General features: G+C 36.4%; 2 protein-coding genes across 2 annotated transcripts in view; both read left to right on the plus strand.

Annotated features, from left to right (window-relative positions):
* Positions 1-28,346: 28,346 nt before the first annotated feature.
* LOC108675594 (glutamate-gated chloride channel) lies at positions 28,347-52,769 on the plus strand. Its single transcript, XM_018163616.2, has 10 exons — positions 28,347-29,076; positions 29,645-29,769; positions 34,909-34,988; positions 42,956-43,025; positions 44,447-44,600; positions 45,896-45,978; positions 46,657-46,791; positions 49,212-49,441; positions 51,265-51,432; positions 52,536-52,769. Exons 1-10 carry the CDS (start codon positions 28,412-28,414, stop codon positions 52,767-52,769), a joined length of 1,944 nt encoding a protein of 647 aa, XP_018019105.1. The 5' UTR covers positions 28,347-28,411.
* A 9,326-nt stretch (positions 52,770-62,095) lies between these two features.
* LOC125179346 overlaps positions 62,096-72,089 on the plus strand; it is a 12,119-nt gene continuing 2,125 nt past the window's right edge. Inside the window, exons 1-5 of the mRNA XM_047885040.1 lie at positions 62,096-62,307; positions 62,715-62,849; positions 65,333-65,497; positions 66,091-66,258; positions 70,587-70,772. Coding sequence (XP_047740996.1) covers positions 62,298-62,307; positions 62,715-62,849; positions 65,333-65,497; positions 66,091-66,258; positions 70,587-70,772 — 664 coding nt within the window. The 5' untranslated portion in view covers positions 62,096-62,297. The remainder of the gene's footprint in view (positions 62,308-62,714; positions 62,850-65,332; positions 65,498-66,090; positions 66,259-70,586; positions 70,773-72,089) is intronic.

Here is a 72,089-nt window from a genome sequence, read left to right on the forward strand (position 1 = left end):
ACTTGAAAATGCTTACATTTGCACAAATGTAGGGTTTTTAGAGCATTTTCTCATTTATGGAAAAAAGGCGCTATTGTGCTCGCCATGTCCGTCTGACCGTCCGTCTGTCTGTCTGTCTGTCCGTGACTTCACGTTTTCGTCGATGAGAAATGAGCTCCCTGTCACTCACTGCAGTGAGTACTAAATTATATTTTCTATTTATTATAGGCATTAAATTTATCTGGAATAACAATTGACGCAGTGCCGTTTTTAATTTTTGTGCAATGCCATTATGGTATTTTGATTTTTAGTGTAGCCTGTGACGTCATAATTGTTCATAGATGTGATGCAAAACCAACGCTGGAGCTGCTCGCCAGCGCGTCCTTCAAACAAAAATGGCGCTGTAAAATTTATGCATTTTTTTGAAAGTATGTAAATCCCGCGAAAATTTTTAAACTCATCGCTGGGCCCACCGCTTTCAAGCGATGACGATGCGTTGAATTTTATGATCTCGCTGATGACAAACCTGAGATGCCCGCCTCTGAAGTTTGTGAAGAGCAAACTTTCCTGATCGCAACAAAGTTTACGGAGCATAACTTTTTCTTGCTGTTTCACAACATAGGCCATATCCATATAGGCCTAGTAGCGTACTTGGGTCACCATTTCAACGCGTTTCGTTCCTTTTCATTCATTGAGCTTGTCAGCTGATCCAACACCGAGAAAATATTCAATACGTAATTTTAAACTGAAAAATTTTTCAAGCATCATCATGAATTCACTTATAAACCGTCATTTGTTATTTCTGTATTAACAAAATTTGTTAGTGAAGAATTTTAACAGAAATTCCATTAAATTAGGCTTATGATTAGAGTGGAAAATCCTTTGTTTCAATATTATATTAGAATAATTCTTATAATTACTCTAAATAATCGCTCTTAAAATTGCGGTCGAAAATAAAATACTACTGGATTCCGTCCACTGTTTGCTACATTATTCATCCCCGTCTCGACATTGGTCATCATATTTTCATGGTGCATGTGACTAATGTGCAATTTTGATGCATAAACCAAATTTAAGGTTCATCAAAGAAGAATGGCCAGCGATCTGTGCATAAAATTTTAAATCTACCGTATTAATACGAACATATTAAATGATTTCGTTTGTACAGAGAAACTTGAGACATTTATTTGACATTTTATTATTTTGACCTTGAATTCATTTATTAAATGAATGGAGTAATTCATTTATTAAATGAATTCAAGGCCTCGTATTATCATAGATCTCACAATCGTATTTCTTACGTTCGTCAAAATCGCCGGCGATTTATTCCGAGCTCCCAGAATTGAAGTATGAAACATGCATAATCCTTGAATTTTTAAAACATTGTTCATAGAATATTTAATCATGACCTGTTTTAAACATTCACTTCAGAATTCTTCTACATATGCTCATGTTAATACCCTTTCACTATATTTTAGATTGATTACCAAATTTATTATTTATTAGTGTAAGTTTGTGTATGTTTTGCTTGTTTATTGACTTAATGTATCCAATTATATTTTGAACATGCATCCCAAATACCGGAATGCAAGGAATATCGTTTATTGTGGCTAAAATAATTGCGAATAAAGTGGAAGCTCGTTGATTATATATTGAATTTCTCGTTGATATATATTGAATTATATATTGATTACCAAAGGCCGAGTTCGATTTCTGGTAATTATATACATGATCATACAGGAGGAAACTTGTACACGTGTGAAATTGTTTAAAGGTTTGGTAATTGTGATATTTACTCAAAAACTTTGCCATTACATCTTAAATAATCAAGCAAATTACAGTGTAAACATTTAATTCTTGTTTGTTTTTCGATTTTCAGTTGCGCGGTCAGAACCATGATTCTTGCTTTAGAGCACCCAAACATGCCGAAAAATACCTAACCTCAAAACATATAATTTAATACTCGTATTTTGTAAAATTTTCAAAAATATTTCATCAAAGCAGAATTTCGTCAGAACTATAATAAACATTCCAGAAATTTTCCCTTTCCTTGTTGAATGCTAAAGCTTCGTTAGTGACGGCCACCTACAAGCCGGGAGTTATTAGCACATTTTCTCATTTATGGAAAAAATGCACTATTGTGCTCGCCATGTCCGTCTGTCTGTCTGTCCGTCCGTCTGTCCGTCCGTCCGTGAACTCAAGTTTTCGTCGACGAGAAAATGCGCTCTCTGTCACTCACTGCAGTGAGTACTGAGTTTTGTTTTTTTTAATAGGGGTCGTGTGGCAAGCTTGAGGTAGTTTGATCCTTCGTTGCCACTCTCAAGTTACCCTAGACAAACAATTGGGGGGGGACTCAAACAAAAACACATGTTCTACTTTTGCTCGTTAACTCGTCTAAAGTTTTCGAGGGTTTGGAAGAACTCAGAACGGCATGAAGTTTCATGTCAATATCAATGAACATGTAACACAAAAACCAAGTCGCTTTTTTCTATTCTATTCTTTTAAGTTTGAATATGGTTAAGTAACTTCTATCTTTGAACTGGGAATGGCATACCAACGTCCACTTTCAATACATGTGTCAGTTAGAAGCCTTCAATATGCACAATTTTCAGGATAGAGTAAATTAAAGGAGAGTTTTATTCCGTTCAGTAACATTCCTCCCCTACGAAGATTTCGACATTTATTTGCGAAGTATCGTGTATTTTTCTGGAAGCCGCTCTCCGTCACCCGGTTTTATTCCGGTCACCGCGCAAATTGAAGGAACGCTCGAGTTCAGCGGCTCAAACTACCACAGTTTGCGCTCGGGTCCTCTTGAAAAAACCGAAGCGATTGTCGGAAAAGCTTTGCTTCTCGACAAACAAAACTGACGCTTTGTATTTGAAAGATGAGCAACAAATGTCGAGCGTTGGCGAAAAGAAATTGATACTTTTTGATGATTTACGAGATCGGTGCATTCAGTTGTCCTCTACTGTTAAACAGTATGTTAATTTTTTATGGATCTATTTTTGCGATTGATCTACATCTGCCCTAGAGATGAAAATAGCATGAGCATGATGATAAAGGTAATTTAATGACTTTAAAACGTATATAACAACTATGTGAAAACAACATTGACACCTAATATTGCTCAGGTTTAGCTAAATCTGTCGGAAATGTTTTAATTATTGACCTTATTGTCTGGTATGCATTGTACCTACATTAGTTGAAAAAGTGAAACGAATTTGGGCGCAGTTTCCTAATTGTATTGGAGACGCAATGCGTTGACTAAAAATTTGTTTGAGTAATAAGAAAAGTGCTTGCTGATTAGCTGTCGCTTTAATATAATAATAGCGGTTTCAGCGTTTATTAGGCCGTAGGCCTGTCGCCGATTCTTAACATCGCAGAACATTCACAACATTTTGCGGTCTCGAACGCGCAACTCACTGCTACAATTCTGCTGACCGAAGATCTGTACATTTTAGTCAGGTATGCCATTCCTCATTAGCCACGAATCCGAATTAAAACTTTAGTCTGAAAATTTCGAATGAGGGACTTTGAGAAAGTGTTTGGTGGTATCAAGCAACAGATCTTATTTCAATCTTTCTTTTAATCACTCTATTTTCTAAATTTTTAATAGTAGCAGTTGCAATAACGTCGCCCACTCAAGCTATAGCACGTCGTTATCAATTGCGCCTCCTTCTAACAGGTTTCGTATTGGTTGTTCCTGTGCTGGGACATTGGTACCAAGTTGTAGATTGCATCATAATTATTGGAATATTGGCATCAAGAAACCGATGGCCGACGATTAGCCTGACAAGTTTTTTTAGGAGGGTTTTTTGGAGGCTCATTAGAGCAGTCAGTCCGCGATCAGGGCTATCGACCCGACAGCTCAGGCTGTCGAGGGCTCCAATCCCAGTAAAGTTTTAATTCGCTTTCGAGGTTAATGAGGAGTGTCATACCTGCCTAAAATGTACAGGAGTCATACTTTCAAAACTGGCTAAGTGGACATAAGTACTTACGTTCTATTTTCTTGTCTATGATTGGTGGATTTTGCTTGAAAGGCCGTCAATGATAGGCTAATGAACTTACGATCTCTTAACTTTTTTTAAATTATAGGCCCAGATCTTCGTTCAGTGCGGTGGCAAGCGTAAAATAAATGGACATGCCCTAAATATTGAATTATTTTATTGAATGACAAATAAATGTCTCGAGTTCCTTTGTTTTTCTTCTGACTTGGTATAACTGCAAATATTCAAAGATCGAATAATTACACAAACACAATTACAAACACCGCTGGTAAATGAAAATTAAATTCTCGCTGCATTTGAAACTATGATACCTGTGCAGCATTAGTCACAGCCAGAATCAGAATCATCAGCAAAATATTCAAATTACAATTCATAAAATTGGTACTCTCAGTTTGATTTTTCTAACGATATAGCTTGAAGTTAACTAAATTCATTTCGGCTGTGACATTTCATATTCAGCTGAATAAAATTAATCGATGGTTTTGTAATTAATGAACTTTATTTGAGTTGAATGAGAATTCTCCCCTAACAAAATTCGGGTGACGCCCAGACCCCTGGCCAGACCCCAGACCCAAACCCTGGCCCAGATTACTCGGCTGGAAGTAATTCTGAGTCCGTTTAATCACCCGATAGAAATCAGTTTCTCAAGGAATTTTAAAGCAAAGAAAACGCCAAGAAAATTCACCATATCAATATTGAAAACGTTTCGGAGTCCAGCTCCATCATCAGTTCGACCAAACTTAAAATGAATAAAATCACTTTAAAAGTTAAAATTGAATAAAAGTGATTTTATTCATTTTTAGTTTAGTCGAACTGATGATGGAGCTGGACTCCGGAACGTTTTCAATATCGATATGGTGAATTTTCTTGTCGTTTTCTTTGCTTTTAAATTCCTTGTGAACTTGAGATATAAGCAGACTAATAATATAAGTACTTGAATCAGTTTCTGATCAGAGTCTCCTCTCTGACATTTGAGCCTTGACAATATTTCAAGGGTTGTTCGAAGCCGAGTCATACCGAGCTTGCAAGCTGCTTGAAGGCTGCAGCAGGCGCGCACGAAGCGGACATTGAGCGGCTGATTTGAGTGCTCCCCGGGTCCTAGGCGGCGCCTGCTGCGGAGTGGAGCCCACATCTATATTGTGTTAGGGTCTAAACATATTAAAAACCATCGAAGATCGGTTCTTGAAACTTTATATCAACCAGGTTCATCTTAAACATGACAACCTAGCCTATTTATTTTCCACTGTATGTAGAAACTAAATAGGATATAGATGAAAACGACCTGCGTATATCTATAGCTGCATTCGGATGTTCGTTTTCGGATGTTCATTTCGGATCAACAAATTCGTTGATCTCGCCACGGCCTAAAACATAAGGCGCATATACCGTCGCAACCAAAGTAAACTACGTCATCTTTGATAAATTCAAATTATCTTTTTGAGGACGACACGGCGGACACGGCAGTGGTCTCTGACGTTTTCTCGCAGGCATATGCGTCTCCTACAGTAGCTAGGACATTCCTGTGTTTTTGCTGCCTTGGGGCAGCGCTGGTGCGACCTTTAAGGCAGACATGCTCGTCTGTTACGATAACTTGGACATGCCTGCCTGTTCGCAGTCTTAGGGCTGCATTGGTGCAACCTTTTGGAGAAAGCATGTTCACCCGAAATTGGCTTAATAAACTGTTGCGACTGACTATGGGCAGTGAAGTCAAATATAAATGTTAAATTTAAATTTTTTAAGAATTGATGTCACTTGTTTGCTTAAATCGCAAGTTCAGTAAAAATTTATAAGCAAAGAAAATTCAGCGAAAATTTATTTCATCATAAAAACGTTTCGGAGTCCGGCTCCCGTCAATTCATAGAATCTAGAATTCATATAAAAAATCACAAATTAATTCAACTGAAAGTCACAGAACCGAAATTAAAATCTAAATTTGCAAATAATAGACAGATCACAAAAAACTATCTATTCACAATCTCAAAGGGATAGCAGCTAAAAGCGTAATTCAAACTGGGCCTTAGTTTAAAAATGTACAAGGATTCTGATGTACGCAGATCTGAAGTACCAGAGGTGGAAGCTAACACCCTAAAGTCACTGTCAGAAACAGGGACATCACACTGCTCGGCGTGAGTGCGCACAGCCGAATGAGGGGGGCGTGATAGCAACTGTCCTGTCCTTCAACTCCTGCCCTTATGCTCAGCGATCCTTGAATAAAGATTGCGTGACGTCATCCCGACATATGCAGATGCACATCGTGCACAACAATATTGATAAACCAGGGATGATCGCATAAGAACATGGAGCATATCTTTAAATCTATAGAAAGAGCCGATTTTGAAATAGTTTACCCGCACAATATGAAGATTGACATCTGGGAAGTATCTATTGAACAAGACTTTTAATTTCTTGACATAGCTTCGGACGCAGGGCCGAAGTATGGAAAAGAACAATAAATAACGTTCCTTTTATCGCACTCGGGAGCAACCTCACTGTATCGTTTCGACATGAATTTCTTGACTTGGGTAACCACCAAACTTGCCGGAAATCCATTCAGCGAGAAAATATTGCTTACAAATCGAAATTCGGCGTGTATATGCGAAAGCCTCTGTGTAATAATGTTTGAAGCCCCTTCAATTTGAATCGCAATGAAAAAACTAAAGAAGTTGGTACTTTGAACGGCGAATGTCTGTTTTCGGAACACAAAAGTCAGAAAATGACCATTATATTAGGTAACTTTGCAATCGAGGAAAGACAAACTATTGTTAGATTCAAGCTCCAGGGTATATTTGATGGAATTCTTTTGCGAGTTTAGGTAATCAAAGAATGGTTTGACATGAGAAGAATATTTGAAAATTAAGGTGTTATCGACGTATCAGTTATAGAATATTGGCTTAAAATATGAGGACAATTGACCAGCCAAGAAACCTAGTGAAAACACATAAAAATATTTTCAAAGATTGAAGCAAGCGGGAGTCCCATGCCTAAACCGTCAATTTGTCTATAAAACTTACCAGCAAATATGAAAAACGAGTGTTGAAACGAGTATAAGTGTTTCGTTGAAAACGAAACATGAATTTCACTCAAGTATACAGTAAGCAGCATAGAATCTGCAAACCAATGACTAAAAGTTTAATACTGGTGCTGTCCAGAAGCAAAATTTAGATGAAGATATGCGTAGAAGTTGAATGCTCGAGGCATTCGTACAGCACAATGGCTACAAACATGCTCGCGCTGAAGTCGAATAACAAAAGGCTGACGCAAGGATATTTTTCAGTCGGACGTGCTTGGTCTTATCAGGGAGATTTATGGGCAGCTGCTCCTAAGCATCGAGTGTACAAGCCTGAATTTTGAGTTTTTTTCTGCAGTGAAACATGGAGGCAAGTTTTTTGTCTTTTTAAATTATCTAAAAAAATTATTCAGCATCCAGATTCAGATTGTTACAGGGAAAGAGTTAAGATTGTTAAGCTGCTCCTAAGCATCGAGTGTACAAGCCTGAATTTTGAGTTTTTTTTCTGCAGTGAAACATGGAGGCAAGTTCCTTGTCTTTTTAAATTTTCTCGGAAAAAATTATTCAGCATTCATATTCGGATTGTTACAAGGAAATAATTAAGAATTAATACGAATCTGTCATCGAGTTAAAAAATATTATTGTTTGAAACCGTCTTTTAGTTTCATTTATGATTATAAATCTATACAACGTTTTTTTAAACTAGCATTCCATTTTCGATTCATTTTCGATTCCATTTATTTTTATATAGTTTTTGTCCAATATTTTTTTGTTTATTCAGATATGTAGAAATAAATTAATTTGGAAATAGTCAGTCGGTGAAAAACATCTAAGGAGGCCATATCTATTTTATAAAATGTTAATAGTATTCTTTACATTCTTTTCCATTCATTATTACGCTAACGTGGAATAAGAGCTCAAAACAAGAATACGCTGCAAAAATAACCGTCAAGTCAACGCAGGATTTTGGATAAAACACATCCAAAGATGAATAATGTCAACGAATTCTACGGCAAAAAGAGAATACAACTGGAACTCCAGGTCCTAATGAAGATAGATTGTCAATAAAAATCAGATTTATGACACCCTGACACACGCACTGCTCGAGTGTATGGTTTTTGCCTGGCAAATGAATGATGAGGACCAAGGAACGCCGTGTGTCGTAGACAGGCTTTGTTCTTCTTCATCGCGGCCCGTGTTGGTACGTCGATGTCGTAAGAAGCCGTTTACTCTTCGTATAAGTCGTAAGGAACCGTTGACTCTTCGTATAAGTCGTAAGGAACCGTTGACTCTTCGTACAAGTCGTAAGGAGCCGTTGACGCTTCGTATAAGTCGTAAGGAACCGTTGACTCTTCGTATAAGTCGTAAGGAACCGTTGACTCTTCGTATAAGTCGTAAAGAGCCGTCGACTCTTCGCATAAGTCTTAACTTAGAATTTTTTAGAGTTTAAGTGTTTTTTAATGCAGCGTTATTCGTTGATAAGTGAAGATTTCAAGTGTAACGGAGAGTAACCAGTTGAATCAATATATCAATAGTTATTTCTTTGCAAGTTAACTCTTATAAAAATCATTGAACCATAACGCCTTGTTTCACAAAATATCAATATACTATATTGAAAAAAATTAATGAACAGCTTTAGTTATTGCGGAACTACCAAAGGAAATGTAAATAGCTACTACAAAACTAATAAAAAAATATTTAATAATAGATTAATACTAAAAACTGCATTATCCTTTCAGTGTCGTTAAAAAAATTGGTTCCTGGTGCAAAATGGCATCTATGGTTGTATGAGACAATAACAATTCTGAAATTCTAAAGAAATTTTATTTCCATGAAGTCTCATTATTCTGTAGACCTGATGAGATGAGGTCAAATAAAGGGAATCGCATAACCATAATTTGCCATTTTTTAGCTTCTGTGCATATTTATTTTGGTTTCTAGGCATATTTATTTTGGTTTCTGCTTCTTAATTTTTACGCGAGCATTGAACACAATCCAAAATGTTAGCCGTAACATCAGCGGCAACCCGAGACACCTCATAAGTCTTTCATAAACAATCTGTAATTTTCATAAAGGTTGATAGATAAAAGCTGTGCTATAGATCCTGTAGAGCGTCGCAAAGGCTCTTGGTATGCACATTTAAAACTGTGAACTTATCTATTCAGCGATTAAAGTAAGAGTAAAAGAATTGGGTAAAGTAAAAAAAAGGTTGAAGTATATGTAAAAAGATAAAGTAGAAGTAAAAAGATGTTAATGTAAAAGAATTATTGTGTTTTGTGGCAAAATTTACGGTAATGCTGTAATTTTTACGGCTCACTAGTTTCAATTAAACTCAATTTTTTATATTTGTTTTAATTTGCACACAAATATTTTATTTTATATACGTCATACACATATATTGCATTTTATATACCTCGCTCACATATATTGTATTTCATATACCGCGCACACATATATTGTACTTCATGTACCTCACACACATATATTATATTTTATATACCTCACACACATATATTGTATTTTATATGCCACACACACATATATTGTATTTTATATACCTCACAACTTCGATCAGCATGATTAATATCTGGTTCAATTCGGAATTTTCAGAAATTCTGAACTGGAGTTCACTGCGAAAGATAAAAATCAAATTATTTTAACGCAGTGGCATCGGAATGAAAAAATTCTTGATGTGTAATGTATTATTAAATTTTTATGATGTTCAGTTTTTCAATATAGAAGCCTCTCGGCTTGCGCACACCTGAAGTATTTTCACATATTTTACCAGCGTTTCTTGTAAATTTAAACTTCCTATATTCGTGAATGAAAATTTATTGTGACAATGAAAATTTATATAAACTATAGAATTTACAATTTAGAACTTTACGACACAAAATTTACTATAATAATTCATTACTATATTTATTTTAAATAAATGACAATAAACTTTGTAATGAAAAATATTTTAGATTGAAACTTTGTCCTTGAAAACTTGCAAGAGCTCAACTTGTGTGTCACGCATCAGTGTGTGTCACGCATCAGTGTGTGTCACGCATCAGAGTGTGTCACGCATCAGTGTGTGTCACGCATCAGTGTGTGTCACGCATCAGTGTGTGTCACGCATCAGTGTGGGTCTGGCATTAAATAAAAGCCAGAAATATTTAAAACAGAGGAATTTCAAACATTAAGTTTGAGTTAGAGAAACATCGAATTTGTATTGTCATAAAATAAGGTATAACATTAAATTTGAAATAGCCTAATGTAATTGATATAAAAGTCTAGAAAAGAATGGAATGAGAATGAATTTCAAATACGTGCATTCAATTTCGCGCTGCTGGCTACGATCAGACGGAGTTTTTAACATCCATTGTGTTTGATGCAGACATGTTGTTAGCGAGATTCGAATAACAATCAAAATAATATTGGAGACAATTCACATAAGACAATAAACTTAAAATATTTTATTTTATCAGCGAAATACAAATGAAAAATACATAAGTTTGGGCTCGTAGAAGTTTAATTTGTTTACACGCGGCTATCTATATTTTTTTAATACGACTTATCAGTAATAAATTGCCTGGATTTCCGTGTTCTGACGTATTGAAAAATATCCAAAAACCTCGCTCGATCAATTGCCCAGAGTCGGTGATTAATGATAGAACTTTCAAGCTCAGCAAACGTTGAGAAGGAGTAACGAAATTTGTGCATGTTTAAATAAGTTTACTAATGGCGGTTCTTGCGCACAAATGAAGTATTATTGAAAGGTATATGAATATTCGAAAAATATATATTAATATCAAAAATATACCTTACTTCTTTGTACGTTCTCTTGCTTATACCTTTCTTGTCTGCCACAGTAATCAGCCTTTCTGTAACCACATAAAGTAATAACAAATATAACAACTAAATAGGAAGAATACTGTATAGTATTTAAGCAGAAAGAATACTAAAGAATGCATAAAGACTGCAAGCATATTGCTACATGAAATAATACTGTTGCCGAGGTCTGGTAGGAAACATTTGGCCCTTAAATTTAGCCGGGTTTTTAGCGGCAATAGCGACTTTAACCAAATTATCCGGCCAGACCCAGTGGACCGTAAGCCATCGGGTCTGATAACGCCCGATAAACGGCATGAGCGGCATGCTGGCCGGCTCTGCGGAACACTATATCCGGCCCTACCCGCTGGTTTGAACCTGGACTGGCAGTAATTCTATAGTTAAATGTTTTGCAATAGGAACCCGTCCTGACACTATACGAATATTCCGTTTATTGCGAACTGAAGAATATCTAACATTGGTTATCTTCCGGTAGGGCAGATTTGCTTAGAATTTAAGTATCAAAATATGGTGCTTGTATTATGATATGTTGGTGCCGTGCCATTACCGTGACACTGACGTGAAAATTACATGAGGTTTATCAGATCAAAATGCTTCAAGTTTTTCAGAATCACTCCTCTATCTCTAACCGTCACTAGCATTGATAAGGATACCAGGATTAATAATGAATATAGATACTGCGTAAAAGTCGGACAGCGTACAGGGATTAATATGGCTTGGGTACAGGGATGTACAGAGTATATATAATATATACGACACGAGCAAATAGTGTCATATTAACGGAGAAATAGCTAATACTCGCCAGGCAATGAAAGGATTAATAGAGAGGATTAATCCTCTTTATTAATCCTTCCTTAGTTATCTCTTACATTGATTAGCTACAGTGTGCAGTCTTTGGACTTGACCTTTTATGGGCTTTCTAGCGTTACGTTACTGAGCCTAAGCACAATACTCAGTAATGTTAGCGAGCAATATTGCTTGCCTGACATGACGAAAGTAGTAACGCAAAAATGTGTCGGCTGACAGGCATGACGATTTTTGCAGCAAGCAATGCAGTCTACCTTTGCTTGAATGCATCACCGTACAAAGCCTGTTGCCTGCTTCTAGGTTAAAAATTCTGAATATTATACATTGCGATTCAACCTTAATAGTGCTGGCTGTGTTTTTTGATTACCTTTTTATTTCATAAAACAGATAGTAGTCTCTGTCATTGTTTACTTATTACATTGGTCTGCAAAGGAAGTCAGAAAAGCAAAAAAGTGCCCATTCTTAATTAATTTGGGGCGCTGAAATCAAAATTGAAATCTCATTAACAATATGTTCTTTAAAAGACAATGTGTGATTTTTGTATATATGAAACTAATCATTAACAACTGAACTTAGCTCCTCTCCTTGATAGCTAAATCATATATCTGAACCCAAGCAATCAACCGCGATACAGCGCAGTGTGTCCGCGTCTCAGATACACCGTGTATTATATACAGAACATTAGTAACACAAGTCTTAGAAACACTAATACAATCAAATAGCAATGTGAAATCCACGGTCAGGTATTAATACGGTAACAAGCAAATGACGACATGAAATAAACACTAGTAAACAGGCATATCTATTTACTATTTCATGGGGAAAGGAGCTAAAAGCAGCGATCAAGCAGATTTACAGCTGTGGCAACAACGTGTATTATACTCCCGCAAAATTTGTTCAAGAAGTTACATTGTAAACGAAGCAATAATCCGGCATGGAAAATTGCCTTATACATCCCCGGGAAACCACGCTTATGTTCATATGTTCCCTCCAACTAAGCCGTATGCGCGGTAAGTTGCTCAGGACTCTTAACCAAGTTATGAGTTTTATTTTCCAGACATCGTGGCATTGGGCTCACAAATTCCAGCCCATTTCATACACAATAATAAAGTGGTCACGAAAATTGTGCTCTGAGCTTGAGACCTAAAATGAGGGCGAAATGAACGACTAAGTCAAAACTGAGCGCCCGTTCGTTTTCCATCACGTCGCGAGGACGTTTGAAGTTCTTTACTCACTGACACGCAGACCTCAGACGTGACGGATTTCAGAAGACTTATGTATTTATGAGAGGAAACTATTATGAAGTTTGGTGGATTAATACATATCGAATCAACGAATGCTTAAAGCTCAATTTCTAATAATCGGCGGCAGTTAAAAATGGTTTATCTATAGAACATTAGCATTGAATCATAGGCAGGTCGAAAACGAGAGAGACACGAATTGAGTAGTGATAGCAAAGCCTCTTCGTGCATGATTGACCGAGACAAGTAGGATGAACCCACGGGAGCGCAGCCGTGCACCACCAATTTTGTGCACCAAAAAGCCCTGAATCGAACGCCTTGGATCTCTCCGGACATCCACCAATCAGCCGTGAACCACTCGGCTTTGTCTTCCTCCCGGCCTCGCATAGAACCTGCCGTGCACCACCAGGCCGCGGATCGAATATGACTTAATTATTATTTAAGCACGGCAACACTTAACAAATAAATAATGTCAACGAAAGTTAATAATACCAACGAAATTCAATGCTGTTATATTTAATTGATTGATTGATTCAGAGAGGCTCATTTCGGTAAAATAAACGAAAAACTGAATGTACCTAAGAGCTGGAAACCCATTCATTGGTCTCAAAAAACAGCCATAATTGTTTTCTTTAGAAGTTTTAAACTAATTGAGATTGAGCGATAGAAGATTGCTCAAGCTGACCATCGCTTGGGTTCCGAGTTGAATAGAAATGTACAGTTAGACGTTGATTGCTCGGGATATTGATCAATAAATATTAAAGTAGAGTCAGAACTTAATGAGTTCGTTAATGAAGAACTATTTAATTCGAGTAATTTTGCTCAATTTCTGAATGTTTTGAATATAAAAATGTTGGAACAGAACATATTAGTGGGTTTTAATCCTGTAATACCGCTCGTACTAGGCAACTATATAAAGACAGCTTGCAAGTAATAGGTGACTGGCGTAAAGAACGTCGACGCATTGCGCCTCGGGTCGATGCACGGTAGTCGATGTGAGCAGTATTTCAACGGGTGAAGAATGGCCTAAAGCTTTCTGCCCATTAATTATCACTTAAAAAGAAGCTCTGGAGTCATGAGGGTTGCGATCACTCGTATATTTCAAAGGTTGTTGCGCACAATTCAGCCTGGTTTGGTATCAGTAAGTAGTAACTTCAATGAAAAATCATGATTTTGCTTGTAGATGTGTTCCTTTCAGTAAGAAATATGTTCAGAGTGTTAAAATTCTTAAGTTTAGCCTCATATTCACTACATAATGAGTTTTTTTATTTGCATTTGGACGATTTTTTCTAGGCAAAAAAAATCCGTTAAAAAAATTCGCCAAAAAAATTACCACCTTGTCTAGTAATGGTTAAATATGAAAATGTACAATTATCTAAATAATAAATTTTGTTTAAAACAATTCCGTTCCAAGAAAAATAAATCGAATATCTATTATTTCATGTAAATTGACCACATTATTTGACCGCGCAGGAATTTTAGGATCAAATTTGAACGTTCAAAAAGAACAAAATGTATTTTAAATTCTACGAAGATAAATTTATGTATACGTATTTGCACTATTCGACATTCAAACGAACCAAGGAGCAAGTAAAAATGGTAAATGTTTGTTAAAAAATTAAGTATTAAAAAGTATTTCTACATTTCAATGAAGTTTTGAATTGTAAAAATGCTTGTTAAATAACTTTCCGGCCAAATTTTTATCACAGCCTAATATCTGCTACATGCACTTGATAAAAAAAAATAACTCAGTACTCACTGCAGTGAATGACAGAGAGCGCATTTTCTCGTTGATGAAAACGTAAAGTCACGGACGGCAGACAGACGGACGGACATGGCGAGAACAATAGTGCATTTTTTGCATAAATGGAAAAATACGCTAAAAACTGAGTTTATTAACTGGATTCGTTAGTGGTTCACAAAAGTTCGATGGCACACGGAAGTTTTCAAATTTCCTGAACAGGCCATAACGCTTCATTTTATTTACTGTGTAAATTCCGAATGATTTTCATGAATATTTTTGGAGCTAGACAAATTTACTAATAACCTTCACATTTGTCGAAACCACAGCAAAACCATTTCGAAGAATTTTCTGTTTATGAATATAGGTTAATACGACGGTTGAATTAACATAATGTATTAATTCAACCATGGGTTGATACTATGTAGAGAATAAATGTATTCATTCAAGTACAATGTATAAGTATTACGCACTCAGCACTACTGCTACCTTATGTTTACATCTGCAAGGCATGACATTTAAAGTTGTTTTGGTCCATCATTTGTCTTTCTGTCTGGTCAATGATTGGTCGGTTTTTAGAAATATCGGTTTATAGAAATATTTTAATCAGATGATTCATGAAAAGTTTTTGTTGTTTTTATCTTCTCCACATTGGTTATTTGTCCTCAGCCATCAGATAATTCTTTGTCTGCAATCGCTTTTCATCCTCCGCGAAAATAAGTTTTCACGTGCCCTAATTAGCTATCAGCCCTCGCATCTCTCACCTTCAATTAGGTTGTTTCCCATTATTATTTATATCACCACTCATTAGTCTTTCGATAGGCAATCATCCAGTCTTTGGATATTATAATCTTTCTTTAGTTTTCGCAAACTCTCCAGCGATTGTCCAGTGAGGCTTTTGTTACGGACCGAGTCAATCATTGACTCTCAGTGACACAGAGACGTTCGAGAGAGAAATAACAATGCGTAGCACAATGGCTATTGTTATCGCTGCAGAGACGAGGTCATATACTTTCCATTGCTATCGACAAAGACAAGGTCGTATACTTGCCATCGCTCTCGACAAAGACAAGGTCATATACTTACCATCGCTATCGACAAAGGCAAGGTCCTATACTTACCATTGCTCTCGACAAAGGCAAGGTCATATACCTGCCATCGCTCTCGACAAAGACAAGGTCGTATACTTGCCATCGCTCTCGACAAAGACAAGGTCATTTACTTGCCATTGCTATCGACAAAGGCAAGGTCATATACTTACCATTGCTATCGACAAGGGCAAGGTCCTATACTTGCCATCGCAATTTCTGCCATAGAGAACTTGCCAGTTTTGAAACTTGTTGCCTTAGATATGAGCTCCGGGTGATTGCGCTGCCACGGTATCGATTCATATGGAGCTGCGATAAAATTTTTTCTCTGACGAGTTACGTTTTGTAGATAAAGGCGTTGAAAGCAATAAATCACTAATATATTATGTGTTTATGCACTTGTGAGTGTTAAAATTGAAATTTCTAGTTCTTGATTTAATTGATATTACCTTCGTTAAATTTCGGCAGCTTTACTCAAATAGTGAAAATTATGTTTAGAAATGGTCTCTTCAAAAAGCTTATCGAAACTCTAAAAATAATTATATTATAAATTTTTATTTATAAATCTATGTATTTATATTTATATTTTATTTTATATATCATTTTATAAGACTTTAAGAAATATCCTGCAATTCTAATCTTGGTGCAAGGAAAGCCGCAGGCAAGGCAAAATATTGCAGAAAATGTTGCGCTCTACACGAGCCATTCCGTATGAAATGGCGCCAGTTTCAGGCTTAATTTACAGTGCAATTCTGTATTTTATAGCAAAAATTTCACGGAAAAACAAACCTTCTTGCATAAGAGGGAAGACGGACAAATAAATGCAAGGATTCGATTCTAATTTTCATATTTTGTTGACAGTTAGCCATGCACCGCGTTGGTCAGAGAGTAAATGAGTTAAATTTGAGAATTAGAGTTAGATTATTAAGTTTTAATTCATTCAGTTTAAATAATTATGTTTGAAATTCGACCGTGAGGTGACAGTCAGGTAGATTATTTGTAAAGGATGTTAATATTTTTATACGATGAGTTGAAAATTTGGGGCTGTACAATGCAAGGCAACTATAGAGTATATTTATGAAGTAATGCAGGTGAATAAGAAAGAAACAGACATTTTTTTGCAACTTAACTCTCCTGTGTAAGAAAAAGTTAAATTTGACTTGAACTGTTGAGCAAAGAACATCCCATTATTTTCTCCACTTTATTCTCATTGAAGAAAAATCTCAAGCGTTGCGCTATTTTACCGGTCAAAAAATTTTTCCTACCCGTCGATCAAGGAGAACAAAGCACCGGATAACTTTTCTGCTCCAGCATCAAAGTTTAGATTGATTGAAACAAAGACGCTGCCCTCTGTGCCTTACGACTCGTAATAATTAGTTCACTAACGAGTCAATATTGTATTTTTTAAAGAAATTCAATCTTCGTGTCGCTCCAATAAAATTTTTACGCTCTCTTTCATTGGCCATCAAGCGCCCAACTTTCGGCGCGGAAATAATTTTTAATAAGCATCTAAAATTCCTATTAAAAGCTGGTACGACCGCTGTTGTATATACGGGACTAACAATAGATTCCGAGTGGTTCATTTCAAGGGAAAATATTCCGGACAGAATAGCCGCGCTCCTGGCAGTCCGCCCTGGCGGAACTCCAAAATTTTTTTTCAGATACGACAAGTGTTCCGAATCACAGGTACAAGACGAGAAATAAAATTCGCTTCCTTTTTCTGTCCGACCGAATCTACAGGGGAGGACTATACAAATCCAGAAAAGTTTAGTTGACATTTTCATATCTCATATCTGACGGCAGTCGGCAATACACTTTTGTGTTCTTAGAAGGTTTCAAATATAAATAAATTGCCTTGTATAGACATGTGATCATCAGCTCATTTAGCGGACCTTATAATCTATCAACCCTGCTTTTTGATGATTGCTGATATTTTTTCTCCCGGTTTAGCATACAAAAAGTCTCATACTCAAAGTAGCAGACATACTACATTCCTTCTACCTATATACTTACATAGTTCAAGGCAAAATTTATTATTACGGTGCGATAACGTGCAACAAAAATTGAAATTTAAAAATGAGTGGCTTCATATCAAAAAAAATTATAAAGACGACCTCTCGCAATCAAGTTTCCAAATCCAGAATTTTATGTTTGAATTTACGCAACTAATATAAATTTGAATAAAAGGGAGTTGTTCATCGAAATTTTCCCACGAATTCGTCAGTGACAGGCCTACTGAAACATTTTATAGACCTAGCTACCCTTCATTTAGCGTCATTTCAGTTTTACTAATGATGCCTGAAATGCTTCACGCATAATTTATTAGCTGTATTTATCCAGAATACAACTAATATCATAGAGATAAATTCCCTTCTTTTTTAATGCATGCTTTAAAGAGACCTTCATAGCATTGAAGATTGTAAAGCCGAGCGTTGGTGCCCCGATAGTCAAAAGAGCAGTCGATATTTGTGATTTATCTATATTCTATTGAATGGTTATTAACATTGGTGCTTTACAGATGTAGAGCATTAATGTGGAGGAATTAATTAATTCCTCCGCGTAAAGGAGTAGCAGTGATGTAGGACGCAGTTGTATAGCCATGCTGTAGAGGAGTAGCAGTGATGTAGATCGCAGTTGTATAGCCCCGCTGTAGAGGAGTAGCAGTGATGTAGGGTGCAGTTGTATAGCCCTGCTGTAGAGGAGTAGCAGTGATGTAGGACTCAGTTATATAGCCCCGCTGTACAGCAGTAGCAGTGATGTAGATCGCAGTTGTATAGCCCCGCTGTAGAGGAGTAGCAGTGATGTAGGACGCAGTTGTATAGCCCCGCTGTAGAGGAGTAGCAGTGATGTAGGACGCAGTTGTATAGCCCCGCTGTAGGGGAGTAGCAGTGATGTAGGACGCAGTTGTATAGTTCTGCTGTAGAGCAGTAGCAGTGATGTAGATCGCAGTTGTATAGCCCCGCTGTAGAGCAGTAGCAGTGATATAGGCCGCAGTTGTATAGCCAGTGTAAAGCATCAACTGCTAAGGAAAGTTATTGATCGTTGCTCTACAGTTCAGTTGCAGTGTACAATTGTAGAACATATCTTCCGAATAATGTTAAGTAAACCTCTCGATTTATACTTTATCATGAAATGACACTTTGCTTATCCATGAAAAATATCGTAGTCAATAAAAAAATAATTGAAAAACGTGAAAAAACTGTTGTTCATCCAGTTCCCACAGCTGTCATAGGATGGCGTGTGGATGCAAAATTAAATCATTTATAAGTGCGCAATTACATTTTTCTCTTGATATGAAATGATTCTTTGAACTCTCGTACTCAGATTTGCCAGTCATTTTCATAATCAAATATAATTTGCAATCAATGTTTCTAATTGGTAAATTAAGTGCATCTTCATAAAAGAATATTTGTGATGAGGTCCTAATTAATCATACTATCATAATCATAACTTAATAGAATAATTATATGGTCTGAACATATCTCGAGTCGTGGCGATAGCGAGGCTAGGCATTTAACTCAAACTATAATTGATCCTGAGAACAACAGCCGCTCGTTAATCTTACGAGTAATAACCAATTGAGCAAGCCCTGTGAAGCTTAATAAAATTCTTAGAAAATCACAGTCGCCTATGCAGTTTTGAAATCTTTTATATATCATCGACAAATGGCCGATGAACTTCCAACGATCAATCGGTGCAGGTGCGGTTCAAATTTATAGTGTAGGTAAATACATGAGTGAACTTCCATTAGCCATGTCTCGCCCCCGACCACCTAAGATCAAGTAAATTCAGTCCTTTACTGCCAGGGAACAAGGGTTCAAATAGGCTTAATATTGGTTTAATTAAGAGGAGGTTTAATATTGGGTTAATTAAGAGGACTGCAGTTTAGTGCTAGATCTCGAGTACAAGGCTGAGATCTTATTAGCTCCGGTGAGAATAATGATCAAGATCTGAACACGTTGTATAAGGAATTGTTTGCAATGACTAAGTATGTGGCGTATGTTGCAGTGAACATGAGATACATGTACTTGTGGTGAGACATGTAGGGAAAATATGTTAAGTGATGCACGTGATCAGAACGCATATTCGTATACGTACCAAAAATATAGAAAAAAATATCATTTAAATTAAGGATATCGTCATTAAAAACGCATCGAAGGCCAGCTTCATCATAAATTCAAAAAATGTATAGAAAACGCGTTTGTTTCGCTTTCCAGGATACTTTTATATTTTCACTGCTGATTATACCAGTACTCCATAAAATTTACCATCTCATTGATATTCATAGTTCGGCACATTGACAAATTTATTCACCATTTAGTCTTTTTGGGCCTGGCAACTTCATATTACATTTTCTTGTCATTTTTAGGGGGGCATCTTGGCCGGTTTCTCTTATAGGTGTTTGTTTGTGAGTGTTTGCAATGCACTGCGTTTGTTGATACACAACAGGGAATGTTTACTAACACTCCCTGGCGTCGACCGAATAGCCTTACCAATGAATGAGTTCCCAAAGACTTCCTTCATTCCTATATACCTTGATAACATTCACGCGCGGTTTATAGGTGGCCAATGAATGAGTTCCCAAAGACTTCCTTCATTCCTATTTACCTTGATTACATTTACGCGCGATTTATAGGTGGCCAATGAATGAGTTCCCAAACACTTCCTTCATTCCTATATACCTTGATACCATTCACGCGCGGTTTATAGGTGGCCAATGAATGACCGGCCTCAAATTCTCATGAATATAATCACGAAGTGAAAGGATTTTATTTAAGGTAACAATATAGTCTATTTTTAGAGAGTATTGAATTATTGTTCCTACGAATCAGAGTAAGCGAAGTTTCCGAATGAACAATATAATAATAATAATACTAGAAAATATAAATGAGTAGCATCCGTGAGCAGGTATAATTGAGTCGTTATCGGTTATATTAATATATATTTATCGCAATACAACTATTCAGTATCTTTAGCTACAGGAAACTGTATTACGTCGATCATTTTGAACATAATCCATACATAAATTATTTACCTAATCATGAATTGAATTTTGGCCTAATTACTTGTATTTTTAAACTGTTTTTAAATAATCGACATAAATTCCGGGGTTATTTATTATATAAATGAATAGTAAACAAAAACTAGACGTCATTCGTTTCTCCGCTGCCTAGTTCTTATGATTGTAATAGAGAATATTTTTCTTTAAAATAATAATAATATTATTTTTTACTAATAATTTGCAATATTTCGCATACATTCAAGTTATACATGCTTTTCCATTGCAGTCTTTTCAAATATCTACATTGGCCATTCTTATCAATCAATTTAACGGTAACCTGATATTCTTGAGCATTGTGCACAACATTGTATTATTTTAACGCCTATTCTTATTCTTTTATGTCTATAGTATATTTCTAGTTAATCTAATCTCGCGCTTAAATTGAATAATTTTTGCTTTAATTTCGGTAGCTCTGAACCCAAAGAAAAAAGGCAGGCAATGATTGTGAATTATGGGTAAATAACAGGCGGCTTATCGTAGGTTATCGTATCGTGCATCGTAAAACACATCGCAGCTTATCGTCGGTCATCGTATCGCTGATCGTAGAACACATCGCAGCTTATCGTAAATCATCGTATCGCTGATCGTAGAACACATCGCAGCTTATCGTTAATCATCGTATCGCTCATCGTAGAATATATCGCGGCTTATCGTAGGTAGTCGTATCGCTCAACGTAGAACACATCGCGGCTTATCGTAAATCATCACGTATCGCTCATCGTAGAACACCTCGCGGCTTTTCGTCGGTCATCGTATCGCTCATCGTAGAACACATCGCAGCTTATCGTAAATCATCGTATCGTGCATCATAGAACACATCGCAGCTTATCGTAAATCATCGTATCGCTCATCGTAGAACACATCGCAGCTTATCGTAGGTCATTGAATCTTCAACTATAAAGTAAGGGGAATTTTCTGAAAGGGTAACAACTTTTTTGTCTTCATCTTCCTCACCACCTACGGTATTACTCACACACTGTTGGAAAAAACTGTGAAAAAAACGGTCCCACTGGCGTTCTAGTGGCCGGTCGCCCCGTGAAAATAAACTGTTTCGCCGTTTTTATCAGATGTTTTACGGATTTCTAGTGTTAAATTAGAATAAAAACGGCGACACGGTGTTTCTTTTCACGTGCCGACCGGCCACTGTAACGCCGGTAATACCGTTAATGGTGATTTTTCTAACAGTGCAGGACCTCTCCTAATATTCAACAAATACCACACTCTTCGGCTTTTCTAGGATCAGTAAACAAAATTATTCTTTAGACATTTGATTTCTGAAAAAAAAACAATTTCGTAAATATTTGAGACCTGCTTTCAGATTTGAACATTTGATCTGCTACAGGAGACAGGGCATTAACACACAAGATGACGTGAGCCATCATATTGCACGTCATTGCGACGTCACTGTGACGTAATTGTGACGTAATTGTGACGTCATTGTGACGTCAGCTGGCAGGTTATTTCGTCCTTATAAGATTTAAGCTCGTACTTCGACGCTCCGGGCCAAAATCAACTTCATATCGTGTCACTGATAACATATCGTGTCACTAATAACATATCGTGTCACTAATAACATATCGTGTCACTAATAAGATATCGTGTCACGAATAACATATCGTGTCACTAATAACAAATCGTGTCACTAATAACACATCGTGTCACTGATATCATATCGTGTCACTAATAACATATCGTGTCACTAATAGCATATCGTGTCACTAATAACATATCATGTCACTGCATGATACCATGTCGTGCCTATGATAACATATCGTGTCTCAGGATAAATCTGGAAATTGTCAACTTCCGCGCATTATAATAACCAATTTAATATATAAAGACAAATTAATGGTCATCGAAGCTTATTAGCTTGAGAGAGTGAAATAAATTTTATTGAAATAAATAAAAACGCTACGTGAAGGAGTAAAATCAGTGCACTAACCCAAGTGTTTTGGGTAACAGTTGTTTCTCTTCATTTTATTCTCTGTTAAAAAAAATTCGATCAGAAATTAACCTAAATGAGGAGTTCATAAACATTAACTGCGGATAAATTCTAAAGAAACTTAAAACAAAAATTTTCATTTTTCTTGGCGGAAATTGGGATTTAGTTTGACCTTAAAAAGGTAATACGTAACTAAAATGAAAAATGCAATCTCTCTTCATGTGCAATTGTTAGAGTGCTGCACAGAAACCTGAGTAACTTCGTGTCGTATATGCTATTCGGCAATATAAATGCAGAGGTGGGCAGTAGCGCGCTACATGTAGCGGCCGCTACTACCGGCCGCTACATTTTCAGTAGCGGTAGCGGTAGCGCCGCTACATTTCAAAGTAGCGCTGCCCAGCTCTGTATAAATGAATAGTAGCAGTTACAGGGCAATTGCGTGAGAGGTCAAGCCACAAAGTTACTTCAATTTGCATGCGTTATCGCACTCACCAATGCGTGCATGGCTAGTGCGCTTTTAGTGCTGTGCACTATAAGCGCACTAACACTACAGTGTCTCAAATAATAGTGAGTCTTATTCAGGTTGAACTTTGCGCTTTAAATTACGGGAGAGCCTAGCTGGGTTGAAAAATATTTTATGCCCAAGCACTCGTTCATTAAAACAAATGACAGTCTGACTAACGTGTTATGAAACATGCCGGCACGACGTAAGATCAGCAATACTATCTGACTGAATATTTACTACAATACGTTCTTTTGTAAAATGAAATTGGTACTTCAGGTTATTTAAGGTACAGTTGGTGCTCTAATTATGGCGTTCTACTAAACTTTTGACATGAAGATGTAATCGCTTGCACTCTCGTACAGAAACTAAATGTAAAAATCATCAAACAGTATTTTTAGCGCATTTTCTCATTTATGGAAAAATGCCATATTTTGCTCGTCATGTCCGTCCGTCCGTCCGTCCGTCTGTCCGTGACTTCACGTTTTCGTCGATTTTGAGAAAATGCGCTCTCTGTCACTCACTGCAGTGAGTACTGAGTTATATTTTTTTCAATTAGTCCCGTCAAACCAATGAAGGCTGAAAGAACTTGCTCTGCTCGAACGAAAATAGTGCCGAAGCCCCTGCCAGCTGTGAAAATTATCTCAGTTGATTATGAGTATTGTTCAATCTTGAGCGTAAATTCTTAAATAGAACTTAAACTTCTGCTGCTTGCAAAACATTTTGATAATTGTTACCATTAGGGTGGTTGTGCCCAGTGGTGGCCCAGTGGTTAAAGTTCAGAGTACAAAGATTGGCGCAGAGAGGCGTGGGTTCGATCCCAGCTCCGTGCGCCAGTTTCTGGTCAGAATCTGCGAGGAGGCCGGGCGGTTAAGCATAGCAGAATTGTAGCAGTGAGTTGCGAGTTCGAGACCGCAAAATGCTGTGAATGTTCTGCGATGTTAAGAATCGGCGACAGGCCTACGGCCTACTAAACGCTGAAGCCGCTATTATTATTATATTATTATTAACCGTTAGCGACTGATGTGCTGAATGCCATGACACAGTCATACACAGCCTACTACCTAGGCATATGTACAAATGAAGGATGTATGTACTTGAAAGCCATACCTAAGACTAACATTTATTTACCAATCAATAACATTTGTAATAAAAAGTAACTTTTAAAGCAGAATTTACAGTCAACATAAGAATTCCTCACGTCTAAGAATTCTCAAGATAGCAGCGAATTTTGAATAACATCATTATGACTGTAACTATTAAATAATTTCAAATAATTATTGAATTTAACATAATAAAAAATTAATATGATCGTGGAATCCTTTCATGAAAGACATTACTCTTATTGATCACTGTCGACTACGAGTGTTTTCAGTAAATTTTATATATTATATTTGTATTCAATTAAATTGGATAATATTCATTTCATGCGAGTGAATTACTCTTATACCAAAGACAAATAGCAAATGAGTTTAATTCATAAAGTAACCAAAATATTACGAATAACTAACCTTTAGCCTATTTAATTATCCGCCTTTAATTTTAATTATATCTAATTAACATATTAATATGTCAGGTGGGCATTCCAATTAATCTCAGCAAGCAATAATGACATCATAATTTTTTTTACATTGCAGAATAAGAAGTTTATCAGCGCAAATTACGAAAATAACTAATTGTAAATCATTACGTATTTTATCAGCAGAATGAATCAGATGTCTGGGCAGTAATTTAGATTACTTTGATCGCAACGAATAATTTATTTATTTCGTGTTAACCTGTTTGACTTCGTCGTCTGTTGTTCTGGTCTGTTGTTAATTTATTTATTTCGTGGTAAACCTGTTCGACTTCGCCGTCTGTTGTTCTGGTCTGCTGTTAATTTATTTATTTCGTGTTAAACCTGTTCGACTTCGTCGTCTGTTGTTCTGGTCTAGTGGTCTGTTGAGTTCTCTGTTCTGTGGTAATGACTTTTAAATTAGAAAAAAACCTGCAAATTAGGCCGAAATTACGTCTCGTGTTTGAGGTAAACTCGACGGCTGAATTTTTGCTCAACTGTTTGTTAAATTTTCCGCGCTGGAACTTCGGTTCAAACGATGAGGCTGAGGTTGGCATGTTTTAATGCCCAATTATGGTTAATTTGAGTACGTGTGCGATCAATAAGAAGATAAATATTCATTGTGTTTTGTAGGAAGCACAACACTCAAACTTTTCTTGTGAATTGAAGAACTATAAAATGGTTTAACTTTAAATGCAAAGTTGAAAATCGTCATAAAAAAAGCAATAAAAAAATTACTCGTGTTTTGAAATTAAATATTAAATACGGATTAGGAAAAAATTCAAATTGAATATTGATATTTAATTACTTTTAATGCTGAAATTTGATTATTGGTGAGTTGAAATGAAATTTATTTTTACATATAATAACATGAATTTCTTTCCTGGGTGCAGTCTACTAAAGCATGAATAAGATACACGATTACAATTTCATTAATTCATTTTTTTCAAATTCAGTAACGCGAATCAAACAGTGAAATATTGTCACTAGCATCAAGCAAAGTATTATTGTTTTTTAGTTATTTCAGAGATCGGATTTACTTTACAAACGATTTAGAATATATTTAAATTTACACTATTTGTTTTACCGATATCAGTTGCCATCACAGACGAATTGTACAGATGACACTAATAGATAATACGTAGAATTTATTTATGTGCGCATTATTGCGAATGATAAATATGTGGAACAGTGCAGCTGAGTTTGATACATACGAGCCACAATTCGACATCGTTTCAAACGCCTCCACCAGCGCGATAACTTTCTTGATTTCATCATCTGCGATGCATCTAAATCAAGGTGATCTTTCATCCATGTTACTCACTCAATTCAATGAAACATTGGGAAGCGAGGGAAAATTCCCATAAATTGCAGGATTAGGCTCCAATCGAGCAAGCCTGTAGAAGTTTTCAACAAACCGAAATGCTTTTAGGATGTAGCCATAGCAACGCAGGCAGACGTTCAGGTTGCTAAGCAACGCGAAGTGTTTGCCTCCCTGAGAGCCGCGAGGCCTGAAGTCCTGATATGAAACATCCTATATTCCGTGCTTATATCCTATAGGCCGTGTTGCCATCCTTTATACCGTGCAGACATGTTATATCATCACTATATGTCGTGCTGCCATCTTATATGTCGTGTTTCCATCCAATATGCCGTGCAGCTATCCTATATGCCGTGCAGCTATCCTATATACCGTGCAGCCATCCTATATACCGTGCTGCCATCCTATATGCCGTGCTGCCATCCTATATGCCGTGCTGCCATCCTATATACCGCGCTGCCATCCTACATACCGCACTGCCATCCTATATACCGCACTGCCATCCTATATATCGCACTGCCATCCGATATACCGTGCTGCCATCCTATATACCGCACACCCACCCTTTATACCACACTGCCATCCTATATTCCACACTGCCATCCTATATACCGCGCTGCCATCCTATATACCGCGCTGCCATCCTATATACCACACTGCCATCCTATATACCGCGCTGCCATCCTATATACCGCACTGCCACCCTATATACCACACTGCCATCCTATATTCCACACTGCCATCCTATATACCGCGCTGCCATCTTATATACCACACTGCCATCCTATATACCGCGCTGCCATCCTATATACCGCGCTGCCATCCTATATACCGCGCTGCCATCCTATATACCGCACTGCCTTCCTATATACCGCACTGCCACCCTATATACCGCGCAGCCATCCTATATACCACACTGCCTTCCTATATACCACAGTGTCATCTTATATACCACACTGCCATCCTATATACCGCGCTGCCATCCTATATACCGCACTGCCTTCCTATATACCGCACTGCCATCTTATATACCGCTGCTCTCGCAACCCTCATATAAGACTGTCAAATATTGACCACGTCAGCGTCATCAATGAGGCTTCACTATTTTCGTTCGTCAAGGGTTTTCTGAGATGAATATTACGCATTTATTATTTACAATAGTAATACTTATTTAATAAAATATAATGCTCCTTTTGGCTATAAATTAGACTATTCTTTAGGAAATATTGAATTTGACTCTGATTTTTAACATTATAGAGTAATTTTGATGGATAATAAGTTCAAGAATAATATGCTCAACTTCATGTGAGTGAAGACTACGCGTTACTCATCAATTACACATTATCGGTGTCTTATTACCAACATATCACGAATTACGTACATGTTAACCAAGACTCATTACCTACACATTACACATTTTTCATTACCTATACATTACGCATTTCTAATTACTTATATAATACGCATTACTTACATATCACGAATTACGTACATATTAACCAAGACTCATTACCTACACATTGCACATTTCTCATTACTTATATAATACGCATTACTTACATATCACGAATTACGTACATATTAACCAAGACTCATTACCTACACATTACGCATTTCTCAATACTTACTTAATACCCATTACTTACATATCACGAATGACGTACATATTACCCAAGACTCATTACCTACACATTACTCATTTCTCATTACCTACACATTATGCATTTCTCATTACTTACATTATACGCATTACTTACATATCACAACGTGTGTGGCTCTGCGCTAATATGTCTGACTGAAGAACATGCAATCTTCTGTGATGGTATTTGTTATGACAGAGAAGCTCTCATTTCATCTGTGAATAATATTTTTTTTCCAAGGAATGGATAATCCAGAATATTCTTCCTAAGACCGTCCCTGATATCTGCTCATGGGTGGCAGTTCTGATAAGTTGCTCCTGAATTCTTTAATATTAAATAAAAAAAAGTTAAGTGAAATTCTAACGAAACTGCCTACTCAGGAGTTATCAATTGTATGAATAAATGTGACTCTTTTTCACGCATGCTCATTTATTTTCCAAATTGCAATGATAATTAGCACATAGTTTAATGTTCTACCTTATATTAATAGTCATGTAAATACATAAAAACAATTTAGTTAAATAAGACTGCAAATTATATTATCTCGTAAATTTGGGTTCTTGCAGAGAAATCGGGAGCTACAAGTGAGGAAATCTGTGTTTAACTTGGAGAAACCTGCCGTGGGGAAACCGTGGATTCTAAGAAACAAATTTCATCCTTACATGTCCCAGTCTTCGCTGGAATGGGGAAGGACATTCGGTCCTGGAAGCTTGTAGACTCAAATGCTCGTCGGGAGTCAAATGAAGACGATTTTGCACCGAAAGATGTCACCCGGCACCACAGAAACTGTCTACGGAAACATCAATTCGTGCCCTGGCCTCAGGCTGGGTTATTACACTCTTCAATAAAGACGAGAAAATGTGCGTCTATGCAAGACAGCAAGCGAGTAAGACTCGAAGTGGAGTCAGTGGGCGAGTCGTGCGTCCTAAGACCGAGATTATCTCAAAGACTCTGCAAAGAAGATCCAGCTTCCCCGGGGAACTCTGAGAGTCTTAGCTTTGTGCCACCTCTCTTAGCCGGAAGATTGGAAAGAAACTTGGGCTTAGCCCCTGAGGAGGCAAAACGTCTATCTAACTTACCCACTGATGTCAAAAAAGAACGATTTTTCACCACAGACGACGAGCAGAGGATGGATCTCATGAGGAAAAGCACTTTCTCAACTGCAAGTCCTTATGAAGGATGTGAGAAATACGATAAGGACTTTGTAAACAAAGTCCAAAGTGATCCTAAGTCTGTAGGTCAAGAAATAAGGAAAGCGTCAAGAAGGACCAAGCCAGCCAACTGGCCAGCGCTGTACAGCCTCCTGGTGCTGCTCTGCGCCATGATGGCTCTGTCGGTCAGTGCAAGGTAAGGGCACTGCATGAATGTTCCTCTTAAAATAAAAGTAAATTACTATTTATTGAAACTGCTCAGATATTAAGTGAAATAAATAAAAAAAGCTGTTACATTCCTTACCCTCTATTGCACGTGGCCATTAAATGCCATAATTTGACCAGAATCCGGCCACTCCGTCATGTGCACCTAGCCATTAAATGCCTTTATTTGACCAGAAGTAGGCCATAAAATTTACTGCACGAGGCCATGCCATAATTTTACCAGAAGCAGGCCTTAACGTCTATTGCACGTGGCCATTAAATGCCATTATTTGACCAGCAGCCAGCCTTAACTTTCTATAGCACGTGGCAATCATTTAAATAAATAAAAGTTGTTACTGCGATGACTTGAAGTAAACTTCCATATCGAATTTACAACGAAAAATTATATATCCATCTACATTGTATTTTAATTGCATGTGGAGCTCAATGTAATGCCATTCCACATCGAATTTAGTACGAAAATTAAATATTCATGTACATTGTTTTTAATTTCATTTTGGAGCTTAACGCAATGCCATTAAATGGCATTATTTGGCCAGGGGCGGGCCGTACCGTGCTGGCAGTAACCAGAACTGGCGGGAGAAAGAGAAGCAGAAGCTCGACGAGATCCTGGGCGAAGGCGTGTACGACAAGCGCATAAGACCTTCTGGTATCAACGGTACAGGTACGACTGTCAAAAATAATTAAAATACTTTAATTTATTACTCAGAATATTTTAATTATTTTGATTGTCAAAAATAATTAATTAAAATACTTTTATTGATTACTCAAAATGTTTTTATTCTCTAATTAATTTAAATTATTTTAATTAACTAATTAATGTAATGAATTCACCAGCTACTTGCATTAAATTCACCAACAATTGTTGTTCATTTGTTAGTAATTGTAGCAATAGTCTAATACAAATTTTTGGACGGACAAATTTTCATTTAAAGTTTTAGATGATTTGCCTCATCAAAAAGATAGTACAGTATTCATGTTAAAATTAATTTTCACGATAAATTTTTTCATCCTGATCATCCTGACGGTTTGAAATCAGTAAAAAGGCCATAAAAATTCTTAGAACAACATGAATATTTTTATTTTTTCTCAATTTGACATCAGGCTAAGCATTTCGTTTAATGGAAAACATTTTTTTAACATTTGAAACAATGGCATCAAACGCACTGAAAGCGCATTAGATATGAAGCCTTTAACAAACAAATTTCATGAGCAGTTGTAAATAGCAAACAACTTAAACCAAAGTTGAATATACCAAGCAACTTATACCAAAGTTGTATATAGGAAACAACATATACTAAAATAAAAAAATGACGCGTGGTCTCTACGCTCAGATGATATACATTGACGATAAGTAGTTTGGATTTATTCCAAACTTAAGATGCGAAAATTATCGAAATTTAAACCAAATATTTGCTTAATTAACAGGATTACTGACGCATAATAATAAATATTATCATAATAAACGCATAATAATAAATAATATTACCATATTATGCATATTATGCATAATATTACCATATTATGCATATTATTATTATTATGCATATTACCATACGCATAATAATAAATAAAAACACAACACGAACGTCACTAAAACATTCGACCCAATCAACCCTGATTGTGATCTGTAAATCTTCAAAATTTACAAAGGACTTAACAATTAACTAAGTTTTCTCTAAAATGAAATTGTTGAATTTAGTTCCTCATAAGTGAAACAACCTTTAGTACGTTACATGGATATGATATTATAATTTATTCTTGGCTATTTAACGAGTAAAATTTAAGAAAACTTTTCTAAAATTTATCACAGTTGAATTTTATTTAAAAAAAGGAAATAGTATCTACTATTTTTTCAATGCCGATTTTCTCCCTTGTAGGCTTGTAGAAGAAGTGACCTCTTGAGAAGACATAAATAGAAGAAAACCTTCACAGTCTTTCAAAATTTCCAAATTTTGTTATAATTTTTATCAAGAAATCATTCCATGAAGAAAAGTCATTACAGAAACCATTCGCTAGACAATAACTTTTAACTGTGTTATTGTCAATAACTGTAATTTTCTGGTACACATGTAGCTTAAATATATTTCATTCTTCGCCAAAGAGCACAAAAATTTAACTTCGTTGTTATCTGCAGCAGGTCGCTGCTAAGGGTTGACGGTAAATCCAATTGAGTTCATTTACCCTGACAATAATTTCAAATTTCCCTTTGTTCGTGTGTTCGTGTGCTTTTTTCCATATTATTCACATTATACATTATTATATATTGTTCCTGTGTAATTTTTCAGAAAGTTTTCCATTTCTGTAATGTTCAGTATATCTGTGAATAATGCATTGAACAGTATGAAGAATTTTCAAAGTGTTATTACTTGTGAACATTTTTCGTTATTTTTGACGACCAAAATACAATTCAATACAGTCGTATAGTCTTCAATAATTTCAGTATTTTTATAAATCTACAGACAGTTTATTGACGACTTAAAATAGATAAAGACTTAGGCAATTTTAGCGATCAACATTCAGTATGTTAAAATCATAAAATATATAAAACCTTTAATATTATTAACGACCACACATGCATTCTACATAGGTTTTAACCAAAGCTACAGAAAATTCGAATTTTAATTCCAGAAAATTCGAGAATTTTTTACGCATATTGGAAAGCTGCTCTGTCGCTAACAGCCTTCCATCCATCATCAATCCTTCATCCATGTTCTCTATCACTCTCCGCAGCCATCAATATCACTCTTGATGAAGGCTGGTTAGTTAAAACTCCATTCATATTCCAGTCGAAAATATCAGTGGATTATACCAGAGACTATCTTGTGCATGAAATACGAAGATAAAATTCTAAAATGTATCATGATGACTATACATTTGCCGGAGATGAACGACCATATATAATAATATTGTGATAAGACATAGTAGATCAGCGAATGCTCACTATTACTATAAATAAAACGTTTACGTAGATTGGATGCCCATAACTTTCTCAGAAGAAAAAAACGACTAAAATTAGGCTAAAATTAAAAAAAATAGCGTTTCTCGTATGAATTTTCTGGCTGGCACACCGGCATAACGAGCGCAGGTAACCGCCCTCAGGTTACCTGTCAATCAAAGCGCTTACTGGCATCGTTAATACGGATTGCCCTTTCGCCGTATTTCTTAGTGGTTTTCAATGGTAGCAAATTTTCATACAATATGTGCATAGAAGTAGGCTCATTTTTTCAGGAGTTGAAATTCTTTAGGACATGAAATACGGCTAAGAATCGCACTTTTGACTTGATAAGAATTGCACTTGATTTTCATATTGCACATTTGACTTGATGAATGCAAACAATCAAAATTATTTAAGTAGTTAGAAATAAATTAACCACCAATATTGATTGTTTAGAAACAAATTATACCCCCTCTTTTAATTATGAAGCTCATCATCGTGTGTTAACATTCACATTACTACCACGGGGTATTAGATTTTGCAATAACTGAATGAAAATAAATTAATTAAATGTAAAAATAATTGTATCATACTTTCTCATTGTCTGTGAGAGAATGACAAACATGAATGAATTAAATTTTGATTTCAACCATAGCCTCAGGAACGTTTTCTGAAAGAGGACGGTCAACTATAGTGTCCTTAAAACATAATAAACCTTTATTTGTATAGCCTTTACAGTGAATTAGTCGTATCGTTTTTACGCAGTCATGCATCCTTATCTTTAGAGTGAACAGCTCTACAATTAATCACATTTATTATTAAAACTTTCGGAGTCATTAGAAAGAAAGCTGAAAAATTTACTTTTTCTCGGACTGATAAACAACCTGACTTTTTTGTGGGACTTTTTGTCGGACTGATAGTTATCGTTATCATATAGTCATTAGTCTTAACCTTCGTCACCATAACCATTTTTTATAAACAACCATGATCATTATCGTTATCATATTATAGTCATTAATCTTAACCTTCGTCACCATAACCATTCTTTATAAACAACTATGATCATTATCGTTATCATATTCTAGTCAATAGTCTTAACCTTCGTCACAATAACCATTCTTTATAAACAAAAAAAATCGAACCTTTCATTTGGACAAATTTTGAGACACATTGACCCTATTGAAAAAAATTGTAACAGTAAATTGTAATTGTACAGTGTAAATTATTAGAGGTACAGTAATAGGCTCAATGTGTCTTAAAATTTGTCCAAATGAAAGGTTCGATAAATCCTGCAACGCGTCGCAGGATTTATCTAACCTTTCATCGAAAAATCGAACCTTTCATTTGGACAAATTTTAAGACACATTGACCCTATTACTGTACCTCTTATCAGAAAGCTTGAGAGATTAAACTCAAAAGAAGTCCTCAATAAAACTGGCATTTATTTTAACCAAACATGTTTAAAGGAAGGGCTCTACCCTAAATATACAATGTTCGTTACCTAAACTTTACGTATGTTCCCGCACTTATTTTGTCAGTTGCTTGTATTTTCATAGTTAGATTCAAGAGTTTTATTTGTAGGATCGCTAAAAGTAAAACCCAGGATGAATATATTGAAATATATTGAAAAATCCAAGCTTTCCGCGTATGGAAAAATAATTATAATTAAATGCGTATATGCATCCAATCTCTAATGACCTACAGTTTGGTGTTGATTATTCGGCTTTCATTCCCAAAAATGAATTGAAATGATTTGAAATTAGTTAATTATATATAATTATGTCAATTGGAAAGGTTATTCTGATTGTTAAAACGTGCTTCATAATGGCTTATTATAAATAATGGTTTAATAATGGTTTAACTGAAAACATTGGGCACTACAATTTTTCACATTAATTATGAAAGGAATTCTTAAATTATACATTAATTACTAAATATACATATATTAAATTCTTTTGTAAATCGCTATAATTTACTATTCAGTTTAGCGATCCTGGTTAGACAATTTAACTTTACTGCCAACCTGCTATTTGATTGAATTTAAGCCTACAAACCATTATTGTTTAATAGTTTATTGTTCGTAATTTGAGAGAAATAGCTTCTCTAATGGCTTCTTCCTCACAGCTTACTTGATAATCTTCATAAGATTCGCTCTCGTTTTTTATCCGTTAATTATCTTTGTATTTGTAAAATTCAAGAATATTTTCTATTTTCACGTAAAAAGCCATTTACCTCTCATATACATTAATTGTATTTGTAAAGTTCAAGAATATTTTCTATTTTCACGTAAAAAGCTATTTACCTCACACAGCCCACTAACGTTCATCCTATTGCTAACTACAAGATATTTCATTCATAGTTATTTTATTGCTGCATACATAGTAATGGTACTCATGAAACAATTTATTATATGCTAATAACAAATTAATTTCATTAATGCAACATTCCATTTTATTGCTACTAAAGCGCTAAATTTGTCAATATAATCTGTCAATTCAGTGCAACATATTCTGTAATATTTTAATACAAAATTACAATATTTAAAACTTTATATTATTTATTTTCAAGAGGATTTCACTCACCTAAAGATGAAGCCAATAATTCATATGAAGATGCTGATTCTCTCAAATCAGTACCTCTGCATTAAGCTTGGCCTATACTTTCTAAAAAGTTAAGAGATCGTAAGTTCATCATCCAATCATTGACGGCCTTTCAAGCTAAATCTACCAATCATAGACAAGAAAATAGTGCGTAAGTACTTACGTTCACTTTGCTAGTTTTGAAAGTATGGCCCCAGTTCCATTACATTAACCTTGATTATAAGTTCAGTTCTAATAGTTGCATGTATCTTATTTTCACTGTTAGATTCCTCGCATGATGAGCCAACTCTGGTCACAGTCAACCTACTCCTGCGGTCAATTAGCAAAATTGACGACTACCACATGGTGAGTTCAGGGCAGACTAGCGAGAAATAATAAAGGAATACAACTAGAAAAAATATTCGTGTGTTACTATTAGTTATAAAACAAAATGCACAAAAAAAACTGCTCGAAATTGCATGCAACAAAACTGCAAATCATCAAGTTAGCGCGCACCTTCGTGGAAATTTTCATCGAATTTTACTTCTAACTTCTAAAAAATTCTCAATAGTTTTTTATTATTATTAAGATTATTTGAGTTATTCCATCTGAAGTTTGGGTGTTTTAGTTAAAATAAAACTACTGAGTACTTAAGTTTTGATTGACAATTTGCAAGATCAGCCATCAAAATTTTCATTTTATGAATAGTTGAGTTACCTATTAAACCTATTTTGTTCGGTATATTTGAATTATTTTTAATGTTTCATATGGATTCGTTGAACCGATGTCCAGATAATGGCCAGCCTTCGGCTCCCTGTCACTGCCTGTTATTCCTAAATGACATGTGGAAGACAAGATTTTATTTATACAAACACAAGCTTCCAGTTTTCGAAATTCTCGTACTAGTCATACCAAAAGCCCCAAGGGGAATTGTGGGCAAAATCTTCCCCCAAAATCCCAATCTTGCAAGTAATCCTTCCGTTGAACGGATCAAATCCCCAGCCCTCTTCTTCCCTAAACCTCATGCCTCCTCAACTTGCCGTGTTTGGAACTCCCCAACAACAGCGACAAGCGTGCGCTTGCTGGGGAATCTGTTGTCCCCTTATATATAACGGGCGTGTTATAGGCGGCCAGGGTATGGCCGACCATATAGGTCGATATTTGCCAACAATGTAGCCTGTGTTTTGAAGCGTATGCACTTTCCGTGCTTTATAAACATTGCAATATAATTTGCGTAGATAAATTCACTTAGTTTGTGATCGTATTCAGAGAAATTCAATTTTCTACCAAGTAGCTCAGTGCTTCTGAAGTCGGATTGCCAGCCAGAAGACGTGTTTCACGGTATACCTTTAAATTTAAATGCAAAGAAAATTTTCTCCAAAATTCATCATATTTTCGTAGAAAGTGTTGGAACTTTAAATATAAATGAAAACAAAATTTCGGACTATGAACATTTTATATAAAGATATTATAATTTTTGTGGAATTTTCTTTACATTTAAATTTTTCGCAAATTTGCGATTCAAGCAATAAAGTGACATAAATAAATGGAACATCTTGTTACAACCCCCTTAGCACTGTAGCCAGCATGTGAAAGGAAGAAAGTTATTTACAAACAATAAAACTTTTTTAATGGAATTTATATCGTAATATCGTGTATATTGAATGGTAATAGTTACTCTAGATGAATGTATAATCTTAACTTACGTCGTTGAGAACGAATATCCACTTTCAGTAAAGATTTCATCCACCTAAAGATGAAGCCAAGAATTCATATAAATTAAGTAAAAATTAAAATTTCAACACGTAACTGAAACCATTATATTCTCACCGGTCAGCGACAACCTTGTGTCAGCGAGCATGAAAAGAACGCTTTTCCTTCACCGGAAGAATAGCCTGCTTGATTATATGGCGCAATTGTGATGCCGATGACACGGGCTAAGTGGCAAAAAAATATGTATATATTTACCAGACGATATATTCAACAAGATCGATGTAAAAACATTACCCGTGGCTGCATGAATCAATTGTTCTTGCTACGTATTCATCTTTCGTAAGCCCTCAATGATAAATTATGACTATTAATGGTAAATAATGGACATGGAAAAAACCTCTAACAAAAATCGAGCAATTGTCAAATATATTTAAATTTTGAGAATATCATTCCAGTTTCTCAGAAAATTACTTAATGTCTTTCCAACAATGTGTTATGGTTTTGTACCGTTCAATCCAAAAGATGTTGACCTACAGGCCATTGAACTCCGAGTTTGAATTTATAATATAAACTTACACTAACAATTCATATTCAGGCTCATCAGGTGAATTATAAGGGCAATAATTCAATTAAACCTTTCATAGAGGGATAAAAAATCATCCATCGTAAAATTACGCACAATATCTTCTATCAGAATTTTATAAAGTAAACTCTAAATCACTTGGGACAGGTCTGCAAGTTCGCCAAAAATTCTACATCGATTTTGAGGGGTTTGGTCCCTAATTTTTACAACATTTTCTATAATGTTGTAAGTGGAAGGACGACCTGAGCGAGGTTGGTCATTAATTGGCATTTCATTTTTTTTTTTTTGAAGCGGAAGAACTACCCGAAAACTTGCGTTCTCCCCATAGCATCATCCCTGCAGGACATCTGTAGCCTTTCCTTGCCAGTTTTTCACGGAAGAAAGAAACATTTGATGGCCGCACGTTGCTCACGAAAATCAGCCATCATCAAAAAACAACGATAGCGAAAAAAATTGCCACAAAAAATATTGCGATAATAGAACACGGCAGAATGCGGTACTACCAAAATTTCGCCCACCTCACAGTCAGTCCATTATTTTAAGGGGTCCCTCCTCGTATGTCCATCAGAAATCGAAAAAAGTGAATATAAATGATAGAAAAATTGATAAACTCTGAGCAAATATACAGAAATGGACGCCGCTGCAGTAGCTGGTTTCGGAACACTGCTGGAAACTTGCATAATTATCCCAATTTAGATTCACCTCAGAGTAATTTAAAACAGTTCCTCTTAAAAATTCATGATTGTAAGACTGCATTTGCTGCAAGATTTACATCCAAAACCTGTGCAAGAAACAAGTATATGAACAAATTAATGACTTGGCGTTCACTGTTGCTGCCATGGAAAATTGCAGCAATTTCGTCGAGTCATTTCGCTTCTTAAAATTACTGATTGATGTGCGCATAGTTGGATTTAAAAACGCTTCCAAAGGATGAATTTCCTTCCTCCGCAGATACACATTTAAAATTTAATCGACCAAGCTAAAACAATAATAAAGTATATTATGCATATATATTAACAACGCTCCTCTCTCGACCACTGCATGGTCGCAACTGAACTGAGTGGACGAAAAACTTCATAGCCCGCGCACCATATTGCGCATGGCGCCACCTTCCTAGGACTAATGGCCGCCACGTGGCGCGCAATTCAAATAAGTAAGTTCCCGCGCCGCACCCTGTACAATATATTATATAATATTGCTATTATTATCATAATAACAGTATTATTATGACTGTTGTCATTAATTATTTTATTCTATCATATATATTTTATTCCTGAGCCCAACTTTGCCAACAAGCGCTGTAACTCCTGAGTTGCGATGTTAACGCTCACAAATTTCAGCAGTTTTAATTAAGGCAATGCCGAAAATTCCTAAATAAAATACAATGTAATTGCTTTCTATTTGCTGCATTGTTTATAAAGCTTTTGTAAATTGGCTTTCGCTTAGCCGGGAAAAAATCTTAATGCGGGCTAACGATTAAGCTTCCTGTTACAGTCGATTTGATTTTTATTGCAACAATGAATACCAGACTACGAAACTAGAATCAAGATCACCTGATTCACAAAAAAAAAGATAAAATTCATTCTGCAAGTTTTTTAACCTACGACTTTTCTAGCTTGCTCACCTTTAGCCTTTGCCGCGAGATACAGCCATTACTACCAACGAAGTTGAATAAATAAATAATAAAGTGTGTAAAATTTTCTAACAGATTAGAGTGCCACATGTCAAAGCAGAAAATTGTGTTCGAAATGTGGCAAAACCAGAAAAACTAAAAAAAAAAACTCATGAACATGTTATTTTAGGGGATAACCTCGGTATTGATGCAGCTTGAGAGGCAGCGATGCGACATCATGACCTCAAATACCTTTCAAATTTTATCGGTGGCCTAGGGTCGGCCAATGAATGGCCACCCATGAATCGGCCAAGATTTACAATAGAGGTTACAAGCGAGGCGGCAAATTGTGCAGCTGCCACTGCGGCAAATTTTTCCGACTGAAAAAATAATCTTTCGACGTCGCTAAATCTTCGGGACGCAGCCGGGGGTTCGGGGGGAACCGCTGCAGGGGACGTGGGGGAACCGCTGCAGGGGACGTGGGGGGAACCGCTGCAGGGGACGTGGGGGGAACCGCTGCAGGGGACGGGGGGAACCACTACTGGGGACGTGGGGGGAACCGCTGCAGGGGGCGTGGGAGGAACCACTGCAGGGAACCGGTGCAGGTTCCTAACGGCTACAATTGATGTCGTATGAAACATCATTAATTCGTGCCATGGATTTCGGATATTGAAATCATTAAAGTAAATTATTTGTTTCGTCTCTGAATTATTTTTAGAATGAGAACGTCCTAAAAGAAAGAAATAATAAATATTTTTAAGGGCTTCCACCGAGGCAATACGCTATTATATACATAAGAAAAGCAAGACGTGAGACATTTCATGGCTGTTCAAATACATGTAATAGTTATAATTTCTATAACATTTTAAACGAAATAAAAATTAACGTTAAACTCTGCCGGATGAGGTTGATGCTGCAACGATTAATCCTGCTGTGTCAGTTTAGTCCGGCAGATAAGCTGGAATAAATTTACGGTTTCAAAGAAAGCAAACTGAAGTAATAGATAACCATAACATACGAAAATGAAAGCTGCGTAATTCAATCATAATATACATGTGGTGTTAGATGGGGTTAAAACTTATAATAAAAATAATTTACGATATATCATATCTACAATGGGCCGTAATATGAATTATGAAACTGGAAAGCTCTGCGTCAGCGTAGGTGCTGCAAATAATGTGAATTACGGCGTAGCTGCAATTTACTAATATTATTTTGCGTTTATTTTTAATTATATTCATCGATAGTAAAACATAAGCAGCAAGCGCGGGTATCTCGTATACCTAATTTAATTCTGCAAACATTTAAGCTTCAGCACAGCAAGCAATTCTCCACGTGATCTCATTTCCTTACTGAGGAAGACATCCGCCATGACTTCAGTGCATTAAAGTTTATGTTCCAATATGGTGCAAAATTAAGCTATTCTTTAGGTCCCAGGAACTGCCAATGCATATGTTATTAATTTGAGCAAATTGGTAGAACTTGTACTGTAAATTTTTGATGTGTATATAATTTTATTTTAACTGGATATTAGCGGCACATTTGTCATCAATAAGCCATCGCGGCTCCCATAAACAAAAATTATAAGGTTTATTTCTAGATTCAATGAACAATAATTGGCTCATCGCTATTCATGCCTCGTTTAAATATAAAGCGCCTCGTCGCAATGCAAAATAAAATGCTTGAATCCCATCGTCTCTTCTCTCGTCGCTGAATCAGTCTCGCTGCTCAATGCAAATGGACCAGGGAATATTAGAAGTCTCTTCCTGTCACCAATTTCAATGGATTTAATCACCGCGAAAAAAATATGCTCGGGTTTTTGGAGAGGGTTTGATGAGAGATTGTTTCGGTCCATCGATCCTGTCATGACTCGTGGAGAGACGAATAGTGCAGAACATGCCAGCGCAGTGCAGCAACGCAAAAGGCACATCCGCACGCAGAACAGAACAGTGCAGAACAGACCAGCGTAGAGCAGCAACGTAAAAAAGGCACATCAGAACGCAGAACAGAATAGTGCAGAACAGAACAGTGCAGAACAGACCAGCGTAGAGCAGCAACGTAAAAAAGGCACATCAGAACGCAGAACAGAACTATGCAGAGCAGAACCACCCTGAGCATGACCGTGCAAAGAATAACCAAGCAAAACAGAACCAAACTAAGCAGAAGCCTGCAGAGTAGTAACTATTCTCCCGAAGAACCGTGCAGAGCAGTAACCATTCAAAGTCTTAAGCTGAAGCCGTAAGTTGGACGCAACGCAGTGCACCTTCTCCTCAAAAAACTATGAACAAAATGAAAGGAGCGTTTTTTATGTATTTAATTTTTCCTGTCGATATTGTTGCTATTATTTACTATTCAAAACTACGGCAGAACACCAAGCTGACGTCTGTAAGCGGCTAGCACCGTACCTAGGGTCATAGTATTAATTCTCCGGTTATAGAGTAGAACTTAGTACGAAGAGATGGGCTGAGGTGTGTCAGGTATTGCTACTTTATGACCTGGGGCCATACTTTCAAAAGAAGTTAAGAGATCGTAAGTTCATCAGCCAATCATTGACGGCCTTTGAAATAAATTCCACCAATCATAGACAAGAAAACAGAGCGTAAGTACGTACGTTCACTTAGCGAGTTTTGAAAGTATGGCCCCCGCTTAATGTAAGTAATTGCATTTACTCTCACATTATTGATTAGTTCATGTATTCTATATCTCTCACTACTATTAGTCAATTCATGTCTAGACTAAATTTATATTAATTGAATTATTCTATTTTTAGAGCTATGACCTAGAATTAAGTGAACACTGTAAGAGGAAAATTAATATGTATTAAAATCACTTGGCTGCTTAAGTCGCAAATTCACCAGGAATTTAAAAGTAAAGAAAATAGCCTAGGCTTGCAGAGCATAGGGGCAGGAGTTATAGAACAGGGAACATACTTGCGCATCCCCCTCATTCAGCCGTACGTATTCATGCCGAGCAGTGCAACGTCCCGGTGTCCAATAGTGATTTTAGAGTTTTAGCCTCCACAACCGGTGTTTCTGACCTACGAATTTTAGAATCATTATTTATTTTCAAACAGAAACCCAGTTTAAATGCTGCATTCAGTTCCTATCCTCTACAAATTGTAAATAGATAGTACTTTCTCTACATGTCATCTCATTTTTATTTCTGTTATCTTCGATTTTAGTTCTAATGTCCTCAAGTTTAGGTGAATTGTTTGAATGTGAATTTTAGGCTACTAATTGCTTGTACCTGTGTTCTAGGTTTTGAACTGACGATGGAGCTGGACTCCGAAACGTTTTCTCTTATCAGAAATTGTGAACTTTTTGGCTATTTTCTTTACTTTTAAATTCCTGGAAAATTAATAGTCTTGACAACTTAATGCCCATGTTTTAAATATTTTTCAAACCTTACAAATTTTGATGAACGATGAATGCTAATATGTATTAATTTTTAAATAATAAAGTTAATAGTTACCAGTTTTATTTTAATACCAAAAAATGTGTGTATAGTCAATGTTGCAAAACTAATGGGAATAGCACACCGATCTGGCGCAAGAATAAAGCTGCAAATCATCATGGTGCGTATTGCATGTATTCCTACTGTACGCAAAATTTTTTAGAAAGTTTGACATTTGCATAGTGAAACTACTTTTTTATTAAGTTTGTTATGAATATGTGTTTTTCCAAATTTTTCGTTCTTATAACGATGGTGTAAGTAACATCGTAACGGTTTCTGTAAAACCCAAATTCCCTTTACTACAAGTATATTTGTATGATATATAAAATATGTAATCAAATCAAAACTTTAATCTTTAAAAAAAACTTGGCTTCCTCGTCAAACCAAAATAATCATTTTTTTTTTGTTGAAGTAACGTATTATTGGATATTTTAGATCATATTTCCTTGTAGAAAAATTCAATTGTCGCCCATGATCCCCATGAAAATTTTTCACTTTTAGTTAGTGATATCGTCGACCATTCAATATACTTCTCGAAAAATTGAAATTGAAAAATCAGTGATAAAGCACGACCTATTTCTCACGTCCTCACCAGTCATTTTTGTTCTTATTAGGATACATTTTTTAACAGGTTATAAAGTATAACCATCGTTTTAGGATAACCCTCGTATATTTAGTTACCGTTCTCAGCAACAACATGAATTTAATCAAAAAAAGTAATCATGACATACGGTGTGCTTTGTCTCTTCAATAATTGAAAATCGATGAGTATTTTCAAAACCATTCATCGAATTTATGACGTTTTTCACATTTCCGACGTAATTCCTCGAATTTTTGACGTTTTTTATCACATTTTTGAGATACATTTCTAACGATTTTTTACATTTCTGACGTTATTCCTCTCATTTCCGACTATTTCCCCAAAATTTTCGACATTTTTCATGTCTATTTATACATTTTTACTGCGCGCAGGAGTACAGCGTGCAACTCACATTCAGGGAGGAGTGGAACGACCCTCGACTACGCTACAATAATATTGGCGGTACAATGAAAATATTGATATAATAATAATAATAATAATAATAATAATAATAATAATAATAATAATAATAATAATAATAATAATAATAATAATAATAATGCAGCGTTAGATAATTATATAAGTAATTTAAGTGTTGGACAACCAATATTGCGGGAAAACGAACATGTTTCTAAACATACTAGAATACTCGAGTTAGAAAAATTACAGGGTGCTTCACTAAAACTTCCTGTTTTGTATTTTGCGTCAAGCAGCCAGATGTTAAGAGAAAAGAGCGGAGATTTTTCATATAGAGAGCAAGGTCATAAATTTTTGTGTCCGCCTAGTTAGTAGCCGCTATGCATTGGACAAGGGAGAAGCGTGCGTTTGCTATCAAAGCGTACTTTTCTAATGGCCATTCCATTATCGTTATTCAACTAACATTCCGTACTCGGTTCCGTATTCGTCCTCCAGGTCGGGTTCCTAATTGGAAATCAATTATTATGTGGGTGAACACATTCAGGGCAATCTGAAGTGTGAATGCAAGAGGGTCTGGAGGTCAGCGGACTGCCACAACACCAGATAACATTGAAAGAGTTAGAGAAGCATTTCTGCGTTCGTCACAACTTCTTAGACAACATTATGCAGAGCGCCTCACCTCTTTGTGATGTGACGGCACATTTACTCAAGAAACAACCTTAAATAACGAGACTTGCTATTTTTCTGTTAAACTACCTAATGAGTTGCCTTATGCTGCTCAATATAGATTAGGCAAGTGGCGAATTGTATTGATTTGACCACCTTTTGCCGGCCCTATCCCCCAATTAGGCTCGGTGTGATTTTTTCATGGGATTATCTTATATAAATTGTTTACAATGACTGTCCAAGAACCCTACCTCATTTGAAGAACAACATACGCCAAGCCCTCCCCAACATACCCGTCAATATGCTTCAGCGAGTTGAACGGAACTTCTAAAAATCGACTAACATAATGCATTGACAATATGGCCGCCATTTTTCCAATGTGTCTTTTAAAAGTAAATAATACAAAAATTCAAGTAATGAATTTTTTCAACAAAATTTTTATTGTAATGATATCTTTGCGAGTTCTTTTTTATTAAGCCTTCAAATCAGGAAGTTTCCGTGAATCACAACTGTACACCACAGGAGGCATCAAGTTCTCACACAGAATATACACCACAGAAGGCATCAAGTACTCACACAGAATATACACCACAGGAGGCATCAAGTACTCACACAGAATATACACCACAGGAGGCATCAAGTACTCACACAGAATATACACCACAGGAGGTATACTCACACAGAATATACACCACAGGAGGCATCAAGTACTCACACAGAATATACACCACAGGAGGTATACTCATACAGAATATATAGTATACCACAGGAGGTATACTCACACAGAATATACACCACAGGAGGCATCAAGTACCTGACCCTGACTGAGCCAGACAAAGTTTGGATGCCGGACTTGTTCTTCAAGAACGAAAAGAAGGGACATTTCCACGAGATCATCCTCCCCAACGTCTACCTCAGGATATTCCCCAATGGGGGAGTGCTCTACAGCATCAGGTTAGTTAACTATCAATAAAAATATCAGCTTAATTCTTTGATGTAAATTGTTTACAGTAGAGCAGCATCTTAATTCTTAATTCGTTCGCTAACTATCAATAGAAATATCATCTCAATTCTTTGATGTAAAATATTTACAGTAGAACAGCTCCAGGTTCGCTAATACAATATCAATAAAAATATCATCTCAATGCTTTGATGTAAATTGTTTACAGTAGAGCAGCATCTTAATCCTTAATTCGTTCGCTAACTATCAATAAAAATATCAGGTCAATTCTTTGATGTAAAATATTTACAGTAGAGCAGCATCAGGTTCGCTAATATCAATAGAAATATCATCTCAATTTATTCTTTGATTTCAATTATTTACAGTAATCAGGTTCGGTAACTGTCAACAAAAATATCATCTCAATTCTTTGATGTAGATTATTTACAGTAGAGCAGCATCAGGTCCGCTAACTATCAATAAAAATTTCATCTCAATTCTTATATGTTGAATATGCTCAGTAAAGCAGCATCAGGTTAGCTAATTGTCAATAAAAATTTCATCTCAATTCTTTGATGTAGATTATTTACAGTAAAGCAGCATCAGGTCCGCTAACTATGAATATAAAATTGCACAGTTATTTATTAAATAATTTCATCACAATTGTTTGATAGAGATTACTTACAAATGCCAAGTGCGAAATATTTAGAACCTTAAATATTTGATTCATTTTTAGCGCATTTTCTCATTTATGGAAAAATGCACTATTGTGCTCGCCATGTCCGTCTGTCTGTCTGTCCGTCTGTCCGTCCGTCCGTGACCTCAAGTTTTCTTCGACGAGAAAATATGTTCTCTATCACTCACTGCAGCGAGTACTGAGTTATATTTTTTCATTATTTAATATAAACATATAACATTGAAACATATATTCCTCGTGTCTCAGTTTGTATATCCCTTCAGAAAAAAGGGTTTTCTGTACCTAAAGTTCTCACCATATTGATCGTATTATATTATTATAACTTTAATCATCAGGGTTTCAAACAAGTTATTTAATCCTTCACCGAAGGTCTATTCAATCTAATTATTTTTGCAATTTCTTTGTACTCGTCGTTGGTTATTCCTAATCTTCACTGCATCGCTGCTCCTGCTACAATGATGGGGTCTACGTTGCAGTTCTCACATCTGTTACGAAGAAGTTTGTACTAGATTGTTATTAATATTATCATCTAGTAAATTCTATTTTACTACATATTTGTTATTATGTCATGCAGAATGCATCCAAAATGCGTCTAAAAAATTGTTCGTGCAGGATATCGCTGACGTTGTCATGTCCGATGAACCTTCAGCTGTACCCTCTGGACACGCAGCTCTGCCAGCTGCTACTTGCCTCGTGTATGCATACAATAGTAAAATAATGGTGATATAATTCATTGATTCAATTCATGATTCTCTGATAATATTGTTAATTCAACGTTAATGGCTCAAATTTAAATTAAGGCTTATTTTCTTAATAGTATTTTTTCTTTGCTTTTGTAAAACTGATTCTAGTTATGGCAATAATTGTAAGATAAAATTTTGGTGTTCCGTTTGGAGATCAATATTTTCCGCTTATTAGATTAATTTTAGCCTTTTAGCGATCATCACTATCTAGGATATTATCTCGATTATTTAACAACTGCTCAAAACCAAAACTGGAATCAAGCATTTTTTATCCTCCACCATAACTTAATAATGATTTATCGATGTCCAAATCCACGTTCATATTCTGGACACTGCTCAAAATTATGCTTCATATCCTCTAATTTATGGGAAGTTACAAGCTGGAGACAAATATTCATTCTATTATCTTTATCATTACAATGATAAAGACGCATACTGGAAGACAGATTTCTTACGTAATTTCAGTTAAGCCACTGAGCCTTTCTATCAACAACACTCGATACTTAATATAAAAATATTCACACCAAAAGCTTGTTATTGATGTTTCTAAGGCTCTTTTAAAGTTAATATTACGTCATACTAATAATATACTAGTTTAATATAATAGTAATATATCGTAATATGTTTTAGATGGCTGGACCACGGAAGACCTGATCTTCAGGTGGCTGGCTGAGAAGCCTGTCCAGATACCGGGCAACCTCCACCTGCCTCGTTTCACGCTCGAGAACTTCTACCCGAAATACTGCAACAGCAAGACCAATACTGGTGATTACTTAACCTTATCATACCTCACTCTGCTACAAATAATATAACAGCAAGACCAATACTGTTGAATACTTAACTCTTTCATACCTCACTCTGCTACAAATACTATAACAGCAAGACCAATACTGGTGATTACCTAACCCTTTCATACATCACTCTGCTACAAATAATATAACAGCAAGACCAATACTGGTGATTATTTAACCCTTTCATACCTCACTCTGCTACAAATACTATAACAGCAAGACCAATACTGGTGATTACTTAACCCTTTCATACCTCACTCTGCTACAAATAATATAACAGCAAGACCAATACTGGTGATTATTTAACCCTTTCATACCTCACTCTGCTACAAATACTATAACAGCAAGGCCAATACTGGTGATTACTTAGCTTTATCATACCTCACTCTGCTACAAATACTGCAACAGCAAGACCAATACCGGTGATTACTTAACCCTTTCATGCCTCACTCTGCTGCAAATACTATATACTATAACAGCAAGACCAATACTAGTAAGGCTAGAACTCACTTTCCTACACAACGCGGCGTATTTTTTTTTTTTTTTTTTTTTTTTTTTTTTTTAGCAAACTGTCGTCCCCGGCCAGTCGTACATTATGTAAAACAGCATCAACTAGGCCACGGACGGAGTGGAGTGAAATGAAAACTGAAACGGCGTATGAAAACTGAAACTGCTGGACCAATACTTTTAGAAATAGGAACATTATGCAACAATGATGAACTATGTCGTCACGTACTGCAACAACAAAACATCTTAGCGAACAACTTACCCTTATTTCGTAAATAGATGCCAAATATTTTGTTTCTGTCCGAGTACTTTACTATAGTGATGGATGTAGAGATTCGGCAGATTCGTATGAGGTTCCTAAATAAGTATTAAGTTCAGTCGGAATGAAATTAACTATAAATGCACGTGAATAATATTTGATCATTCCAATACTTTCGTCGATAAACCTGCAACATCCAAAACACGTTCGAATTATCAAAATAAAACCATTTTTCTAATAGCGTCTTTAGCTACACTGACAATTTGCTGCCGTAGCAGCAATAATTAATTTCTTTTTCTATCTGCTAATGGATCAAATCAGACAAAAATTTATTAAATCAGACAAAGATACTAATGGTGAATAGTTGAACAAAGCGTGATATATAAACAAACTTTAGATTTGGTTTTAAATTCGATTGGTTATTAAGAAAAATGGAATCCAAGCCTCAGGAGTTTTCAATTAAATTATTCTCTAAGATTAGGAGTTAATGCGACCTGTTTACATTAATTAGGATAAACTTCTCGTTGACAAGCTATAAATTTATTTGTTTATCATTTATCGTTATTTCTTTCATATTTTTTCTACGTAAGAAATTATTTCAAGTTATTAGTTATATTGTCTGTATGAACGCTATGCTTCACACGGACAGACTGTAGGAGTCATCATCACTGTCCAGCTAATCATGAAATAACATGATTCCTTCTTACAATAACGCTACAATTCTAGCACTACAAAGAGAATAATGTGATTCTTCGATGTAAGATTTAGTGGATGGACAGTCATTGCACTCTAGGATCTGGTCGGTGGTACGTGTTAAGCTCTGAATATTTGAAAGAGAATGGTATCGCGGGCCATGTACCGTTGGAATGGCACAATCCGCGGCTGATTGGAGGTCTTACCAAAGATTCTAGGCGTTCCATTCAGGGCTGATTGGTGTTCAATATCGGTGGTGGACGGCTAAGCCCCCGCTTAAGCAATACAGTAATCTAAAACAACATTTAAACACGTAATATATAAATACATTCAGAAAAACATGAAGGGTTTAAAGTTTAGAATCTAAATAATTTTAGAAACCAATTTTTTCAGTCATAGTGTCAAAATTGATAAACCTTAAATCTGAGCAACAGCTAGGAAATATTGAATAAAATCTACGTACTTTACTCCAAAGATTTAAATTACTTCCACCGCACTCGTATTCACAGCACCCCACCATATATCCCCAATATTTACATTTTATCCATCAGTGCCTATAAACTTTCCCCTTTTATTTGTACATTTTTTATCAATGCAATTATCGATAATTAATTATTTGTAGTTAAATTGTTTATTTTAATAATTACTAATATAATTTAAACAATTATCATCATATTTAAAAATTTGCTTATTAATAGAGTTATTGTTGCAAACAGTTATGTTGTTTCATCTTCATTTTGTATTGTTCAGCATTATTGGTACGGTAAATAACCCGCTCGCTAATGGGCCTAGTGTTCGAACGTCAAGTGCCAGCATTAACTTCATTAATTCTAAAATTCACCACCATTATTTCCTAATTAATTTTCATCCCCATAATTTGAACCAACCTGTTTATGTAGTAGAACAACTTCACTAATAATTGACCAACCACTCAGGTGAATACTCCTGCCTGCGAGTGGACCTGCTTTTCAAGCGCGAGTTCTCGTACTACCTCCTAACCATCTACATCCCCTGCTGTATGTTGGTCATCGTGTCCTGGGTCAGCTTCTGGCTGGACCAAAACTCGGTGCCTGCTAGGGTATCCTTAGGCGTCACTACCCTGCTTACCATGGCCACGCAGACCTCGGGTATAAACCAGTCCTTGCCACCGGTGTCATACACCAAGGTGAGATATACCAGTCCCTGCCACCGGTGTTTTACACCAAGGTGAGATATACCAGCCCCTGCCACCGGTGAGATATACCAGCCCCTGCCACCGGTGAGATATACCAGCCCCTGCCACCGGTGAGATATACCAGCCTCTGCCACCGGTGAGATATACCAGTCCCTGCCACCGGTGAGATATACCAGTCCCTGCCACTGGTGAGATATACCAGTCCCTGCCCCCGGTGTCATACACCTAAGCGAGAAATACCAGTCCCAGTGAACTCCCCATATTGGAAACATTTTAAACATTTTTTAATCTCAGCCTATTCAATGTGACCTCACTTTCGAGATGACTCAAAAACAATCTTTGCTTAATGCTACTAAACAATTCGTCACTTTATTCACACACCTGCAGCGGTCATGGTAATATTTTTTTACAACACTTCTCTTTAACTTCACTTCTTGTTTGTCTGTTTGTCTGTCAGTCTGTCTGTCTGTCTGCTACAAATCTTGTAATCAAAATTTAACAATGAAAAAAATTATATATTAAAAAAATTTTATATATTAAAAAAATTGAAAAATTAATTTTTATAATATTCGAAAATTAAATGAGAAATTCATGGTACATCTTTAAGATTGGAGACACTGGATTCTTTGGAAGTGTGGTTTTCAAAAAGTAATTTTTAAACGTATTTTATAATATTATTGTTCGTTTCAACTTTACATGTAAGTGGGACTATTATTCGTAAAACAAGACACGCAACCGTTAGCTACTCTCAATTTTAAACCTATTGTCATTTCCGGTTACTTTTGCCTCCGACTTTTTACACTATTTCCGTTGATATTGGTAGTCGCAATCATGAAAGGCTGCTTATTTTGAATAAACTTTTTTAGATAAAAACTTTGGATAATTGCTCCTCATAAGCTGCCTTCCATTCCCACATCCATTCAGTTTGTTGCATATTTTTTTGCATTTGTACACACTTTCTCAGTCTAAACTCTTGCCGTACGCTCGCTTGATATTTTCATACGTCTTCACCACGAGCGTCATAATTTTACACTCGTACTATAGTTGATACATTTAACACGCCTTCATACGACGGCTCAAACCTGTGCTATACTCACCGTGTTCAACACGCCTCCACACTACAGCTCAAACTCCTGCTATATTTAGTGTTCAACACGCCTCCACACGATAGCTTAAACTCGTGTTAGACTCATCGTGTTCAACACGCCTCCACACGATAGCTTAAACTCGTGTTAGACTCGCCGTGTTCAACACGCCTCCTCATTACAAATCAACCTTGTGCTATATTTAGTGTTCAACACGCCTCCACACTACAACTCAAACTCTTGCTATATTACCACGTTTTTCTTAGCTCGCTTTCGTGTCTGTGAATCATTCTCTTGGTCTTTTGTATTTCAGTTAAAATATTTTACATCTAAAACCAAAAACGTGGGGCGCATCTTCATTTAGGCATGCCTTAATTTCAATTTTGAATTCAACCACTATTTCTAATTATATCAGCAATACACTTATCAAATGTTCAATGAACCATCATATTCATCATATCAAGTAATCACCAAACAATTCAACACGCCTCCACACGATGGCTTAAACTCGTGTTATACTCACCGTGTTCAACACGCCTCCTCAATACAAATTAACCTCGTGCTATATTTAGTGCTCAACACGCCTCCGCACTACTGTTCAAACTCGTGCTATTCTCACCGTGTTCAACACGCCTGCACACTACAGCTCAACCTCGTGCTATATTTAGTGTTCAACACACCTCCACACCACAGTTCCCACTAATGCTACACTCTACACCCTCTGACCAGGCAATCGACGTATGGACGGGTGTGTGCCTGACGTTCGTGTTCGGAGCGCTGCTGGAGTTTGCTCTCGTGAACTATGCGTCGCGCTCTGATCTGCACCGTGACCAGATGCGACGGCAGCAGCGGCAGTGGGAGGAGTTCTCCTTCGAAGAACCTTCCACTTTCCCCATGGTGAATTATCTCCCTGGGTAATACATGTGTTCACATGTTTGCATTTTATAACAGTGGGAAGAGTTCTCCTTCGAAGAACCTTCCACTTTCCCAATGGTGAATTATCTCCCTGGGGGGATACATGAATTCAGCTGTTTGCATATTATAACATATGTAAAGTTTTTAATTTTAGGCCAAAAGTCAAGTTGAGTTAAATCTCCCTGGGGGATACAGGTATTCATATGTTTGCATATTATAACAGATGTAAAGTTTTTAATTTTAGGCCAAAAGTCAGTTAAGTTAAATCTCCCTGGGAGATACATGTATTTACATGTTTGCATATTATAACAGATGTAAAGTTTGTAAGTTCAGGCCATAAGTCAGTTACGTTTTAGGCTTTTATTTATCTTTGTATTAGGTTAATACGAATTTCAATATTTCTTAAATTTTCACAGTCCTTCAGAGCGAAACATCATAGAATTTTTAGTGTCCTTTTCGATTTCTAACATCCTTATTGTAATGTTATCATCTTTCCTAACAACACCGAAGTACATAATTCAAATCAAAGACATATTTCCTTAGTACTCGTTGTGTTAAGGTTCATCTGTTACATTTCATTCGTGGGTTTCGGTTTCGAAATAATATTTATTCTCTATTTATTTGAACACTTCACATTAAAACCGAAAATTCTTCACTTATATGGTGCTGAAGGATTTCAGTTCAAATGACAGCCTAAAATTGTCAGAGAAAATCTTGAATAGATTTTGACGTGACCCTTCATTCCAGAAGCCCTAGTCTTCTTAGACCTAGAGGAAAGGGGGCGTGACATTTTTAAAATAAAACGTAAAGATATTTGACGTGACCCTTCATTCCAGAAGCCCTTGGTCCACTTAGAGGAAGGGGGGTATGACATTTTCAAACCAAAACGTAAAGATATTTGACGTCACCCTTCATTCCAGAAGCCCTTGGTCCTCCTAGAGGAAGGGGGCGTGACATTTTCAAAACAAAACGTAAAGATATTTGACGTCACCCTTCATTCCAGAAGCCCTTGGTCCTCCTAGAGGAAGGGGCATGACATATTCAAAACAAAACGTAAAGATATTTGACGTGACCCTTCATTCCAGAAGCCCTTGGTGCGCACTCACACCGGAGGTATGACCCTGGACAAGGTACGTGAGTGTGCCATCCACATGCCCCAGCAGCGTAGGGGCTGTAGGTCCTGGCTCTCCAAGTTCCCCAGCAGGAGCAAGAGGATCGATGTCATCTCCCGCATCACTTTCCCTCTGGTCTTCGCGTTCTTCAATATAGTTTATTGGTGCACGTACCTCTTCCGGGAGACGAGAGAAATACCAAACTAAAGCAGTACTGGAGTAACTTTACCAAAAGTTAATAATGATAGGAATATTAGACTTCAGCAGTTATATTTTATACCTACGTAGCGTGACTTTTAGCTGCGATGAGATTTAATCGACCGAATTTTAACCTCTTGAGGGACCGAACTTTGTAATTAAAAAAATTCTTACTTCCGGCCTAAATCAAGCAACCAAATTGAAAAAAATTCTGCTGTGATCATCGAAGAAATTATAAGTTCATGTGAACTCGTGGAAAATCGTTTTCTGACATAACCAACAGGTTATGGCTGTTCATGGCACTATTGACCAGAAGATATCGGAGACACGACCAACAGTTCAATTTATCTGATAAGCGACCGGAGTGCATCAAACAAAGTACTTTAAAGCAGCTTATAGTCCTAATGAGTGGAGGGCACTAGGTGAAATGTGTTGGGAAATTAGCAAATTACCACCAGACCAGGTGACCTGACAAGTGACTAGACACAATCAATGAGAGACCACATCACGGCAGATTACCTAGCTGACTAGGCTTGAGAACAACCCTTCTAAAGCTAACGATTTTGCAGATGATTCAAATTGAGCGAATTACAAAGAAGCTAGTTGCTGTCCAAAATACTATTTTAGAGTTGAGACAGAGAATTTGAGCAGAGACTCGAGTTATAGGGGGGACCCTTGATAATTAACATCAATGTTCATTAATTCATTTAGAGCAGAATTCAAGCTGACAATGAAATGTGTAGCAAACCACATTTCATTGTCATGAAACGAGGTAATATTATGGAATTTGGTACGACAAAATTCCATAACATTACCAATTTCTCACTGAATTGCACCTTAATAGAGGTCTTCACAATTTCTTTACTTGTTGATATAAGTTTTCATCCATAAAAAATATATTTACTTTAAACTAAGTCGGTGTGACTCACAGGGGTTACTAGAGAGCTGGTCAGAAACATAATGCTCGTGAATGGTTCCTAATGATTAATAACAGTTCTAATCTCACTTCAACAATTTAATAATTCTTGAAGGGGTCAAATGAGATCATCTGAGTCCTGAACCAAAAAATTTCATACGTCTTCACTGATATAATCAATTTAGTTTGATACTCAGAATTCCACTGTTCGGCAATAAATTTTTTTTCTCTAGACGTAGTTTTCGGCACCGCGGAACATAATTTATCCTCGAAAGCTCACAAATGTTTTATACGATTATAAATGTATAGCCATTAGAATATGGAGCGTCTTTGTCTAACTAATGGATTTTGCTGACCACGCTTCTTCGATGGATAGAGACTCTGCGGAACTGAGACGTGGGGGGCAGCGTAGGGCTACCGGCATATAAGTACGCCCGAAATGGGAAAAACTTCGATTGGCTTTATTCAAAAATATTGGAACGTTATTTCAATAATAAGTTAGACAAACGCTCAAGGGTACACCCAAAAATGATTTCGAGAAGCGTTAAAATTATTTGTGGGCCCTAACTTATCCCATCTGCTCATGACAGTTACTAATACCTAATAAATTATTATAAGATGGCAGAAATTTCTTGATTATATGCGTACAATTTATGACCAGAGAGTGCATTTGAATTTTCAAGGAGTTGAACAATTCTTAGATGACGTTGGTAGATCAAAAGGCAGATTTAGCAAATAATAATATATTAACGACAAAAAGCTCAAGTTCTCAATGAGGCCAGTGTAGTTCATAAATTTTGCTTCAAAGAAGGTTGTAGACTTCTTCATCATTTGGACTACATTGGAGTATTTGGACTAACAACCACGACATTGAGACCGTCTCACCTGTCATCTTCAACCTGAAGGGCAGAGAAGCCCCCTGAGACAAACTCACAAGACTGTCGCTCGCACCGTGCTGGAGAAACCCACCAGCGTCATCATGCGGAGGTGCACAACATTAATCGACCAACGATTGCTGGAACCGTCTTAATTTTGAATTGGACCCTAGCTATCGATTTCCAAGCTACCGGATTTGTCTAAAATAAAATTTGAGATTGATTGCGTAAGGACTTTCTGGCTCGAAATTTTTGTGTTGTATCCTATTGACATATATTATGTACTCATGTCCAACCAAATTTCACTATTCAATGCTTCTCTTAACTTGAAAATGAATGTTGCTACATTCGAAACGTCGTTAATATATTATTATTTGCTAAATCTGCCTTTTGATCTACCAACGTCATCTAAGAATTGTTCAACTCCTTGAAAATTCAAATGCACTCTCTGGTCATAAATTGTACGCATATAATACCTAATAATGTACTAATTAAAATGCAAGTCCTTACTAATACATCATAGTTTCTTAATTATAATATTTTAAATGGTTGCATTCATAATCCAAGTTGATGAAAAATGACCACACTCCCGTGAAAAAACCGTAAGGCTTTTGTCCAAATCGATGGCTTCATAATTAAGTAGAAAATTTAGTAAAATATTTAGTCTACAACTTGTGATTTAAGAAAAACTGCAAAACAAACCTTGCTAAACGGGAACACAAACTTTCCTACAATAAGTTTGAAATGTGCTTTTGAATGCATGTACAACATCCTGTAAAGTCAGTTTGCAAATAATTCAAATAATTTCTTCATTATTAATTAAAATCAAATTTTTCAACTGAAAATGACTGCTTCCCTCGTCTCAGTGCTGCACAATAACAAGGCCCAAGCTCAGACTAGAATAATATTTCTATTGAAAATAAATTGCATGCTATAGATATATATTTATTGTCCCAAGATCCTGTACATAACGTTTCATTCTCACTATATTACTCCTATCAAGACCATCTATATTCATACGGACATTACCTTCACGCAATCTACTTTTAAATTGCGTATAGTATCGAACCATTTATATTCATACGGACATTACCTTCACGCAATCTACAGTACTTTTAAATTGCGTATAGCATCGAACCATTTATATTCATACGGACATTATCTTCACGCAATCTACTTTTAAATTGCGTATACCATCGACAGTATTTTATAAAATGTTGACGTTCATCTAGAAATAATGCGCATAATATAATAATGATTGATTTTGTATGCTTATTTACATCTGAACAATAGACGGAGGTACGTTGGGCGAGGAAAATTTTCATTAAACAGCACAAGATACAAATATACATTTTGTCATTTAAATACAAAATATATATTTATGAGTGGGAAACATAAGAATGGTTATATTCAAAATAAATTACAGTTGGTAAAAACTCGCAGATTAGTAGTAGATTCGATCCACTATCTCGTTATCAATTATTTTAAATAACTGAGTAGTTTTATTAGGTAATTCTGAAAATTCATGATAGAGGTAGATTTACGAATTAATATCGAACAAGTCATCAAAATTAGTCGTTATATTCCGTCATAACGACTGATTCAATTTCATTTTTAAAGCAATGAGCTCATTATTGTTAATTAATGTTTACCATAATGTATTTTTCTCCACTATTTCCCAAATCGGTGCGCTAGACTGAAATAGAAAAGATTCGTTGAATAGTGAATCGTTCGAGCACTTCGAAATATATTATTTAGGTTCTAGAATAAGGTCTTCGTTGGGTGTTGCTTATATACGAGCATTAGAAGCACTCTTAAATTAATTAGTTAATTAATAATTAGCCTTTAATTAGTTAGCTCCTTAAGTCTGTTTCTAGATAATATTTTATTCGATGTTTGGGCTGCGTTCGCAAGAATGTCGTTCTATTATTCAAGCTTGTAGGAAGATGCATCTTATTCATTGCACTCAATTGCTTTTAAATCCAAGTCAATATAATATATTGGTATATTTATCAAGTAGCTAGCTTGTTTGATTCCATTGCTTCTTGTTTTATGAAGTATCTGTTAAACGCTTATAAGGTAATATCTCTAATACACCGAATAAAGATATTAAAAACTGACTTATCTTTTCCAGTCCACGCCTACGATGAAAAATAAAAAAAATTCACTCTCGCCAAAACATTTTGTTATAACGAATCCTAATGAATTTAGATCAAATGATGAATTACTAAAGCACTTCTCTATTTATCTGACAACTCGTACTCAATTATTATTGACGCATAATAATAATAATAGCGGTTTCAGCGTTTATTAGGCCGTAGGCCTGTCGCCGATTCTTAACATCGCAGAACATTCATAGCATTTTGCGGTCTCGAACTCGCAACTCACTGCTACAATTCTGCCGTGCTTAACCGCCCGGCCTCCTTGCCGATTCTGACCAGAAACAGGCACACAGAGCTGGGATCGAACCCGCACCTCTCTGCACAAATCTTGGTACTCTGAACTTTAGTCACTGGGCCACCCTGCCACGCTTCTTCTATCGAATTTTTTTTAAACTTTCACGCATTCATCTGATAACTCCGTAGTTTAAAAACATTATTTATGCTCGAAAAATGTTACTTTGCAGCTTTAAAAATGTTCCATGACCATTTATAATATTTCTTCGTCATTAAAATCATGTTAGTCACGATAGAAACAATTTCCTCCCAGTCTTTACAAGTTTATTAGCTCGCACCGCTCGTTAATAGAAAGTCTCGAATTGTATAAACAGGCATTGTATAAACCAGCAAATAATGTACGTACAATTCAACTCTACCTTCGAGAGATATCACTTGCTTTACTCATTGCTTTCATTTCGTACTATTGAAGCGTGCAGTCACTCTCTTCCAGCATACGAAGTTATTGCATCGTTTCAAATTCTAATCGTTTCACTTTATTTTAAATTCTTGGGGATTATTTTCGGAGAAAATACCGATCATCATTAATGGAAAGAAGCCACACAGTGAAATTTCATCTATCATATGTTATGACATGATTATTATTAACAGCGGTAGATGGCTTGAAAGAAAGTTTCATAAGCAGAGTAAGTTTCAAGCAAATTTATCACAATCTCGTTAAATACTTTTTGGAAGCCAATTCCATCATCAGTTTCAGAAAATCAAATATACGAATGTAGTAAAGAGAAAGACCAAATTCAAACAATAAATAGTAAGATAATCATGCAACGCAGCAGAAAAAATCTGTTGCATTTTCACTTCCTTTCACAGACAGGAAGTGCACGTTTTATTCAGACATAATTTTGTTCAATGATATGAAGCAATTTCCAGACTAATAAATCTGTGCCACAGGAGGTGAAACTAAAAAAATTTGTAACAGCTCCCAAAGACGGACACCTCGCATTATTCTGCGAGAAGACGAGCTTTAGAATGGGGCTAGTGGACCAACAGAACTCCAGGGGCCATACTTTCAAAACTCGCTAAGTGAACGTAAGTACTTACGCTCTATTTTCTTGTCGATGATTGGAGGATTTTGCTTGAAAGGCCGTCAACGAGTGGCTGATGAACTTACGATCTCTTAACTTTTTATGAAAGTATGGGCCCAGAACGATAGCGTGGAGTTCTGGTGGGCCTATACTTTCACAAAAAAGTTAATAGATCGTAAGTTCATCAGCCAATCAATGACGGCCTTTCAAGGAAAATCCACCAATCATAGACAAGAAAATAGAGCGTAAGTAATTACGCTCACTTAGCCAGTTTCGAAAGAATGGCCCCTGGTGTATAAAGAAGCTTTACTCCATTCCTGCGAAAGAGTAAGCGCACTGCACAAAAATATACTCGTAAACCACAGTCACCGCATCTGCGCAGGAATAGTTTATTAAATACGGAAGAAAAATATTTAAAATCATTGGCCCATAATACCTTTGTCTGAGAGCGATTTTAAGATGGAAGGTCTCATCTCTGTTGCTTCAAATTGTAGGATCTTGAATTGCTGCATATTTTTGAAAGAAATTCATGTGTTTGAGTAGAAGAAATTCATTCAACTACTGTAGAAATTCATTCATAGTAGTTGAGTAGAAAGAGTAGTTGAAATTCATTCAACTACTCTTATAATTGTAATTTTCCTCAAGTTCTTAAGCGTCAGGTTTCCAAGTTGCTAGGTCAGCTTATCTGGCTATTTAAATTTCAAGTTGTCAGTGGTACATATATATATTCGGTCGATCAATTGATAACTAACATTTGTATTCCTAAAGTTTTTAAAACTGTGGAGCTGGCCTCCAAAACTTTCTCAATTAAATTACAGTGAATTTATTTCCCTTTTCCTAATTTTTTAAATCCAACGTAAATTTCCCATGTGATACTACATAATAAATTCTAACAACGTGACTTAAAAAAATATTGTAATATTGTTATTCATTTGCTCTCCACATAGTTTATGATAACTGCGTGCTGTTTATTTTTCTCCTAATACTAATTAAATACTATTTGTCCTATATAATACTAATTGAAAATTCTAGAAATGTTTAAAATAACCTATAGTCACCAAAGTAAGCAAAGTTGGAACGCTGTCCTTTGGTCTCAACGTAACACCATTAATTCTTACATGATGGCGAAATTATAGTAAACTTATTTGGTGAAAATCATCGCACTTACATTATCAAGTCAACTGTGCAATTAAAAGCCGTAGCAATTCATCGTCACTGAGATTATTAAGACAAAACTTTATAGAAAAAATTTTATATAAAATAGAAATGGTCAACAATAAACGCTTGATGGCATTTATCAATTCATTAACACGAACAATAATTTTTTTACTCAATACGCTGATCAATGCTCAATGGAACAAAAATTATTCAACTATGTTTCAACAAACAACCATTTAAAGTCGCTCTCATTTACATCTTTAATCGAGAAGAAATGCGGATTTTAGCAAGACAAAGGCATATGGAAAGATGCTGCTGTAACACATGCACGTAATGAAAGGTGCTGCTGTAACACATGCACGTAATGGAAGGTGCTGCTGCAACACATGAGCTGCTGTAACACATGCACGTAATGGAAGGTGCTGCTGTAACACATGCACGTAACGGAAGTGCTGCTGTAACACATGCACGTAACGGAAGGTGCTGCTGTAACACATGCACGTAATGGAAGGTGCTGCTGTAACACATGCACGTAATGGAAGGTGCTGCTGTAACACATGCACGTAATGGAAGGTGCTGCTGTAACACATGCACGTAACAGAAAGTGCTGCTGTAACACATGCACGTAATGGAAGATGCTGCTGTAACACATGCACGTAACGGAAAGTGCAGCTGTGACAGAAGCACGCAATGCTGCAGTTATACATCAGCTGCAGGGTCAAACGTGGCAGCTGTAAGATGTATTACGGTTGAAATGGAGCGCGCCGAGAGCTGCTCGGCACAGGGCAGGAAATTCCTTTCGATCGATAGGAGAGACCAGGGATAAGAAGGGAAAGAGCTGTAAGAGAGAGCAGCTGAGCACAGGTTCCAGTAGAGCTGCAACTGCAGCTGCGTCGAGGTGGATGTGGCCTGCGCACTTTACTTTCATGTGTTCGCTTCCAGGAAAATAATTATTAAACTCCTGATTTAGTTAGTGATATTCTTTCTTTCATTGCGATGTGTTCCTATTGAACCAAACTTCACGGCCAAATTTGGTCAGAGAAGAACGAGAATTGAGCTAAATCTGCTGGAAATATCGAGGAAAAACTCATTTTGTAGTGCTGTGCCAAATTCAAGGGGATGGGAAATTGTCGTATCTTGAAAAAAATTAAGCATTAAAGTGGTTCTCTTGAGTGACATTGCCTACATCCTACATATTGTTTCCTCCGTGATAATAGTGGGACTGGACTAATGATTTTCTGTGACAAAATTAAGTAATTTCCATATTCAAATAAAATAAATTCACTGTTCATTAATTATTTCATTTGCACAATAATTCTGTAAAAACTTTCTTATTGGCTCATTGTCATCAGAAAAAAAACAGTTGGTGGAATCATACCCGTACAAAATTCGTTTTTACTGTCCATACTGATGAAAAAGATTAATTAAAAAAATATTGGAATAATACTTTCGTTTTTTTTTTGTTAATAAATAAACGATGCTATTACTAAGTATTTTCCATCGTATTTCAATTAAAGCACACATGGAAAAATTTTAATCTATATATCTTTGAATTTTAAAGTACCGTCGAGGTTAATTATTCATCTAAATTATTGTAATTATTATTAAAAGCTGTTATTTGGTTATCATTATAAACCTGAGATGCACCATCAATCACGAATCCAAACGACTTAAATAAAATCGATTATGTTCCATCGATGATCAAAACTTGCAAACATGCGTCGAAAGACTGAACAAAACCAAGATAGAAAGGTTGTTAGTTTGAAGCGTCGTTGAACATATATAGTGAGCATTGCTTTGATGATGTTGATGATCAAAATCATCGGAAACTGAAAATCAACATCGGATGTTATTGAACATTATATGTTATTCGTCATTTTGTGTAAGCAACACTGTAAATCTATTTAAAAATCTACAAGATTTATTATATCAAAAGATAGATATCTTTTTGCATCAACCAAGCATCGAGATATACATAAGAATAAAAGTTGAACATCATCAAAAGTCGCTAAATCTGAATTTAACAGTTTTATTTTATGTTTCAACACACCACAAACAAAATCAATGAAACCCAATCGCAAGTGCATCTTATTTTTTTCAGATTGCGCACTCATCATTGCTTGCATTTTTCTTATCACTATCAACAGATATTTTATCTTTGAACATGAGCAAGATTTCTGCATGCAGACATAAAAACATATCATGATAACATAACATAAGCAGAATTTCTGCATGCAGACATAAAAATTTTGTCTTCTACCTTCTGCGAATATTATAGCAAGTGATGCAATTGCATCAATAGAAAAATTAATTAAGTAAATGAGTCTATTTGAAGAAAGTATCGCTGTAGGCATCAACATAACTTGTAGTCTTCTCTCCAAAGAAGGAAGAAAAAGAATAAAATTTGCTCATTCCGATAGAAATTGAAAAATGATTAAGGATAATTATAATTTTCAAATGATAATGATAATTTTTCGGAATAAAGATTAAGATTTAATTATTGGACGCGATAAAATTATAACGATGACCACGATCAAGTTATAACGTCACCTCACCAGCCTTCAAGCAGATAGCAGCAGGTGCCGTTGGAAATTGTGCATCTCAAAGCATTTTACTGTCATAAACAAATATACAGAAACATGAGCTTTGCAGCACATCCTATAAGCAGTGAAACTGTGCCAATGAATGCCAGAACAAAATTAAACACCATAGGGACTTTCGTACGCCTCTTCAATATCGCATCGTACCGATATTTTGCCCGGAAAAAACGCAACAAAACCGCACCGCTCCGCAAAAAATTCGCTACACATCGTATAAATACGGCAGATACGATTAATATTACTCAAAGCAACAATACCGTAAGAAATTTCAGCAATAGTGCAACAGACCGTAAATGTACCGCAACACACCGCAACAGCACCGCAACACACCGCAACATAACCACAACCAGACGCACCAGCTCCCTAACAGACCTCCTGAAGAGCCTCGTATACGTAGCGCTGCTGACGCGGTACAGCGCGGCACACAGTCTCGCTACGCACCCGCCCCATGTCGCCGCGCAGCCGCTGCCACTCAAACAAGAAATCTCGCTACCGATCAGCAATGCGATGAGTAAAGGTCAGTTACTGAGGCAGATATGATTAATATTAATCAAGGTAACGAACATCAGCACTGTTTTTACAAGCTGAGGTGAAGTTAACTATAGAATTAAAAATAGTATCGTAAAAATAATAATTATGAAATGCAACATCAGATTTAATTTAGAAGAAATGTCAAGTGTATCAATTGGTTTCATTCTTATTAATCGCAAATATTTAACCAATAAAACTTGAGGTGTACAATATTTTTTACCAGCATAGGGGTTTGCGAACAATGTATTCAATATTACAGAAAATTATACGTATACTGGAATTAAGCGAAATTACGGTACAAAAGTATAAATACTGTAATTACGTGAAACTACGTTACAAAATGCCTATACTCTTTCAACGAGACTTTAGTAATAGCACAGTAAAATATTTCAGGTAACATGCCGGGTCTGTACGAGCGCTGCACCGACGCCTGCTCTGCGGCCTCGAACACAGAATGCGTGAACGGAACGTGCGTCTGTCGTCACCACCATCCTGTGAAGCTGCAGCACAGCAAGGCCTGCTCCAGAGGTTGGTCGACAAAAGGTGGTGCTTGCAGCATCGCTTTTGGTTAGTGTCCCTGAACGAACTCAGGGTACTAGTTACCTGAGGCGTTAAACCAAACAGCTCGATAAATCTCATCTCATCTTAGACGATCCAAGCATGCAAATTATCTTTCGAAAATTTTCATGCTAATTTAGTGACATAGATACTGTATATAAAAGGTTTAAATAAGTGCCTTCCAAATGCTGAAGAATATTACAATGAATGTAAAGGTATAACCTAGACATTTAATAGAATAACTGCATATTTCTATAAAATGACTATCCAACCGATGGGTTAACAGAAGACTTTAGGCCCGATTAGGGCCCGATTAATTTTAATTACCTTCATTAACGAATCTGAACACATCCTGGGCGAAATGCTTCGTATTATTTACTGCACGGTGATTCACAAAATGTCCCTGTACTGTATTTCGCACCAAGCAGCCTGATTTCGTAGAAAAAAAAGGAGCATTTCATATGAAAGGCATGGTTATGAAGTTTTGTTTCCCGCTTAGTCAATTGCCACTTTGCTTGGACAAGTGAGTAGGGTGCGCTTGCTGTCGAGGAGCGCTTTTCTAATGGCCGTTTCATTATAGCTTCTCAATGAACATTCCGTACCCGGATCCGAATGGGTCCTTCAGGTATGGTTCCTAATCAGAAATCCATTATTACGTGGGTGAACACATTCAAGACAAATTATATTAAATCAATTGTTTACAAAGGACTGTTCAAGAACCCTATCTTATTTGAAGAACAACATACTCCAAGCCATCGCCAACATACCCGTCAAAATGCTTCAGCGAGTTGAACGTAACTTCAAAAATCTGAATGCATTGACCATGGAGGCCGTCATTTTTCCTATGTTATCTTTGAAACTAAACAATACAAATATTCAGTGATGTATTTTTTAATAAAATTTATATTGTAAGGATGTCTTTACTAGTTCTTTTTTATTTAGCTTTCAAATCAGGAAAGATACGTGAATCACCCTGTATAAATCTAATATTGACTGCCATCAATACAAAAACTTAAACCACGTCAATACGCAAGCTACGAATTGAACGTAAAATTTTAACTCGAAACGAACGAGCTGCAGACACAATTTTGACCAGCTTCCTTACTCTGCAGTCATGCCTCGTAAATTCTTTAGCGCTCACACCAACAACAAAATTGCTAGCTGACCAAGTACCCAAGAGAGACAACGCCTAGGACTGCGCTGCAATCTTTTGAAGACAAATTTGAGTTGGAGTTCGAAAGATGCAATTTCAAGCTAGCACAAGAATAAGCTAGGAAAAATTTTATACATTAAATAAGATAGCATCTAATTTCAAACAGGCTGAAATGTGCCATTCGGTTAAAATAATATAATGTTGAATTTGGAGATGAAATGAACTTAGTCATCGGTTAGGACATACAGTAACTTACAGCTGAGGCTCCATGGGGCAGATCTTTCCTTCTACTGTAATGTGTATCATTGTATTATGTTTAATTATTCGATGTTTATGCGTCTTTCTGAAATAAAAACATTGAAGTGCATGTGTGGGATCTCGCTATTTTAGCCTCAAAGTTCATAAACACGTTTCAAAATGATACCAACAAATTTTTAAGATATCAGGAGGGTGTTTCAAACAAGGAGAGATGCTTTCAATTTTTTTTCTTAAATCTTGACATTTGAGGGAGGCCATTAGAAGAGTAGCTCAGACCAATTACCCCAGTTTTATCCGCTCTCAAGTTAACAAAGAAATGCCAAGTGAATGAATCGGCTACGATCCGCATCTCGGGTTAGTGTTGCATTTTAGGGAAAGTCTAGATTATTATTTGACAAACATTGTTGATCTTTTTCGAATTGTGAAATTCTATTTTATTTTAATATTGTCACCAGACGTATGTGCAGGCTAACTAGGTACATTTATAATTGTCCTGTACATGCATTATTTTAAAATTCATGACAAAATGAAATAATAAATTTTCGAGACGTTCACTACAAATGCAGAGTTGAAAAATATATACGTCCTAGTTTACCATGTTGAACCACTGTTTAGTGCAAAATTCTCTTAGACATACATGGCATGCTGAATGAGTTGAAGTTTCTGTACTATAAATTACAATAATAGATGCCTCCAACTAACCGGCGGGCCTATACTTTCAAAAAAAGTTAAGAGATCGTAAGTTCATCAGCCAATCATTGACGGCCTTTCAAGCAAAATCCACCAATCATAGACAAGAAAATAAAGCGTAAGTACTTACGTTCACTATACTTTCAAAAAAAGTTAAGAGATCGTAAGTTCATCAGCCAATCATTGACGGCCTTTCAAGCAAAATCCACCAATCATAGACAAGAAATTAGAGCGTAGGTAATTACGATCACTTAGCGAGTTTTGAAAGTATGGCCCCTGCTGGTATGATGAGAACTGTTAGTTAATCTTCATGTAGCGAGCAAGTTGAAATAACAGGTAACATCTCTTGCAGCATTGCTGTATGGTGACCGATGTGACGAGGACATACAGTGTCGTCACTACGATAACAACACGGAGTGCAACTTCGACCTGGACTCGTACCGACAGTGCATCTGCAAGCCTGGATACGAGATGCGGCATATAACAGGGCTGCACCCACCCAATATCTGCTTCGCGGGTGAGTGGTTCTTTATTGGCGCACAGTGTAGTAAAGTGATACCTCGACCTATGGACTTAATTCGTTCCGTGACTGGGTTCGTATGAGGAAATGTTCGTATGTTGAAACAATATTGGTATTTAATGTGTACTAACTTAATTAAATAAAATCAAATAGCTTCATATGATCCGTTCATGATCGCTTTCATACTCGGAGCGCCAACAATGTAATCGGGGAGGCTGTTCCAAATGTCGGTAACTCGAAGCGAGAAGAAATGTTGTAGCGGCGATGAATTGCAACGCAGTTTTTTGGTTTATAGCCAGTATTATAGCAAAATTTAATAATATAAATCAATTTTGTGAACATCTTATATCATCTTCCTTGCCGTGCAGGCATCAAGATACTGAAGGTCGACATGCCCTCGTTCCTGGGCATGGGCCTCACTAACCTCTTCCTTGCTGCGCAGGCATCGAGATGCTGAAGGCCGACATGCCTTCGTTCCTGGGCATGGGTCTCACTAACCTCTTCCTTGCTGTGCAGGCATTGAGATGCTGAAGGCCGACATGCCCTTGTTCCTGGGCATGGGTCTCACTAACCTCTTCCTGGCTGCGCAGGCATCGAGATGCTGAAGGCCGACATGCCTTCGTTCCTGGGCATGGGTCTGGCGCTGTCTATGTTTTCAGCAGTGCTGTGTCTGGTGCTCAAGATCTTCGCTCGTGCGCGCTACGGACGCACGCGACGCTTCGCTAACGCCAACATCGCACCACCCCTCACGGTCTCAGGTGAGACTCCGGCACCGAGCAGTTTCGTTGGAATTTAGATTATATTAATATATTTCTGTCATTAAAATTATTCAAAATAAGATATTTTATTAATACATCGCTGCGGGACTTAACGTCAGGAAAATTTATTATGGTAACCGAGCAATAAAATTTATAAATTAATCATACTCAATAGTCCTTTATGGTAAAATTTATGACCAATTAAGTGACGTGGGAGATATACTTTAGGGAAATTATTTTCCCAAGGAATATTTCTAAATCAAAAAATTTCTCATCATTTATTTAAATAAATTCCTGCTCATCAATTACTTCAATTACTTTTACTGCGATGCGAATAATGGGAAATAAATGTAATATTTTTATGATTTGTTAACACCAACGAATGTTTTCAAGGATAATTATTTTTCCGTATATATAAAGATAATATTGACTTTGTATCACAGGAGGCATAGAATAAAATAAAGATTGCTAATTCAAGAAATTCATTTAAATGAAAAGAATAAAACATGTCCGTTCTCCTTCAGGATACTGTTCCAGATAATAAATTCGTTTATATTAATATCAATCATTAATGCTAGGCATTAATTTTAGTTATGTCCTCATAGAAGCATTTCAACATAAACAAATTATTTATTAACAAAATTAACCAAATTTTCAAGGTTCCTAATTAATAATAACCGTTTGTTCAATAACTTGCAAAACGCAGTGTAAGCGTAGAACAGCAGCGTAAATTTTAAATGAAGCAATTTTTTTCCCATTAAATGAAAAACAAAATTTTCTATAAATTTTAATGCCATTTATCTAAAATACCTGTATAACAAATGTATGTTTACTGAAGTGATTTGCACAAAATGTTGAAAGAATATTATAGGGGTTCATGAAGCAGTTTCAATAGTTGCGATGTTAGAACAATATAGGATTTAAATACAACTATAGCGATAACATCATGATATAATGACTAATGATATGGATAATGTCATGATAAAAATATTAAGGTGTCCTAAAGGGAAAGCTTGGATGTTCGAACTTCAAATATGGCACTTTTTCACATTCTTTGATGGTTCGCACATCAAATAAGACGCATTACTCATATGTTCAGGTGGTTCACATATCATATATGGCGTATTATTAAAGAATTTTGGTGGTTCACACATCATATATGGTATATTAGTCACCTGTTTGGCAGTTCACGCCTCGTATGTGGTGTTTAGTCACATGTTTGGGCAGTTCACGCCTCGTATATGGTGTTTTAGTCACATGTTTTGGCAGTTCAAGTGCTAAACACGGAGTTTTAGTCCCATGTTTGTGAAGTTCATGTGTTAAACACGGCGTTTTAGTCACATGTTTTGGCAGTTCAAGTGTTAAACACGGTGTTTTAGTCCCATGTTTGGGTGGTTCACGTGTCCAACACGATGTTTTAGTCACATGTTTGGGTGGTTCACGTGTCCAACACGGTGTTTTAGTCACATGTTTGTGCAGTTCAAGTGTTAAACACGGTGTTTTAGTCACATGTTTGGGTGGTTCACGTGTCCAACACGGTATTTTAAACACATGTTTGGGTGGTTCACGTGTCCAACACGGTGTTTTAGTCACATGTTTGGGTGGTTCACGTGTCCAACACGGTGTTTTAGTCACATGTTTGGGTGGTTCACGTGTCAAACACGGTGTTTTAGTCACATGCTTGGGTGGTTCACGTGTCCAACACGGTGTTTTAGTCACATGTTTGGGTGGTTCACGTGTCCAACAAGGTGTTTTAGTCACATGTTTGGGCAGTTCAAGTGTTAAACACGAAGTTTTAGTCACAAGTTTGGGTGGTTCACGCATCCAACACGGTGTTTTAGTCACAAGTTTGGGCAGCTCACGCTTGGTATATGGTGTTTTAGTCACATGTTTGGTCAGTTCACGCTTGACATGTGGTGTTTTAGTCATATGTTTGGGCAGTTCACGTGTCCAACAGGGGGTTTAGTCACATGTCTGTTCAGTTCACGCTTGACATATGGTGTTGTTTAGTCACATGTTTGGGCAGTTCACGCCTCGTATATCGTGTTTTAGTCACATGTTTGGGTGATTCACGCAGCTGTGTCAGTGACAAGCACAAACAGCAGCGTTGCGGCCCCGCCCATAATCCTGCAGTTCATAGACGTCGGTGGCCCCTTGAGGAGAAGCCGAACTTTTGCGGGTAGAAGGGGAAGAGTGCGAGGTATAACCCTCCCCTCCCCATCTGCAAGGGGAAGACTAAGAGGAATTACCTTTCCTTCCCCTCCTGGAGCCACACGCATAGTTCCTTCATGTAGGAGTTGCCAGGACGATCTTCCGACCTCTTTTGGTGGTACGGACCCAAACTTTGCAGTGATAGAAAGTTTTTTTCATCCCTTCAAGTTGCCCGTGGCAACACGTGCGTGCTAAAGTCTGTCTTACCTTCATTTAGATGCCAAGCCTGCCTTAGCTAACTTTCCTCCACTATTACTTGAAGTCGTCATAAAATAATAGTTATATTATTTAATTTACTCCCAAATTTTCATTGAGATGGAGCTCGTCTTCAATTTCATTGATTAAACTACGAATCTATAAATTTTTTAAATGCAAATCCGTTAGTGACTTCAAAGCACATTTTGGTTCTGTGAAAAAATTATATTTTCTTCAAAAAATTTTCGAAACTCGCCTACAATTCAATTTATTAAATTACGCATATACGAATTATTTAAATGTAAAACCGTTAATGATTTCAAAGCACATTTTTAATTGTTGTATGAAAAATTTCTATTTTCTTCTAAGAAATTTTCGAAAGTATCAATATCAACACGAAATTCAGAAATCAAAATTATACAATTTTTTGCGGTTGTCATTGAGGCTCCTAAGTTTCTTTACTGTCAAGTAATGAAGTTTGAATGGTTTAATGATGATCATGGTATGGTGGATGGAAGTTAGGCTGTGTCTCAACAAAACTGACATAAGTTTTAGCTAGTTCACGGTAGCGACATTCGTCTGCAAAAATGTAGCATTTTCGACCACTCGTATCAGCACCGGAAGCTGGAGCCACTCTTTGGTCACGTTGGCTATTTTTCCTGCCATTAAAGTGAGCCTAATATTTTTTACACAACGGGATGACATTTTTGTGCGTGAGTCCTACTCCAAAATAAACTCCTGGCCCTAGTGAGCATCAGTAATATGTGCATCACTAGCGAACATCACTAACATGTTCATCACCAAAAGTCTCTAGTGTAGTTCAGGCGAAGATAGATTCATAATTTTGTGTAAGTTATTAATCATAAACTATAACGGCGGAAAATGTCGAAAAGTCAGCCAACAAAATGTTTAATTACAAGCGGTATTTTCAAGAAATTTGGGAGAGTTTCAATTAAGATTTGTTCATCATCTATTTCCGAAAAAAATAGATAACTTGTCACAACTTTCAGGTTTGTATTTCAATAAATGTCGGGAAGAGATGTAAATTTTTTAAGACATCAACGAAAATGTGTGATTCGATGTTTAGGACTCGCCAATGTAAAAAAACGAATGCCATGCAGAAAATAACTTCCGTATCTTAAAAAATATGCCATATTGAATATTCCAATTTAAAATTGAAATCTTTCTAAAACTTTGTAGATTCAGCCACGACATTTTCCGCCTTCTAGTAACGAGTTATTCTAGCACTAGAACGATTACCACGTCTAGCGAGGAATCTCCTATCGTAGCTTCTAGAGAAATACCGGCCTGAACTATTGTTACCCTATCTCGAAATAGTAATTTTTGTATTTCCCTCATGTGAAGCATCGTGCCCTTTTTCGTCATTCTCATTGTTGAATATTGATCTAGATTTTTCCGTGTAATTAACATAACATGTGCTTGCAGCAACTCCTGCATCGAAATAACCATATTTTTCTTAGATTTAAAGCGAAATTTTTGTATAATAATAGTTGATGTAACCTTCATTATTAGAATACTTGAATAGTTTGACATTTGGTTTAGTTTATAAATAAGGGAGTATAATTCATTCAATTCTTATTCTGCATGTAAAGCAATCAACAAATCTGAGGCCATCTTTTTTTCTCAATACCGACCCTGTCACCCCACACCACGTCACCCCTCACCACGTCACCCCTCACCCTGTCACCCCTCACCACGTCACCCCTCACCACGTCACCCCTCACCACGTCACCCCTCACCACGTCACCCCTCCCCACGTCACCCCTCACCACGTCACCCCTCACCACGTCACCCCTCACCACGTCACCCCTCACCACGTCACCCCTCACCACGTCACCCCTCACCACGTCACCCCTCACCACGTCACCCCTCACCCCTAACGCCCCCCTTCATCCCTATAGAAACATACGCCGCGTTCGCGCTGGCCAACAGCCAGGGCTCGCTCAGCCCCAGAAGCGAACGTCTGAACCGACGTTCATCGTCCCGTCGTACGTCGTACGCGAGCTACAAGACGGGCTCGCGATGCCCGTCTATGACGTCTCTACGGTCTGCAGACCTCGTCAGAACGGGCAGCTACACCAGAGCTGGTAAATCCGGAGTTAGAGCGAGCTCCAGGTACACATCCATGTCGTCTTTGCGGTCCGGAGACCTATTGCATTCCGCCAGCTACATTAGACCCGGTGAATACATTCACAACTTTGATTCCAAAGGCTATATTTCCAATTTTCAATGCAGCATTCATTTAGTTATTTTATCTCTGCACTCGTTTGTTAAGTTTTTGGACCTATTGCATTCCGCCAGCTACATTAGACCTGGTGAATACATTCACATCTTTGATTCATTCCAATGGCTATATTTCCAATTTTCAAAGCAGCATTCATTTAGTTATTTTATCTCTGCACTCGTTTGTAGAGTTTTTCATTTGAAAGCTGCAGTAGACCCAATAGACCACGTTCAAAACTTGGCTTCATTACAATTATTTATTTCCAATACAGCATTCGCTTAGTCTTCCTCTGTACCCGTTCGTAAAGTTTTTCGTTATGTAAGCTACAGTAGACCAGGTAAATAGTTTCCCAGAAATTTGCTTTGTTATGCTGTCGCATATCAACTTTCAAAAGCAATTTTTAAATTTTTTCTCTTAAAATATATCCCTCCTTGCATGGAAGCATTTTGCGCTCTGATGGCTACATTATTAAACTATAAAACAGTCACAAATACCTAGGCCGAGTCGCTTCGGGTATCGAAACTAAGCTATTTTACCCATTTCCATGACAGAAAACAAATGGCTTACCTTGAGTAAATTATCAAGCCTATTTCTCCCCAACGTTAGTTGTATACACAGTTTAATTATTATTAATTAATCATAAGAAGTAGAATTATTTATATTGATTAGACCATAAATTTTCCTTAAGCTGCCAATATCAAAAGTTTGGTAACGCCAAATCCCGACACTGAATTATAATGTTAACAACACTGAATACGAATGAATGAAATTGAATTATACACTGAATGAATTATAATGTTAACATACCGACACTGAATACGTAATCATTTGATTGCGTTGCAATTAATTTTAATTAACGAAAATATTCTTAAAATCTTCTCTTCACTAATTCGTCAGTAAGAATTTTGCAATATTTGATCACGTCAGATAATACATAGACCATAAATTAACGCGTATTTTTGCACTGTCATAGAACGCAAATTTTTCTCTAATGTTTTTACCCATTATTGTCCATTTGTTCTATCACTGTAGACCCCAAAACCTTCATTATCTTTACAATGCTGCCAACCTAAATAGAATTCCATTTCCTTCAATAATATAAAGAAACTCTTCTATAAATTTCTTAAGTTTTGACCTTTTAGCCCTGTTAATTGCGTATGCCAATAGGAAGTAGCATTGT

The sequence above is a fragment of the Hyalella azteca genome, unplaced genomic scaffold, assembly GCF_000764305.2.
Source record: "Hyalella azteca isolate HAZT.00-mixed unplaced genomic scaffold, Hazt_2.0.2 contig16748, whole genome shotgun sequence".
Lineage (NCBI taxonomy): Eukaryota > Metazoa > Arthropoda > Malacostraca > Amphipoda > Hyalellidae > Hyalella > Hyalella azteca.

Bases quoted from the DNA above. Each gene is read 5' to 3' on its own strand.
- LOC108675594 (XM_018163616.2), top strand. From the start codon at position 28,412: ATGGGGAAGGACATTCGGTCCTGGAAGCTTGTAGACTCAAATGCTCGT. The intron at 29,077-29,644 runs GTAAGGGCACTG...TTATTTGGCCAG, and splicing joins GCTCTGTCGGTCAGTGCAAG to GGGCGGGCCGTACCGTGCTG. The intron at 34,989-42,955 runs GTGAGTTCAGGG...TACTGCGCGCAG, and splicing joins AAATTGACGACTACCACATG to GAGTACAGCGTGCAACTCAC.